The following is a 68965-nucleotide window of genomic DNA, read 5'->3' on the forward strand; positions in this document are numbered from 1 at the left end:
CATGACTAAGTAACTAACACTTTCACTTTTTTCACTAATATCTTGGGGAAGTCAGATGAAAGCGACGTTTTCATGTGAAGTGAAGTGAAGTGAAAGTATATAAGTCTGGAGCACAGGAGAGAAGTCTGGGATGAAGAAAGGGAAGGTGGACAATGGCTAAAATCATAAATGTAAGGACTTCCCTGGTGGTCCAATGGTTAAGAATCCGCCTTGCCACGCAAGGGATGCTAGTTTGATCCCTAATTCAGGAAGATTCCACATGCCAAGGGGCAACTAAGCTCGTGAGCCACAACTACTGAAGCCTACGTGCCCAAGAGCCTGTGCCCTACAAGAGAAGCCACCGCAATGAGAAGCCTTTGCACTGCAGCAAAGAATAGCCCTTACTGGCCACAACTAGAGAAAGCCCATAACAGCTCCACACAATACAGAATAAAAATTTTTTAAAAATCAGAAATGTAGAAGAGTCCTGGAAGACAGTGGTGGAAGGGAAGGATAAGAAAGCCAAGTACAGAATACTAGGGAACCCAGTGTCTAAAGGACAGATGGAGTGAGAGGAGCTGATGGAGGAACGAGCTTTAGGAGAAGAACCAGGAGAAAGTGGATGGATGGTTTTGCAAAGGAAGTGTCAGATGGTATGAAGGTCAGGATTGGAGTCCAGTGGCTAAGACTCTATGCTCCCAAGGCAGGGGCCCTGGGTTCCATCCCTGGTCAGGGAAGTAGATCCTACATACTGCACCTAGAGATCCCGACTGCTACATCTAAAACCCAGCAGACCCAAATAAATAAATATTTTTAAAAATATATTTATTTATTTGGGTCTCCTGGGCCTAACTTCTTGAGGGGTGTTGTGTGTCCTTCAGAGTAGGCTCCTGCAGGTGAGCGGGGCAGCAGCCAGATAGCAAGAGTTCAGGGATAACTGGGAGTAGGTGGAGTTAGAACTGTGTAGACTTCTCTGAAGAAACTTGGCTGCAAAGGGAAGGAGACAGATAACCGGAGGGAATTGTGGGTACAGAACAATCTCATCTGCTTTGTTTTTAAAGTTGAAGAGGGAATTCCCTAGTGGCTCAGGGATTAACACCTCATGCTTCCAATACAAGGGGCGCAGGTTTGACCCCTGGTTGCGGAAATAAGATCTCACATGTGCCATGCCGTGCCTTGCCATGCAGCCAAAATTTTTTTAATAAAATAGAATAAAGCATGTTTAAAACATAAACTAAAGATAAAGAGAACGGAAGGTATAATTTATGGAGAGGCTCCTGGAGGAGGGAGAAGATGGCACTCGGAAGTGGAGGTATTAGCCTATGGCAGTAGGGATGACACTTTCCAGCAGAGAAGAGAACAGGAGCAATGGTGCAGAGAAATCTTATACCTTTGGTGGGGGGCAGGGGTGGAGAGAAATGGGTTGGGAAAGGCTGGGAGATGAAAGAAGAAAGCTAAGGGGGCTCCCTCCTGAATATCTCTGCTTTCCCTGGAAAGTAGAAAGCTCACTGGGGAGGGAGGTTTGGGGCCTGAAGAGCTGTTGGGGGAGAGGAAGACACAGCTACCAAGAACCCTGAGGAAGACTGTGTTTGGAGAACACGGACAGCTGAGAGTGGGGACCACTGGTCTTCAGGGGCACGGACTGTGTTAGTCAGGGTTCTCCAGAGAAACAGAACCAACAGGATGTGTATATATAGACAGATTTATTTTAAGGAATTTGCTCATGAAGTTGTGGAGCCTTGGCAAGTTCAAAATCTGAGAGAGGCGCGCAGGCTGGAGACTCAGGAAAAGAGTTGCAATTTTGGAGTCCAAAGGCAGTCTGTTGGCAGAATTCCTTTCTCCTAGTGGGGAGAGGGTGGAGGTCACCTTTGCCACATTGGAACCTTCAACCTTCACCCATATTGTGAGAGAATCTACTTTACTCAAAGTCCACTAATTTAAATGTTAATCTCATCCAAAAAACACCATCACAGAAATACCCAGAATAATGGCTTGACTAAATATCTGGGCAACATGGCCCAGCCTGGTTGACACGTACAATTAACCATCATACGGACCGTGACATGTTGGGAGTTTTTCAAATTACTCAACAGCTGGAATGTAGAAATGATAAAACTGTCTGGTTGTAGTGACTCAGGGTTAGGGTTTTCAAGGCATGGAAAGTTGAGGGTATTGGCAAGAGTGGAGGGATGGAGAAAAGATCTAGGCTGCTTTCAAGACGGAGCAATAGATCGGACGGGAGAGAGGATGGAAGGAGCGGGTGTTCAGTGAGGTCAAGGTAGAACAAGGCGTGGGAGAGGCGAAGGAGCAGGGGTTCGTGGACGTGGCAGGAGGTGACGTGGGGCTGAGGCGGGGCTGGGTGGCAGCTGAGGAGACAGAGCCAAGGTCTCCACTGCAGCTGGATGGGATCAAAGTGTTGCGAGGCTGGCAGGGGCTGCAGACCCAGTGTCTCCAGGGTCCAGGCAGATAACAGAAGTAGTAAAACCAGGTGGGTGAGACTGGGGCCGACAGGAGAGAGTGTAGCAATATGAACTCCGTCTACTGAAAGAGTTGCTCTGGGGAAGGGGGAACGTAGTATAGTCACGCCTCTGCGCTTTTTCAGGAGAAGCCAGAAATCTAAATTGTTTTGTAAAATGATCATATTTTCAAATTTTAAACTAAATATATATTAGGAAAATGCACTTCGTGAGCCAAACAATATACACCTCCGAGGCCAGCTTTACCCTGGGGTCCCCAGGTCATGTCATCTGGGACACAGGATGTTGGAAAGGTATTTGAGGCTGGGCAGAAAGGCTGGAGGGTGTGGAAGCAACTAGGGGTTCAGTGCAGCCAGTGGGTGGGATCCTAGGCAGGAGGGTTTTCCACAGACAGCAGGAGCCTCCGACAGGGTTTGAGCAGGGAAGTCGCATAATTCATTCTAGTTGTAGAAAAATTACTGAGAGAGTAGGTGGAGGCTTGATTGTGGGGTAATTAAGCTTCTCCTTAGGCTGAAGGAGAGCTAATCCATACAAGAAATAATGATCGCCCAAATTAATTTATTCAATAAATGTTTATTAAATGCCTTTGCATCAGTCACTGTGCTAAGAGCTGGACATTCAGAGGTGAACAAGACATTGTTCTCCCTTAAATTATGGTCCAGTGGGAGCTACTGAAGAGGCCACTACTCACTGTATCAGGGTTTTGGTGGAAGATGTAATAATAACAGCTATTATTTATTGAGTGCTTACAACATGCCAGGCACTGTACTAATCCTTTATGTTTATTTTCTTGTTTAATCCTCATGACAACCTCTATTATTATTGTCCTTATTTTATTTTTTATAATAGTTAAAAAATATTTATTTATATGGCTGTGCCTTGTCTTAGTTGCATCATGAGGAATCTTTTATTTGTGGCATGCAAACTCTTAGCTGCGGCATATGAAATCTAGTTCCCCAACCAGGGATCAAACAGGAGCCCCCTGCACTGGGAGCGGGGAGTCCTAACCACTGCACCACCAGAGAAGGCTCTCTCCTTATTTTATTAATGAGGAATCTAAGGTCAGAGAACTTAAGTGACTTGTCAGAGAGGCACCTCACAGAAGGGGCCAGGGTAGTTCCAAAGGGCTTCCCAGAGGAAGCGGTGATTAAGCGAAGACCTGAAGGTTGAGTAGGAATTAGCAGTGTGAAGGCAGTAGGGGAGGAGTGGAGAGGGGAGACTGTTCTAGGCTGTTAGGGACCAAAGTGAGGGAATGGGCCCATCGGTGGGGGGCAAGGTGGGGGCGTATCAGAGTGGATTTTGAGAGAGTCACTGGAGAAGTTACTGGGACCAGATGAAAAGTTTTGTAAGCCCCATTAAGCAATTTAAGTTTTTTAAAATATGATTTATTTTTGGCTGTGCTGGGTCTTCACTGTTGCACGTGGGCTCTCTTTAGTTGTGGTGAATGGGGGCTACGCTGGTTGCGGTGCACGGGCTTCGCACTGCGGTGGTTTCTCTTGTGGAGCTCTGGCCCTAGGGTGCTTGGGCTTCAGTAGCCATGGTGCATTGCTTAGTTGCTCCAAAGTAAGTGGAATCTTCCTGGACCAGAGATTGAACCCGTGTTCCCTGCATTGCAGGTGGACTGTCAACCGCTGGACCACCAGGAAAGTTCTAAGCAATTTTAATTTTTATCCTAAGGCTAAAAGGAAGCCCTTGAAAGGTTTTAAACTGCAGAGCATCGTGATCAGATTTGTATCTTATAAAGATGGCTTTTGCTGCAGTGCAGAGATTTTGTTGGGTGAACAGCTGGGAGATATTTTGGACATCTCTGACATGCTGTGGAGATAAGATTCCAGGCAAAAGATGATAGAAGAGGAGATTGGGGGGTGATGGTTGGTTTGGGAAGGCTGTGGAGAGGGGTGAAGAGCAGAGTTAATGATGCCTCCCAGGTCCTGGCTAGGGCAGCTGGATGGAGGATGGCAACATCACTAGATGGGCATGCGTCGGGTGGGAGGGACAGATTCGTGGAAAGGGGGTAGAGATCATTGAATTTGCTGAGTTGAGGTGCTGGAGGACACCCAGGTGGAGGTGTATGGAAGGTGGGCGGGTGTGTTTTCTGGAGCCCCAAGGGTTGTCAGCTCAGATGTGACAGCTGCAATCTTGGAGAGAAGGATGTGCCAAGTAAGAGGACAAGGTCAAGGAGAGAAACTAGGGAACACCAATACTATGGGCAGAGGAACAGAGGAGCCTGCAAAGGAGACTGAGTGCATGTGTGCTCCATAGCTTCAATCGTGTCCGACTTTTTGAGACACTATGGACTGTAGCCCGCCAGGCTCCTCTGTCCATGGGATTGTCCAGGCAAGAATACTGGAGTGGGTTGCCACTTCCTTCTCCGGGGAATCTTCCTGACCCAGGGACTGAACCCGAGTCTCTTTTGTTTCCCGCATTGGCGTGCGGATTCTTTACCTTCAGCGCCGACTGAGGAGACTGAGAAGCTTCCCAAAAAGAAAAGAGAAGAGCCAGGAGAGGTATCCCAGGCACAGAAAGGAGAACACTTCTGGGAGGCATGTTCCCCATCTAGTTGGTGCTCAGCAAATAAAGAGCCATGACGTGTGCTTTGTGCACGTGGCAAGTAGGAGTCATGGAGACTGCTTCAGACTAGGGGGACTCTTGAGTGAGGGGGACTGGGCTGGGAATGAGGGTGTTAAAGGCTGGCAGGTCTGGGAGGAGTTGGGTCTGAGGCTTGGCGAAGGAAGGGCCAGTTGACCAGTCTGGGGAGGACAGGTGTGAAGGAGGACACTGAAGAGGCTCTTTTTCTCACCCCCACCCTCCTGCAGTCCAAACCCTTTTGGGTCTGCAACCTGTGATGGGATCAGGGGAGGAGGGTCAGGAGGGCCATCCTGGATGTTGGTGGCTTGTGGAAGAGATGGTGTGAAATGAAGCAACAGAAGTGGGTTGATCTAGATCAGCTTTCCCTCAGGCCTCAGGAGGAAGGAGGTTTACCTCTGTTCCCCACCCCACCCCCGCCTCCGCCCCGCCCCCGCCCCACCCCCCTCCTCAACCTCCTCTACAGGGGTGGGGGGCAGGGACCTGGGATCTCCAGCTCAGAGACAAGCTGGAGCCACTACAGGCACGCACGCGCGCGCACACACACACACACACACACACACACACACACACACACTTCCTGGTTAGGGTGTGGCTCAAGCCAGCCCCCAGAAAGAGTTGTTTCAAGGTAGCCAGGTGGGCCAGAGGGCCAGAATCCCCTTGAATCCCAGGGCATCCTCCTGAGGGGGAGGGGTGGTCTTGGCAGAACTGCCCAGGCCACAGCCTCTGACTTGGCCTTCTCCCACCTCCTCTGGCCCTGTTTAATATGCGCGTCAGCTACGGTGCCCTTTGCAAAACTGTTATTTGTACAGAAGCCCGAGGGAGGAGGAGGGAAGCCGCGCCCCACTTCGCCCCCTCCAGGCACTTCACTTGCAGGGACCTGCAGTCAAATACCAGCCCCCGGTCCCTCTGGCTCACTAGCTCAGAGGCTTGCAAACCGAGACCGCAGGTTCCCCGGCTCCCCACGTGGCCGCGCTGGAGTTCCTCTGCAGCACTGCCGGAAATGGTCTGGCCTCTGCGCTTCCCCCACTCCCATGGTCCTCCCCACCTCAGCCCTTCCTCCCCACTCCCGCAGCCCTGAGCTCAGAGCACCCCGGCGCCTCCCACTGAGCCCAGAGTCTGGCTGCTGTGGTGTATTTTCCTCCAGTTTTCCCAACTCTATCTCTCAGAACGAAATGAGAGCCCCTAACTCAGCTACCCCTCCCCTCCCCACCCCCAACAGCGCCCATCCTGCCCCGTCCAGTCCCAAGGGGGTGCAGGAAAAGCCAGGCACTGCGACACAGGTTCTGCAAGGTAGGCAGAGGGCTAGGAAGGGAGGAAATGGCTTTGGAGGAGATGGGCCCCACCGCGCCCCACTCTGGCTGCTGCTTGCCAGCTTGGGGCCTTGTTCTAAGTTTCCTGCCTACCAGTGGAGGCGATCAAATCTACCTCCAAGGGCTGTGCTGCAGACGGAATGAAACAACACCTGAGGTGCCCAACACAGTGTTTGGCACATAGTAGGTGCTTAAAACAAGTTCCCTCCTCTCTCTTCACTGATGAAGAGGTAGAATGACAGAAACTAGGGTCTATGGAGAGAACTCTCCAAGAGCCTAGGAAGCTTGGGGTAGGGGGTCGCCTGGGGCCCTCCTTTGCTCCTTGCTCCCCATTGGCCTTCCCACTGGCCACGCAAAACCTCTGAGAAAGGCATTCCTATGGGTTAAGGAGGTCTGGTGGGGAGGGCCTGAGGTGGGGACACTGCCTCTGGGTCTTGAGCAACCCTCCCTCTCCACTCCCCCAACTCATAATCCGATTTATATTCCTACTCCCTCCTCTGGACCCGTCACCATGGCAACAGTTTTCTCAGTTGCACTTCATCAGTTTCTCGGCAAATCTTTTTTTCTGCCCCCTCCTTGAGTCTCGTTTTCCCTTCTATCAGTCTGCCTTTTTCTGTACCCATGGTGCTCACCTTTCCCCACTCTCTCACCTCCCTCCCCCCACCCCCACCCCTTCAGCTTTTCTGTTTCTCTCTTGCAGCTCACTTTGTCCCTGCCTACCCGTCTCTACACTTTCCCCTTCGTCTTTTCCTTCTCAAGTCCAGGATTGTAACAACAAGCTAGAGCCTATTGGCTGGACAAGAGCTTGAATTCCTTCTGACATCAGGGTAGAAAAGTGGAGAGTTGTGGAGGGACACAGTTTGAGTTCCAGTGGGCTCTGGACAGAGGTCAGTGATGCTAAGGTGGATGGAAGGTCTCCTCTCTATTCAGTTCTGACCAGGGGGCAGGAGATGGGAGTGGGGGCATGGGGGGATCAGACAGTTTCTTCAGTCCCAAACAGAATCAGTGTGGCTCTGGGAGGTCTCCCATGGCACAGTCCTTGGTTCACTTCCCAACTCACCCTCAGAGACCTCACGCCATGCCTACAACACCCAATGGCATGGGGTGTGTCCCAAATACATGAATCTGGCTCTGACTTCTCTCCAGGCTTTACTCAAGTCTCTTACTTCCTCGGGGTCAGAACCAGGGTATACTTCTCATCATGCTTGATTCAACAACTCTAACCATGAACCTGTCTTCTGAACACCATCACCCCTCCTTATAGTACTTCCTCATCACCACCCAGTGTAAAAACATTGGTGCTACCTGTGAGTCCTCTCTCTCTGTCATCCTCCATATGTAGCTAGAGTTCAAGAGGTATCAATTCTTTGTAAGAGGAGAATCTGCTTCTATCCCTGTACCCTTTCATCTAGATGACCTGAGACCAAGTTCCCAGTGAGTCACTTGGGGCTCTCCCTATAGCCTCATTCTCTCTGGGCCGCCTAGAAAGATAGTCTCCTCTTAGAAACCAGACCCATCTGAAACATGACTTTCTTCTCTCCTTTTTTCTCTACCTGATTTATTGAGTGTGCATGCTCAGTTATGTCTGACTCTTTGTGACCTCATTGACTGTAGCCTGCCAGGCTCCTCTGTCCATAGGATTTCCCAGCAAGAACACTGGAATGGATTGCCATTTTCTCTTCTAGGGGATCTTGCCTACCCAGGGACCAAACCGACAGCTCCTGTGTTGGCAGGTGAATTCTTTACCACTGAGCCATCTAGGAAGCCTAGATTTATTGCACACCCATTATGTATTAGGCTCTTTATATATGTCATTTAATTTAATCTTCACCCTAATCTATAAAGTAGGTATCATTTTACAGAAGAAGGAATTGATGCTCAGAGTAGTTAATCTGTCCAAGTTCTACAGCTAGTAAGCAATAAGGCTAGGACTCAAGTCCAGATCTGTGGAGTTCCACAGTTAGTGTTTTATTCTGTTGCTATACCTAGAGTCTGCTTCCAGGTGACTCTTCTACTCAAAAACTCTGTTCTGGTTCTGAGCCTTCTGACTTTCTTAATCTTCTGTTAGGCTTGTGAGGTTCATTATGATCTGACCCATTCCACCTACAAGACCCTGGATCTTGCTACTTCTCAGTATGACATGGACGGGTATCAACCAGGAACATTTGTTTGCTTTAGGACTTGCCTTCATCTCTGTCCTGTTAAATATTTTTATATAGTGTATACGAAAATATAGTATCACATTTAACAGAGATAAACCTCGAGGTATAGCAAACGCTTTGAAAGACAGGCTAAGGATCCAAATATCATCTCCACGCATAGAATGGTAGGAAAACCCAACGAGATGAAATGATCAGAGATCTGTGTAAGATCCCAGCCACACACACAGACTACACGTCTTAGAGGCAGTTCAGGTAAAACAGAATCAGGAGGATTAGTAAATTCAGTCCGAGTCATCAGTGTAACATGGTCACCAAAAGTGAATCCAAGCTTAAGCCATATTAATAGAGGTTTAGTTTTTGGAATAAAGGAGAGGACTGATAGTCCTGCTTTACTTTAAGCTGGCCAGGTGTCATTGTGGGCATAACATTAGTGAACTGGGAATGTTTAGGCCAGAGAAAAGAAGAGTCTGAAATCGTTAAAGCTTAGATATATGAAGGGCCAGGAGGTAATTCATGGACTAATGAATAGAGACCACTAGGAGATAGAATTCAGCTCAAAGGAAGGAAAAAGATGTTCATAAGTGGAATGGACTGTCCCATTACTGGAGATATTCTTCAAGATGCTGATATACTGCTTGCTTGGGATGTTAACAGAGAGCTGAGAATCAGAAAGAATTAGAGCTAGGTAGTTGGTCTTTGTGGAGAAGGCAATGGCACCCCACTCCAGTACTCTTGCCTGGAAAATCCCATGGACGGAGGAGCCTGGTAGGCTGCAGTCCGTGGGGTCACAGAGTCGGACATGACTGAGCGACTTCACTTTCACTTTTCACTTTCATGCACTGGAGAAGGAAATGGCAACCCACTCCAGTGTTCTTGCCTGGAGAATCCCAGGGACGGTGGGCTGCTGTCTACGAGGTCGCACAGAGTCGGACACGACTGAAGCAACTTGGCAGCAGCAGCAGCAGCGGTTGATCTTTGAGACCCCTTCCCACCAGGATCTGTGATTCCTCCTGCTTCGGCTCCATCTGCGCCCCTCACCGAGGCCTCTGTGCTCCCCTGTACCTGAGGTCAGTTTCCTGTTTCTCTTCCATGTCGACCAAAGGATGCAACCTGCACTGGTTGCATCAACCTCACATCTTTTAATGATTTAGCATCTTTTATTGTTCTTTAGTTGTCCCCATTTTATAAGCTCCTTTAGGGCAGGTGCCTTTAGTATCTGTTACAGGATAAAAACTTCTGTTCTCAGACTCCCTCTGCCCTGCAGCCCCTCACCCCCGAGATAATTTTATCCCTCACTTGGTGTTGGAAATCTTGTCGTGGCCTGCTCAGGGCTTTTGTAACATAGAGCTGGGAGAGTAGGAGGTGATAGATAAGACTAGAGAGACAGGAGACAGGTAACTTTCTTGTGGGTTAGGGAGAATCTGGGTAATGGGTGAAGGAAAAAAGAAAATAATGAAACCTGAGAGGCTAAGCTACTCTAGGAAAAAGTAAAAAGAAGGTGACTGGCGAAAGAGACAGAAAACTGTTTTGAATACAAAGAACAGAGAGAGGCAGAGAAGGAGGCTGATTTAGGGTTTGCAGAGAGCAATTTAACTGCTGCTAGGTTTAGCAGAATAGAAGAGGAAAGGGAATTTGAACAAGATGTGCTGTAGGTTAAGAACTGGATCACCTTCAAGAGATAAAAGTAAATAATGCTCTGTGGTTACCTGAATGGGAAGGAAGTCCGAAAGGGAGGGGCTATATGTATACACATAGCTGATTCACTTTGCTGTGGAGTGCTGTGCTAAGTTGCTTCAGTCCTGTACAACTCTTTGTGACCACCATGGACTGTAGCCCGCCAGGCTCCTCTGTCCACGGAATTCTCCAGGCAAGAACACTGGAGTGGATTGCCATGCCCTTCTCCAGGGGGTCTTCCTGGCCCAGGGATCAAACTGGAGTCTCTTACACCTAACCTGCATTGGCAGGTGGGTTCTTTACCAGTAGTGCCACAGTAGAAACTAAAAGAACATTGTAAAGCAACTATAGTCCAATAAAAATTAAAAAAAAAAAAAAGAGATACAAGTAAAAATTGTAATTCCTTTTCAAAATTATTCTTGTTTGGGACCCCGGAATATACTCAGGCTACACATTTGTCACTTTCATATGACCTGGCATGGTATCGAGGTATCAGTGCCTGCATCAAGCAGCACCTAGTCCCTGCAGATAGAGCAGACATAGTCTGCTGGGGTTATGGGGTCCTGCAGAAAGGCAGAAAGTGAAGTGAAAGTGTTAGTTGCTCAGTTGTGTCTGACTCTTTGAGACCCATGGACTGTAGCCTGCCAGGCTCCTCCGTCCATGGGATTTTTCCAGGCGAGAATACTGGAGTGGATTGCCATTTCCTTCTCCAGGGGATCTTCCTGACCCAGGGATTCAACCCAGGTCTCCTGCATTGCAGGCAGACTCTTTACTGTCTGAGCCACTGGGGAAGCCCCAAAAGGCAGAAAGGTTAAGCGTTTACCCTACTTCAGAGTTATAGCTTAAAAAAACACATCCTAATCTGAGATTTCAAGTTACAAATACTCCAGGAGTTAGAATTTGCTATAGGTCTCGACAGATGGTGAAAACGAGGCCCAGGGAAGTTAATCAACTTGCTCAGAGTCACAGGCCTGGGAATATGTCTGGCCCAAGGCTCTGTCCACAATCCTGGGATGCCTTTTTAGGTTGAGTCAGAGAACTACGTGCATGTAAATAGGGTCATGATGAGAGAGGAAAGGGCGGCTGGGAGACTGGGAGTTCTGACCACCTCTCCCTCTGTTCAGAGCCATGTACCAGGCTCTGGGGGACGTCCAGATAAGGAGGCCAAGCCTGCCTTCCCAGATCTTATGGCCTCACTGGGAAATGAGCCAGACGCAGGAAGAAGTCCAGTGGAAAGTTGGAAGCAAGTGCTGCAGTGGTGTCGTGGAAAGAGTCTGGACTGGGAGTGAGGAGACCCGGGCGCCCCTTCCAGCTGTCACTCACCAGCCACGTGATTTCAGGCCTGTCCTTTTACCACCCTCTGCCTCAGTTTCCTTACCTCTGAACATCCTATCTCTTCAAAATAAAAGCTCTATGGTGCTACATGGGCTTCCCTGGTAGCTCAGATGGTAAAGAGTCTGCCTGCAATGCAGGAGACACAGGAGATGCAGGTTCCATCCCTGGGTCAAGAAGATCCCCTGGACAAGGGAATGGCAATCCACTCCAGTATTCTTGCCTGGAGAATCCTCATGGACAGAGGAACCTGCAGTCCGTGGGATCACAAAGAGTTGGACATGGCTGAGTGTGGGAAGAGCAAATTAATGCAGCTGCACTATATTGATATTTAGGGTGTCCCCCAGGGCTCACCCCTCCTAGCACAACCTCAGAAAGGCTCTTGCTTTGAGTTGATGACACGAATTAAATGTTCCCAGGACTCACAACTGCCAGGCAACCTGGGAGGTGAGGAGTAGGTGGTGGCTCAAGTGGCTTTCTCTAGGCCTTGCCTCCACCAGCCTTTCCTAGGCTTATGAACTCTGCCTTCTATTCCCAAGCTAGCCAGAGCCACATAATTGTTTTTCTCTGAACAAACTAAGCCTGCTATCTAACTGCTATCTTCCTGATTAAAAAGAGCCTGGAGATAAGCGCATCCAACTCTCTAGTTTTTTGAAGAAACTAAGGTCCAGAGATGAGGCTGACTAGTCCAAGGTCATATGCTCTTGGCTTTCCGGCTAGTCTCCTTTCTTTTGGAACTTGGAGAACTTAATAGAAATGGATTGTTGGGGATGCAGCCTTGGCGATCTCTCTTTTTTTTAAAATTTATTTACTTTTAAAATTCATTTTTATTTTTATCTGGCCTGCGTCTTTGCCACTGCGCATGTTGGCTGGTGAGCAGGGGCTACTCTAGTTGCGGTGGGCTGGCTTCCCTTGTTTCAGAGCAAGGGCTCTAGAGCACTGGTTCAGTAGTTGTGCTGCACGGGCTTAGTTGTTCCGCTGCATGTAGTATCTTCCCAGACCAGGGATCAACAAGCAATAAAACCCATGTGCCCTGCCTTGGCCTTCAGATTCTTAACCCCTGGACCACCAGGGAAGTCCTCAATAGATATTTTTTGAACAAATAAGTAGATGTCAGAGAAGGATTCCTGGAGGAGTCAGGCATCATGCCTCCAAGTAGGACAGGATTGTCCTTGGTTGGGTGAACTGCTTATGGAAAAGGAAGTCTTAGATAGAAGATAATGGGAAATGGGAAATGGGGGAGGGAAGGAAGTAGGGGGAAAAAAGGAGAAAGCAACCCTTGAAGGTCACTAACCTGGGAGGGTTGGGGAGGAAGGGTGTTAGCCCTATCTGCGATAGGAAGAAATGGTTGTGAGCACCTCGAATCCATCAAGAGGCCTCCTTTATGGGGGAGAAATCTGAAGGCAACTGAGCTTGAGGGGAGGGACACTGGTGGGGGATTATGTAGCTGATAGGAGTGTTGAAGCCTGGCTAGAGGTCTGCTTTTGCTGCTGGGGTCTGGAGGGAAGCAGACTCCAGGGAGTTCTGGGAAGGCCTGGGGAATAGAAAAGAAGCCGAGGGACAGCTTCCCTCTACTGCCCTCCTTCATTAGGTTGAGACTCTGGCAGGATAGGGTGTCTTCTATTTTTCCTATCCTTCTCCAGGTGTCTGGGCATATGGGACCCACAAGTAGAGTCCCTAGGGCAAACATCTGGAAGTGACTGAGGCAGCCTGATAAGTGAGGATGGCATGGCAGAGATTGTGGAAGCTCCACCAGCCTCCCCAGAGGATCCTCTGTCTCTCCGAAGGTGCTGCTCCTGCAGGAGTACTCGAGCAGTCTCCAAAGTTTTCTTTCCACCAATCCCAACCTGAGCGCATCCTTTGCCAGAGACTGCTAAGCCAGGTCTAGCCACCAGGGGGCAAAAGAGCAGCCCTGAGGTCAGCGTCCCTCCGCTTCCCCACACGCACACCTGAAGGCCAAGATGGGCGGTGCCTCACCTGGCTCTCACAGGGCGCCTGGGAGCTCCGTTAACCCTTTACTGCCTAGATTGAGGCACTGCCTTCAGGCAGAGTCTTCCGTGGCAGAATTGGGCGCGCAAATCTGACGGCGAAGGAAGTGCTGCTTAGGCGAGGGGCGAGGGTGGAAGTGAAGTCAGGGTTTCCGGCTCCTCGGGCTAGCTGGGGCTGGGGGAGGCTAGCATTCCCCGCCTCTGTTAGGTAGCTGCTCCCGCAGATGGGTGAAGGCGCCCTCTGGAATCCAAAGAGGTCCTGGGCTGCGGTCACCTGCGCGGGGCCTCGCGGGCGGGATGAGGAGAACGCCGAGGCCGCCACGGCACCCAAACTTCCGGGTTCCCTGCAGCCTTGTATCTATCTGTCAGGGCTCTTTGCAGCAATTAGTGGGGGTGGCGGCGGGAGGGCGGCCAAAGGGATGAGGAAGAGGCACCGAGGTGGCGGGGGAGGGCAAGAGAGTTAAGATTTGGCAGAAGAGCGGGCTGGGTTACGCAGCTCTCAGGCGCCGGGTTTTTGTGGGTCGCTTTTCGAGGACTAGGCAGCTTTCCAGGGCTCTGACAAGACCGAGTTCCAGACTGGGTTCTGGGCCACAAGGTGTTAAGCCGTGGGTGGGAGTGGGGTCTGGAGTCCCTCCCTCTTGCCCTCCCTCACAAGCGTCACCACCTAGGAGTCCACCGGGCTGGCGCTCGAGGAGTTAAGTCTGCCCGCATTCTGCAAAGACTGGAGCCGGGGAGAGGGAGGAAAGGGGGAAGGAGGGGGTAGAGGACAAGGGTAAGCGGACTGCAGGGAGACAGCGCCAGGAACCCCCTCCCCAGGGACCTGGCCCCTGGGCCCCCAGCCCCAAAAGAGGCCCTGCCCTCCCCGGGGTCGTGCTCTCTCCCCCGCCGCCCTGCCTCCGCCCTCCAGCTTTGTGTCCCCAGGAGGGTGGGCTGCAGAATTTCCAGCCAAGCCTTGGCTGCCTGCTCAGTTTTTCCAAACCCTCCAGTCGGGGAAGGCGGGAGCCCTGTCAGGATAAGAGTCCCTCCCCCACTGCCCCTGCCGGCCCCCTTTCCCAGCCTCCCTCTCCCTGCCCCCCGCACATTTTCCAAACTCCTTCCCCAATCCGACCCTGGTCCCTACGCCCCCAATCCCCACCTCTATTGCCTCCCAAGTTCCAAGTTCAGGTTGGAAGGGGCCAAGTGGGTCCCACAATTCTGGAGAGGCGCTGGTAACACCGTACTCCTCAGGCCAACCCTGAGACCTGCTGGGCGCCCGCCGGACTCCCAGCCTGGCGCCCGCCCCATCCCAGGACGTGGCCCCAAAGGCCACCAGGGAGGGTGGCCCAGGGGTCTCCCGCCCCGGAGTGGAGGCGGTGCCGGGGGCGCCGGTCGAGCTGGGCGGCGGGCCCTGTGCTGCTGGTGCCAGGCCCTGGGGCAGGCTTCGAGGAGGGGCAAAGTGTTCCGAGCTCTGGCACTGCTCTGTCCAGCAGGTCTATTATATAATAATCACCATCTATCAGGAAGCCAGGCAGCTGGAGTGAGTGGAGAAGCCAGGATGCCCAGATCCGCTCCTTGTCCAGGGCTCAGGAAAGTGTCTTCATCAAGGTGGGGGGTGTGGCTGCAGCCCAGAGGTGAAACCAAGTTGGGGGGCTAGGGGCAAGTGAGGGGAGCTGGGCAGTCCGAAGGCATCCCCACAAGCCCCGCCCCAAAAAGCTGACTGACAGTGCCCTGAGCCAATGATTGAAGTCACTGTGGGGGTTCAAAGTTAACCCTTTCTTGGATTTTTTGTCGCTTAGGGGATAGAGTCCCTTCCCAGGAAGTGTTCCCTAGTTCAGAATTTCTCCCACCTGCCCGAGATCGGCGATGAGTACCAGCTGGAGGGTCCTTTCGTCCTCGTCATCCCAGGTAGAAGTCTCAGATAATCAATAGCCCTAACACCGCTCACCCCCTACCCCCACCCCAAAAGTTAATTGCATTACAAAATGTGGTTGTGTGTACAAGTTGTGGTTCCAGAAACAGACCCGCGTAACGCTGGCTCTCCCACACTGCACCACGAACACGCACTCTCACAAAACAATACCCATGCCCGAACTTCCACCGACACTCGCTGACACACCTGTGACACTCCTCGTGACACAGTGACACAGAGATATGGGAAAACACACGGTGATTCCCCGAACTCGCCAGTAGAGGGAGCCACTCTGTTCCAGCAATGGGCCACGGGCCTCTCTCTCCTCGCTCACTCCAGGGTTCCACCCAGAACTCTTGGCTGCCTAGAGCTGGGGCTCCGCATCCCAACCTGGAACCTACGCTGGGGCAATGAGTCACAGCCCCACCCAAGGGAGTGCTCTACATGTCACCTCCACGGGACATGCCGAATACACTGGAACTTACTGTGTGCCACAGTTAACTGACCCCTTGCAACATGGCCATCACTCCCTGCTACAAACATTGTTTTCTGGACCTGCTATGAACCCACGTGGTGCCAAACAGATAATCAAGCCCATGTGTCTTGTCACGTATGTAAATAGGAAACTAATCCAAGTAACTGAATGGACCCTTCCTTCTAACAAGCAAATCCTCTGAGAAATAACCCTCTTGTCTTGTGGCTCATCTTATATATACCCTCAGGACCTAGAGAGGGGAGAGGAGATGAAACCCTACTTCTATGGGTCAGGTACCATCCTAGGCTCTGAGACCTTTTATACCAGAGCTGAGCCTCTCTGGGCTTTAGTTTTCTTTTCGTTTAAGTGAGAATAATACCTACCTCATAGAGCTGTGATGATTCAATCCCTGACCCAGCTTGATCTTAGCATAGCAGATAATAGACACTTGTCAAAGTTTTGTTGATTGGCTCAAAGCAGGATCAAGAGATAATGTGTATGAAAATGCTTCGTAAATGTCATGTTAGGCACCCACAGGGAGTGTTATCTTCTCTCAGGGTTTCTCCCCCTTTTCTACCTGGGCCTCCCCAGACCTTGCTCAGCGCTCAACTCCAGGTAATCAACCCATCCAGTGAGTATTTCAGTCAGTTCAGTTCAATTCAGTTCAGTCACTCAATCATGTCTGACTGTTTGTGACCCCATGAATTGCAGCACACCAGGCCTCCCTGTCCATCACCAACTCCCGGAGTCCACTCAAACTCATGTCGGTGATGCCATCCAGCCATCTCATCCTCTGTTGTCCCCTTCTCCTCCTGCCCCCAATCCCTCCCAGCATCAGGGTCTTTTCCAATGAGTCAACTCTTCGCATGAGGTGGCCAAAGTATTGGAGTTTCAGCTTTAGCATCAGTCCTTCCAGTGAACACCCAGGACTGGTCTCCTTTAGAATGGACTGGTTGGATCTCCCTGCAGTCCAAGGGACTCTCAAGAGTCTTCTCCAACACCACAGTTCAAAAGCATCAATTCTTCAGCGCTCAGCTTTCTTCACAGTCCAACTCTCACATCCATACATGACCACTGGAAAAACCATAGCCTTGACTAGACGGACCTTTGTTGGCAAAGTAATGTCTCTGCTTTTGAATATGCTATCTAGGTTGGTCATAACTTTCCTTCCAAGGAGTAAGCATCTTTTAATTTCATGGCTGCAGTCACCATCTGCAGTGATTTTGGAGCCCCCAAAATAAAGTCTGACACTGTTTCCACTGTTTCCCCATCTATTTCCCATGAAGTGATGGGACCAGATGCCACGATCTTCGTTTTCTGAATGTTGAGCTTTAAGCTAACTTTTTCACTCTCCTCTTTCACTTTCATCAAGAGGCTTTTTAGTTCCTCTTCACTATCTGCCATAAGGGTGGTATCATCTGCATATCTGAGGTTATTGATATTTCTCTCGGCAATCTTGATTCCAGCTTGTGCTTCTGCCAGCCCAGTGTTTCTCATGATGTACTCTGCATATAAGTTAAATAAGCAGGATGACAATATACAGCCTTGATGTACTCCTTTTCCTATTTGGAACCAGTCTGTTGTTCCATGTCCAGTTCTAACTGTTGCTTCCTGACCTGCATATAGGTTTTTCCTGGATCCCTATTATGAACCCAGCACTTGAGTGCTTATTATGTAGAGGCATAGAAGGCATGGTCTGGCCCTCAAGAATCTTTTGGGGCAACTAGACATGCACATAGGAGAGTGAAGATAAAACATTCAAGTAGGTGCTCAGTTGGGTGACATAGATGTAATAGGTGGTCAAAAGAGTAGGAGGGCAGGGGCAGGGGAGAGCTCAGAGGAATCAAATAGCATGAGCAAAGGGGCTTGCTAGTGTCCTTCCTTCCTGAAGTGTCCATGCTTATTCTGGGTGTTTGGGGACAGTGGGATCCAGGGAAAGTGCCCTGGGATAAAGAGACCCAAACTCTAGTCCTTGGCTTGCCACTTTCTATCAGAGTAACCCTGAGGAAGTCCTTAACTAATGCAAGCCTTGGTGTCCTCATCAGTGTCTTGGGGCCATAACATTTCTCATAGGTTTGTGGCACACATTGATATAACATATGTGAAATGCTTTTTTAAAGCCCTTTACTTCTTTTTCATTGGATCTATTCTCCTGTAGGGTCTTGGGTGTTTTTCCGTAGCACTTTGAGACTGGGATAGAATTCTTTTGGGAAAACAAAGGTTTCATCTTCACAAGCACTTTGTTAGTATCCACATTGCATTCTGCTGAGGATCCAGCTGAAAAAATTCAGTCCACATCCTCAAGGACCTCATGGTCTACTAGGAAAGAGCGATGAATAAAGTGAATAAAGAGATGTTCAGAGCATAATGAATGTGGGTGGGTACGATGAAGCCGGGACCTAGTGGAGTGCGTGTGTGTGTGTGTGTGTGTGTGTGTGTGTGTTGTGGGGTGGGGAGGTCTAGGCAACTCCCACTGCTTCCAGTCAGTGTAGATAGGCAGGTAGGCTTGTCAAATCTCTCCCCAGCCTGAGATGTTGTTAGCACGTCTCCTGCCCAGTCCTTGGGAATGGGGTGGAGGGAGGGATAGAAGCCCCCACCCCGCCCCCCGGCCAACCAGCCTCCCGCTAGCCGGCCGGGCGCCTTACCGAGTCAGACCACTGGGAGGCTGGGGGAGCCGGGTTGGGCGAGGAGGCGAGCGAGATGGGGGAGCTCTTATTTTGACAGGGGCCTCTCCGGGCTCTGGTATGAAGGCAGAAGGAGGCAGCCAGAGAGCCCCGATGCTTATTCAGGCTGGGGAGCGGAGCCGAGTGGAGGGGCGAGCGAGGCTCCGGCAGCGCAGGGGAGCCCGGGGAGGCGGCGGCGAGCGGCGGAGCCAGTGGCCGGACATGCCCCGGACTCGGGGCCGCTGCACCACCGCCGCCGCCCGGAGCCAGCCGGCCGGACACCCGCACGCCTGGGTCCCCCGGCGCCGCGCCGCCCGGGGGCTGCGACCCGGACCCTTCGCGTCCGACCAACAATAAGCGCCCAGACAGACCCCTCCCCGCCCCGCGCCCGCCTTCCCCGCGGGCCTCGGGGAAAGTGAAAGGAGGAGGCGAAGGAAGGAAGGAAGGAAGGAAGGGAGGAGGAGCAGGAGCCGGAGCCGTGAGGTTGGGGCCGAGACCCCAGCCCCGAGCCCCGAGCCGGGCGGGTGCGCGCGCTCTCCCGCCGCTGCCCGGCACCCACGACCATGCTCCGCGGTTGGGAGGCAGGAACCCAGGCTCCCAGCGACCCTCGGATACCCACTCCCGGGCCGGGCTGGTATTGAGATCAAGGCGTCCAGGATCAAAAGATCACCACCTGCCCGCCTTCCTCCGCACCTCCAACTGGCGAGCAGGAGGACCCCAATCCACCCACCGACCCTGACCTGGTCATGGCGTCCAACTCCGGCCTGGCGTGAGGACCCCCGACCCGCGCGAGGTGAGGGGTGGGCTGGGACCAAGGGAGAAAAGTCATGCCAGGCCAGCTGAGGCGCTAGGAGGGAGATCCAGTTCGAACTGGGGAGGGGGGACACAGTTTGATTGTCTCTGGCCCTCTGGCACGCACCCTCAAGCTGTATAAGGGGTGGGAGACGCCCCCAGGGTTAGCGGAGGCTACTCTTGGGCCCCCAATCAGGTTGGCAGCCCCAGAGCACAGCGGGGAGGGCTCAGGGGCAGCCAGGGGACCCTGCCACCCTAGCGCAGAGAACAAGGCCGGCCTTGGGCCAGCTGGAGCAGCAACCCTGCCCTGGGGGCTTCTGGGAGATGTAGTCCCCCTCCCAGGCTCACCAACCCCTTGGGTCTCAGCCCCCAGCACTCCTCTCCTGGCTGATAGGAGCCTCCGGAAGGAGGTGCACTGGGATTGGAGATTGCTGGGGGTCCCCCTCTGTCCCCAAGCACTGTCTAGGAGCAGCAGGGGCTGTGACTAGAGAAGTCTCCCCGAAGACTCTGAGTGGTGTGGGCTTGGTTGGGGGGTGGGGCAGTCACACAGTTCCTTGGAGGTGTCTCTGCCCAGGCTCAGAGGAGATGGCCCCTGCCTTGGTCCCGAGAGCTCTTGGGAGAGTAACGTGAGGAAGAGAAGGGAGGTTTAGGGCTTCTTGCTTGGCTGGAGTATGCCCTGTCCCAGGGCTGTTGGAATTTGTTTTCAGGGGACACTGAGGTCCTCTTAGGAGCTGAGAGGGAGGGTATCCCTGATGGTCAGGGAGTTGGGAGGGTGTCTCTCTGGAGCAGGGAGGCCAGGATCAGCTTCTATCTGTCTGTCCAGCTTCCTTCCTTCCGGGTTTTTCTGACACCCCCTCTTCCCTCCTCCTTCTGTCTGTCTGCTGCTTGGGGTGTGGGTCTGTGTCTGTGTCTGGTGGGGGGGCCTCTGCTGCAGGGAGGAAAAGTGTTATTCCGGGAGAGGTGTGCGGGGCATGTGATTGAGCCCTGGGAAAGGGGCTTGGAGGCCCCCTTGATCTTTGGCCTTGGTTTCCTGTTTTACCTAGGAAAGCTGTCTTTACACAGTGTCTGCTGTAACCCTGCTGATGCCTCTGGAGGAGGGCAGCTCTCTGAATAAGGCCTGCAGGGTGGGTGGGCTTCTGCTCCCCTTGCTCTCCCCCATTCTCAGCCTCTCCAAGGATCAGCCACTTCTTCTGGGCCGGGGCTGCCTGGCTTGTCTGCTGCCCCCCAGCACTGGCTTGGCTGCCTTCTCTAGGTCAGGACCATGATTTCATGGCCCCAGGGGAAGAGCATGTTCAGGCCCTGTCTTTCTGGTATCAGCTCTGAGGCGCCTGCTGATAGAAGCCTCAGGACAGAGTGAGAATGGGAGAGAAAGGTAAGGAGCAGGGAGGTCTGGTATCAGGACATAAGGTGCTGCCCTCCCTCAGCTGATCAGGCTCCTTGGTCTTAGAGCACCAGGCCTGGAAGATCAGCCTTCTGGCCACTTCTCTCTGGAGGTTCTCTGCTAACCTGTGTTGCTTCAGATTGGGGTGGGGCAGGGGCTAATGTTGGGGAGAATTATCTCCTGAAGGAGAGAATATATATAGTCTTGGATCCAGAGTAATCTCTGTGCTTGGGCTAGCAGGGCCCTTACGCTGGACACGACTTCTGGAGGGCCATATGGAGACTCACAGTGAGTCTCCAGGTACTGAGGTTGAGGGTCCAGGTGGGAAGAGATGACAAGAGTTCCAGAGAGGGACTAGTGTTTGTGATCACAACAGTGATGATGTGGGACCTAGTGAACTTGCTTTTTGAGTCTGTGTTGGGCACTCATGCTTTCTGTGGATAGTTTCTGCCTCCCAACTTCTGGGTATGTGAGTTAAACAGGAGCCCTGGGCTGGGGACTCAGCTTCCATGAACAGGCAGGGCAATAGCCTTCTGGGCACAGGCCTAGTGGGTGGCAGTGTCGACTCAGCAAGGGCTGGAATGCCTGGCACCTGCTTTAGATTAAAGGAGATGCCTGCAAAGGGGGCTGCCTGCCTGCAGGGGGAGGGGCTGGGATGGAGCTGCGTGGAGCCCAGGAGTGGGGTGGAAGGAAAGGACCAGGGTTGCAGGCAGCTCTGGCAGGAGTGGAAGGAGCCACCCAGAATAGCAGCCCACCTCCAGGGAGTCCAAGGCGGGAACTGGGGGCCCTCCACCGGCCTCTGGCGCCACAGGCTGCCACTCTGTCCAGCGCCCTGAGGGGCAGCTTCGGGGAGCCAGGGTGTCTGGGTGTCCGTCTTCCCAGGACTGGAAGAGGCTTCCAGGGAGGTGGGGGGTGCTTTGGGGTTCTCCTTGGCCTGATGCCACGTTGACTCTTCTGGGGGCTCCTGGGTTGCTGGTAGTGAGGCACCCCAAGAGTCTGGGCACCCAGGGGTGCTGGAAAACAGCACCCTTTCCCGGTGCCAGAAGCCCTGGGCTCTGCTAGGTTGCCGACTTGGGGGGGAGGGGGCAGAGGGGATGACACCGTGGGAAAGTGGGCAGCCGTGGGAGCCAAGCGGGTACAGGCTGGGTGCCGCGGGCAGGGAGCCTCTGCCAGGCCTGCTCTCCCTGGGGTGGGGCTGGTTGTTCCAGGGACTGGCTCAACCTGTTGAGCGCCTGGCTGCTCTAACCTGACATCTGTGTCCCTGGCTGCCAGCCCCACCGGCTGCCCACCCGCAGCCACACTGTGGGGGCTGCCCCCGAGGATCTGGGGCCAGAAAGCTCTGACAGGCCAAAGGGCCAGTCGAGGCTCCTCCAGAGGCTCTTCCAGGGTGTGCCGAGTTTCCCCAGGTTCTACCCTCTAACTCCCAGAGCCTGGGCTGGAGCCAGTTGGAGGGCCGGGTAGCCAGAGGCTAGGAGCGAAGGGGCGAGGTGAAGAAAGCCACAGTGCTGGATCCGCTGCCGGGCACTCCGGCCGCCCTGAAGGCAGCCTGGAGTTACCGCCTGGAATTTCCTCCGCTGGGTGCCAGGGCCGGGCCTCCAGAGCCCCACCCCCAGCCTGGCCTGACCTCCCCTCCTTGGGAGAGACTTTCCCTGGGGCTTGGGGGAGGGGCGGTAAGGACATTCTGGTGCCCTGGGAGGAGAGGGGTGACTTCCTGGGTGTGGGGGTCTGTAGTACTGTCAGCCTCCTAAGTAAGGGCTGGCTCTCCCCATGGAGAAGGGGGAAGGTCCGGGTTCCCTGGGAGATGTCCCCCACCCTGCCTTGAGTGTGTGTGTTGGGGGGCCCCTGGGTCCCAAGGAGGGTCCCTGACCCGCTGCAGGCCCTTGCTGTCCTCCCACACCCTCTGCCCCGTAGCTTGAGGTCTGCCTCGGGGCTCTGCTAGCCGGCAGCCAAGGGGAACCAGCTGCCACTCTGCCGGGGAGAAGGTGGCCACCACCGCCCCCAGGTAGGGGGAGGGGCCAGGCAGTCTCCCCTGTCGCCTTCTGACTTCTCCACTCCGCGGCTGGAGCAGAGGCCTCCCCTCCTCCGCCTCCTTTCCGCCCCGGGCCCTCCCTGCTGGGCCCTGGCCACCTGCCCCTCCTAACCTTGGTGTCCCCAGGGGCCGGGATGCCCTCTGTCCAAGTCCCTCCTCCCACAGGCTGGTGGCCCTGTGCTGGCCTGTCTTCCCCTCCCCCGCCCCTCCCCCCACCCCCAGCCTCAACTGAGAATGGCCCTGAATCCAGCATTTCCAGCATTTCGAAACCAGGATTGTTTTGAAATCCCTGAGCACTTCTCCACCCTCCTCTGACTCCCCTCCTCCCCACTAGCCCAGAATTTAGTGCTCTAATCTGGCTTCATGCTGTGCATTGCCTGGGTGTGTGTGAGAGAGAGAGAGTTTGTGCTAGCACAGGGCCATGTGCACACTACTCAGTGTCTGTGTGTGTGCGTGTATATTCCAAAGTGGGTCTACCTTCTGTCAGCAGTTCTGTGTGACCGGCCGACGTCATTTGTGTTTCCTGGGCCCCCTTGGGCGTTCTCTATGAGTGTGGGCACCTCTGTGGGTCTGAAGGAGTCAGTTTTGGAGAGTTTGTGTTAAAGAGGTATCTTGGATGTGTGTGTTTGGGGGTTGTGTCTGTTTCTCTCTCAGGTACACATGTCTGAGAGTATCTGAGAAGTGTGTGTGCCTGGGGTTGTCTTTGATGCATGTGTGTGTGCACACGCGCACACTCTGTGCACTCTGTTCCCGCCTCTTTCCTCCTCCCTTGGAACATGTCTGGGGGTGTAGCCACAGGTCTCCCCACGGCTCCCTGGGACATGAAGTCCTCTGTCCTTTGAAAGGGAGGTTTCCTGGAGGGAGGCCAAGGCTTCTGGCAATTCTGTGGTCCTTGGAGAGAAAGTGCGCAGTGGGGAGACTTTGGGATAAACTGTCCCCAGGGCTGGACTCTCCTCCTCTGCCCTCCCCAGACACCCCACATCTCAAGGGGTCTGATGCTCCCAGTCCATCCTCTTCTTGTCCTGGTGCTATCCTGGGGCTGTGACAGAGAGGCCCAGTGCTCTTCAGAAAGGGATGGGGGAAGGGACTTAACCCCCACCCCCTGCCCCCGCCCCTGGGGTGGCTCGCTTCATTGAAGGCAAGAAACAGTCTGCCTCACCAGACCTGGGAGCTTTCAGAAAAGTTGACTTTGCTCGTTAGGGGCAGACAGCAAAACAAAACAAGACACTCATGTTTCCAGCCTAAGCAGAAGACAGAGGGGCCTGGTCTCTTGGGGGGTTATACCACCCCAAAAATATGAAGCATTGGCTGTGGGGCCAGCTGCCATTGTAGCCTTGACCCTGAGAAGTCCTTCTTGTTCTACAGTCCTTTATCGTGTTCTGCAGGATGAGGGGTTGTTAGGAGGAGCTTTATTTCCTTTTTTTTTTTTTTTGCCAAAGCTAAGATTGTGATGGTCATGTCTGCATGGGATACAGGCACTTGGAACCCTGATGCCTCGCTATGACTCAGTTTCCCATCCTGGGACCTCAGGCTATAATTGACGACTTTCTTCTAGAAGCACTTGTAGCAAGTCAGTGAAGAAGGGGGCTGGGGCAGGGGCTGGTTGTCAGAGTCTACGGCCTATGGAGACAGCAGCAGAGGTGGGCAGAGACAGAAGCTGTCTCCTTCTAGCCCGGCTTCCCATGGCCTCTGGTCCCAGGACGCGGTGGGAGGAGGGGAGGGGTAAAGGCACAGGTTGGTACAGTGCTCAGTGACCCAGCAGGGGGAGGGCCTTGGCAAGGAATCTTCAGTTTGTTTCTCAATCTCTGTCTCTGAGACCTGCACACGCACGTCACTGCAGATACCTTCAGGAGATGAGCCCAGAAAAGTCACCCAGGTGATGGTAGGACAGGGCGGTACCAGATGGGGACAGGTGGTACCATGTTCTGGCAGGCATGCCATGCTTGCCCCCTAGAATGGGCAGTTGGGCCCAGCAGGAGGTCCCCTTTCCAATTCCCCTGTCCTGGGCCTGGGCACACCACAGCCTGGAGAGGGTTAAGTCTGGTTGGCAGGGACAGCGCCCCCCCCCCCCACCCAGTGCAGTGAGAGAGAGGGAGGGGTAGTTAGCAGCTTGCTCTAGTTGGCTTCTCTCCCAGAATTCTTCGGAAAAGAACTCCCCTTTGACCCCCAGTACAAACTGAGCCGAGCCACCAGCCTCCCTCCCGCCCGCCTGCCTGTGGGAGCTTCACCCAGCCCCCTCCTACTGAACTGCTAAGCCTGATTCTCTCCCTCCAGGCCCTCCCAGCTAGGCCCAGTCCCCAGGACTCGAGTCTTCCGGGGACAAGGGAGACCACACAGGGACAGAGGACCCACACCATTCTTTTCCCTGACACAGGATAACCCCGGGGTGGTGGGTGCTGGAAGCTGGGGTCCTCAGGCCAGGACGAGGGAATCCTGCCCACCCCACCCCCGACCCTGGGGCTGAGCCCTAAGGCATCTCCAGGGCCTTCTCCTTTCCTGCTTCCAGGGGAGGGAGGGGGAGCTGTGCGGTGGGGCGGCTGGGTCAGGCCTGGCTCCCGGCCAATCCACAGAAGTCGTGGAGGGGGGGTGGTGTCCGAGTAGCTCAGGGACTTCCTGGAGCTACAAGCCTGTCTGTGTACATGCCTAGTGGTGTGCGTGCTGGGGGTGGGGCTGGGGTTCTGGGAGGAGCAGGGGTAGAGATTGCTGGCCCGGGGCTTCGAGCTGTGACCCTCTCTCCACAGGGAGCCCCAGCCCCGGTCACACCCTTGAGCCCGAGCCCGACACGCGTTATCCCGAGGTGAGAGGTCTGTGTGCCTGTGTGTGTCCCCACACCCTCCGCGCTCAGCTCTGCCTGCCTCTGCCGGAGCCTCCTGCTTGGCTTTTTGTCTTGGGCGCCCTCCTCCTGGCTCTCTGCCCCTACTTCTCCTTTCATTCTCCTCCCCCAGAGGAGGGGTTGCTGACAGCTTACAACCTGGGACCCAGTGGGGATGGGGGCGGGGCCTGGGCAGGAAGGGTTAAAGCGCTGAAGCCGCAGCTCCAGTGAAAGTCCCAGCTGGGGTGGGTGGTAGGGAGCCCCAGCCCAGTCACCCCTGGAGGGCAAGGTATGGTTTCCTTCCTGGTCATCCCAAGGGCCTGCTACCCGCTGCCTGCTGGCTTTGGCCTGAGCTGGCTGAGTCAAAGCCAGGACGGCCACCAGCCACGGTAATGTGGTTTCTGCCCTGGCCCCTAGACACACACACACACACACACACACACACACACACACACATTCATGCGCACGCACGCACGCATGCACACGCACCCTTTCTCCCTACTGCCACCCCACCCCCTCCTTCCCTCCTCCCTCCCTCCCTCCCCTCCTTCCTTACTTAGCAACAACTCCCTGAATTCACAACAAACATGCCTGTAGGATCCCAGACTAGGGAAAGCTGGAGAAAGTACAGATCTAGGAGGAGGCACTTCTAGACTGTCCTCAGGAGGGAAGGGCTTCGAATCCCCCCACCCTCCTTGTTGGAGGCAACCACCCGCCAGGGACGGGGAGGAAAGTGGTCCTGCTTCCAATCAGGCAGTGAAAACACTGAGGGGCAGTGGCCAGGTGTGGCCGAGAGGTTGGGGGGCAGGGCTGAGACTCCACCCATCACTAGTGGAGTCCCACTTGACTTTTGACCCCCACCTGCGAAGTGGGAGGGGCCACAGACTCCTGCCCCTGGGCCTCTCAGCAGGGGCCTGTGCTATTGTCATGGTAACCTGCCGGGCTCCCTCCCCAGACTCTGAGGGACCAGGATGGGTGACGTGTGGGTGGGGCTGGGGTGGCCCGAGAACTTTACTCTCAGCCCCAGCGGGCCAGGCACCTGTGTTGAGGGGGCAGGGAGTTGTGGCCTCTCTTTGATCTTGTCCCTGGGTAGGAACTGTGGCCTCTGGCTAGGACCTGGTGTGCATCAGGTTTGGAGGGAGTCTGGAATGAGGGAGTGAGGCACCATTCTTTCGTCACAGCACAGAGGGCTTCTGCCAGGGTGAACTTGTATTGTGAAATGGTTAAGAGCAAATGGCTGGAGTATCTGGGTGCAAATCCTGACTCTTCTAAGTTTGGACTGTCTGCCTTAGGCAGTGTCCCTGTGCCTCAGTTTTCTTATCTGTAAAGTGGGGATAAAAGACTTTTCTTGTAGAGTACTAAATTAGAGAATTAGATAATGCTTGTGATTACCAGCTTGATATTACAAAGTAAATGCTCAATAAATATTAGAGATTTTCCTAATTATTATTAGTCATAGGAACTCCTGATCCTCCCAGAGGCTTTAGCAGGGAGAGATGGGCGTGGGGAAGAAACAGCCTTTCCAATCCTTGAGACTCCTAGATTCTAATACCCTTCCAGATCCACCTTCTTGCTGCCTCAGTTTCCCCACTGCTGATGCTGGCAGGCATCATGATTGCAAGTTTGGGGAATAGCTGTGGGTCTCGAGAAGGGTCTGAGGGCTTACGGCCTGCCTGCCTCCCCATCGCCCAGCACTTCTCAGGGCTGAACCCCTCCTCCCACAGGCTATTAGCTCAGATCAGCTTCACCACCCCTCCCACCATCCCATCTCCTGCTGCTCTGTTCCTTTACCAGGCTGAACAGCCATTAAGACACTCTGTCCTTCAGTGGCTTAAATGGCTGCCTCCTCTCTTTCCTGGCCTAAGGGGTCTGGGACCTTCCTTGGAGAGAAGAGTAGCAGGGAGGAGCTGTGACATGGATGGCAGCTGTCAGGCCTGCCTTGGGGCCCAGGGTCTACTGGATTCCTTATACCCTGCCTGGGCATTTTCCCTGAGGGTGGCAGGGCAATGCCAAGGTCTATGATATGTGTAGAAGCCCAGATGGGCAGGCCCAGCACCTGCCGCACACAGATGGCCAGGAAGTCCATTCTGAAGCCCAGAGGAGGGCTGGGGTCATATCAGCATCCAGAGGACACCCCCGGAACCCTTTCCTCTGCTGCATGGGTGCATGTGGGCAGGGCTGAGAAACGTTCTGTTTCAACCCTGTGTGCCCTGGGGCAGGCCAGGGGAGAATGCTGAGTGACTCTGGGTGACCAAGGCTCCCAAAGGCCCTGGGATGACAGCAGGATGATGGACGGGCTAAGGCTTGGGAACTTCTGGGTGAGGATCCCAGGTCGGGGTAGCAGGCATGCCCACCAGGAGGAAAACTCTGCAGACAGGTGGTTTGGTCTTCTCAGGAGTAAAAGTGATCAGATGTGGCAGAGTGCCTGGGATTCCAGGACTCCTAGGGACCTTCTCTGGCCTGGTACTAAGGGGGGTGGGCTGGAGCCCCTGGCTCTACTCACCACTTCTTTCTGGGAACAGAGGGATCTCCTCGCTTCTATGGGCCTGGGAGTGAGGCATCAGTGTTGGCCTGAGCCATGCCTGACTGCTGGGCCGGCCATGCCGCCTTTGCCCAGCCCCTGGGGCCTGTTCCTTGGGCAGGCTGGGGCTATTTTTGGGATCGGGCTGGGGCTCTGGGGCTGGTTTCAGATGTTCCAATGTGAACAGGAGAAAATGGGAACAGATGGCTGGAGGGTTCCAATCAGTGGGTCCTGCTGGGAGCAGGTTATTTTTAGGGCCTTGTTAACCCTTTGGGGGCTACGGAGCCACCCCAAGAGGGACAGCCCTCTCTAGCTGAGAAGAGGATAGGTCTTCTCTCTAGACCTCTACTTTCAGAACTGCGTGTCCCAGTTGCTCTTCTTACCTTCTCAGACCCTCCACTCTTTAAAGAGGCCCATGGCAACGAAGTAGGCTCCTGCTTCCTCCCAGCCTAGACCCTGCAGGGAGACTGCCAAGGGGTGGGGGTGGCTGGTGGAGGGGATGTGGCCACTGTTGAAAGGAAACTCCCCTTTGCTTTTTTCCTGCTGTCTCCTGAGACAGCCTTATGGCTAAGAGAGTGGATAACTGCTCTCTGGATTCATGCTCTGGGTTTGAATGTTGATAAACCCAGTGAGGCCCAGAGGAGTCCTCGCCGAGGGACCTGACCTCTGTGAGGACGGAGGAGGAGCCAAGTTTTTGTACTTGATACCACTGAGATGATGCCTGTGGGCCCGATGTCTTGAAAGTCATTCAGTCATGTCCGACTCTTTGTGACCCTATCAACTATAGCCTGCCAGGCTTCTCTGTTCATGGAGTTCTCCAGGCAAGAATACTGGAGTGGGTAATCATTCCCTTCTGCAGGGGATCACCCTAACCCAAGGATCAAGCCCAGGTCTCCTGCGTTGCAGGCAGATCCTTTATCGACTGAGCTATCAAGAGCAAATCTCTCGACAGTGCCCATCTTTACCAAATGCCCATGGATTTGGGCGCCATGTAGGGGGCAAATAAGGGGGCATCATGGCCCAAGGTGGTTTGTTGAGGGCTATGTCACAGGCATTCTGTTGGCTAGTTTCGCTATTAGCATCTCACTTGATATATTGATCCTCATTTTGCAGATGAGGAAACTGAGGCTCTAAGGGCTGAAGGGACGGATAAAGTCCTGTCATTCAGAGGGGGTCGGATGTGATTGGCAACCTTGTCAGCCTGACTGCAAACCCACCGCTCATTCCACCGCATCACTCATACTGCCCGCCGTGTCCTGGCCCCAGAGGGCAGCTAGGCTGCCAGGGCTGGGCCTCCTCGGGGAGCAGGTCTGAAATGAGCGTAGGAACTGAGGCCTGGGGGCAGGGGACCCTGCCTGTCACCACTCTCACAATCCCCTAAGCCCTTGTGCCCTGAGGGTGCCAGGACTGACACCAGAAACCCCATTTGGCCTTCCTGTCTTCCCTGCAGGAGGATCACAGGCACACATCCTGTCTCGTCAGCCCCCACCCCCACCCCGTCCTGGCCCACATGCCCCTGCTTCCTGTAGGGTCATGGCAGTCTGGATGGCAACGTGGGCAGAGCTGGAGGGCTCTCCAGGTGCTGCTGGTGCCAGGAGTCTGGGCCTGGCCGGCGAGGTGAGGGCTGGGAGGATGTCTCTGTCGCTGGCAGCACCTGGGGGAGAGAGCCGGCGGGCAGGCGGGCTCTGGGTGAGGCCCCGCCCCTGGTGCGCTGCCTGTGCCAGCAGTCTGCCCGCACTCCACAGCTCCCACAATGGCCCCATTGTTCCCAGCCGCCAGGCAGTTTGGAGGAGGTTCCTGGGCCACCCCTAATCCCCCCCAAAAAAAGGGTCCGATTAACCCCTTGGGGGATAGAGGCCAGGTGAGGTTCCCCAGGGAGCTACCCTGTCCATTCCTCTCTTCTGGGGATCCAGGCTGGGGATGCCACCTCCTACCACGTGTCCGCAGCAACAGGGCACCTGGAGAGCCCGGGGTCCCCTACAGGGGAGGGAGTAGCCCCTAGACCCTCTCCCACCCCCACGGTGGTGCAGGTGCCAGGGGGCAGGAAGTGCCAGAGGGGTGGCAGGCGGAGACCAGATATATTTGGGCCGGTGGGGCTAATTCCAGCCACCACCTCCTGCCCTACTGGCTCCTGAGCGCCTTTCCTTCCTGTGAAACCAGAGCTGGGTTGGGCCTAGCTCAGGATTTCGGTGGATTTAAAGAGGCAGCACCCTCCCTGGCAGCCCGGCTTCCTCTCCCCCTCCCCAGGTGGGGTCTGGGGCTGAGAGAAGGCTGGAGAGCCTCTGCCCCTCCCTTGCCCCGGGCTAACCCCTGGCCCTTGCCCCCGCTGGGGTACCATGCTTTTGGCACTCCTTTCTCCCAGAGCTTTGAGCGGGTGGGGTGGGCGGGGGTGGGCTGTGGTTTCCTGTGTTGGCTGTTTGTGCCTGGCCCAGAGTGCCCGCCGCCTGCCTGGGCTTCCTGCCCTGTCTTGTTTCCTTGTGCCCCCCACCTCCTCCCCCGCCTCCCCCCTGGGGGGAGGGAGCAGCCAGGGATTGGGCAGTAGCCTTTGGGGGCACCCCACTGCCAGGCTATGACTGCTTATTGAGGCCTGGCCACAGGGGCCCTGGCTACGGGAGCCAAGTGAGGCGACCTCCAGCTTGTCTAAGCAATGCTGCTTAGCCTGGTGGTCCCCACAAGGGCAGAATCCACCGCTCACCCCGAAGCACCCTTCAAAGACCCCAGACTGGAGGGTCTGGGGCCAGGAATTTCCGCGTCCCAGCAGGGCTGGGGTTGCCAGACATCACCCTGGGGCTGCAGGTGGGGTGGGGCTGGAAACTCCCAGACAAAAATGGTTGATTTGCATGGTCTCCTTTGGCAGGAGGTGGGGGGAAGTGGGGAGAGCTGCTAGGAACCAGGGTGAGGGGAAGGTCCCCCAACCCTGGAAGTCCCCACACAGAGGGTCCCCAGCAACACCTTGGTTCTTGAGCAGATTTCCTGCTGGGCGAGGAATCCTTGACCTCCCCACCCCCGCTGAGTCACCATCTCAGGAAGAGGAAGTGACCTGGGTGATAGAGGAGAGCTTCTAGGGACCCTGGAGAAAGGGGACTCAGGACCTCGTTGTCTTGGGGCCTGCCTCTCCCTAGGTCAGTGGCCGAGGATCCCACCCCTAATACTCCCAGCAGGTCTCTGTTCTTTCAGCCACACAGGGTTCCTAGCTGCCCATTTCCTCTCTAGGGGTGTCTGCCCACTGCCTATGGAAGCATGGACCCTCCAAGCAGTGTTCTCAGTGCCCCTTTGAGGTGGTTTTGAGCTGGGCTTTGAGACTGGTGTGCTGGTAGGCAAATCAAGCAGAGGCTCCCAAGCTGGGAGCTGCTAAACAGAGGCAAGTGGCCATGCTGTGTGCTATACCTGTGGCAGTTCTGTGCTGAGCAGGGAGCTGGCCTGTCCCACCTGGAGGCCCTGGGCATCCATCAAAGCCTTCCTGGTCTCCCTCCCCCAGCTGAGGTCAGGTCCACTTTGACCAATAGGTCACTGCTTCTCCCCTGCTCCCGGCCCTGCCTGACCCTCAGCGTTGCACCGGGAGGGCAAGATCTCAGGCAGGCTTTGTCTCAGCAGCCTCCTGGGCTCCATTTTTATGGGTCTGCTCCTGGCCTTTCACTCAGGTGACTGTCACCTGCTTCGTTTGTGAGCATGTCACTGCTCCCCACCCCACCCCATCCCCTAAGAGGAGTCCAGGTCTGTGTTCGAAGAGCTGCATCCCTTTCACCCGTCTCAGGGGGCTCCTGGCCTGGTGCCAAAAAGCTCCCCTCACTTTGTTTGTTTGTTCCTGCCTCCATCGCCAAGGCTTTCCAGGTCTCTTCGGGGGACTCTAAGTACATAGAGAAGGAGGGTCTCTGTGATCTGGGGCGGGCTGCTGAGGGGCAAAAGGGGGAGGTGTGAGATGGGAAAGTCCTGACTCATCTGTACTTGACTCAGCTCGTCCTGCTGGGTGGGATCGAGGGGGTGGAGTCCTAGAGGGGAGGGCGACTGGAAGATTCTTCTGGAGAGGAGCCTTGGCCCCACTGGTTACCCTGGACAGGATGAATTTTCTAACAGCCCCTTCCCAAGTTACTAAATGCCCCGGTATTTGAAGCTGTAAACAGAGGAAAGTGGGTAGCCTTTGCCCTGCTGGAAGCCAGTCTGTCTGATGCAGGCACAGACAAGGCGTCATGACTGGAGGGGAGGACACTGCGGTGTAGGGGAAACACCGGCAGAACAGGGTCTTGGTAGGCCTCTGTAATGGTCTTGCGACCCAGGGGCCTCTGACTTCTTTCTCCCAGATCTCAGTTTCCTCATTGTGAAATGGGGATAGAAATACTGCCGTGGCAGGTGGTTGGTAGTTTTGAGGATCAGCGAGGTGGGGAAAGGGGAAGCCTGGGACACATGTCAGTCATGGGCCTGCCCCTAAGCCCAGGTGCCCTCCGGCTCTCCCCACCTCACCTCTCCCCCAACGTGATGCAAGCCTGGGGACTGGCCGCCGGCTGCTGTTCAGCCAGGCCTGGAACCGGAGGAATCTTCCGCTGAGAAGGCCAGTGTGCCCTGGGGTTAAGTTAGGGTGAGACTCCCACAGGGTCCCTGGTGTGGCCCCCTCGCCGCCCCCCAGGTCCCAGCTCGGCCTGCAGCAGCCCGCCAGGGAATGTGCCCCGGTGTCTGGCGGGGCCTGTTACCGGGACGGAGCTATAGGCCCAAGGCTCCTCCCCTCCCCCACCCCTTCCTTGGATCTGCGGGAGGGGCGGGGGGACAGGACCGGGGGCAGTCGGGTGAGGCTTCCGTGTTTGTGTAAGTCTGCTGGTTGGTGTATCTCTGGCCCCGTGTGTGTTTCTTTGTCACTACCGGGCTCAGCTTTCTATGGCTCCCTTGTTGTCGGGCCTCAGTCTTTTCATCTGTTCAATGAGTCGACGCGCCCCCTCTCTGCCTTCTGGCCGCCTCTGGAAACGTGCGCCCCCGGTTATTTCTGCGCTCCTGCTTCGGCCAGCGCCTTCCTAGCGGTCCCGCACACCTCCGCGGGCCGGCGTTTGAGCGCGCCTCTAGTTTCCTGGGCTCCGTGCGTGTCTTTGTCTCCCTGTCCACGTGTGAGCTGCGAGTGTGTGTGTGTGAGTCCAGAGTTCGGGTGCTGGTGGGTCCCCGGGGCTCCTGCCTGGCGGCGCCCGGTGCAGACCTGCACCTCGGCCCCGCCGCGGCGCGCGCCCGGCCCCTCGCCGCACTTGGCCGTGGGTCTGTCGGGGCGGCGCGTGCGGGGCCGGGAGAGGCACGCTGCAGCCCTGCCCGTGGCCCGCTCCCCAGCTCGCTGGCTCTGTCGCTCGCTCGCTCTGCCTCTGCGCTCGGGCTCTGCCGGAGGGGGCGGGGTGGGGTGCCGGGGCGGGGGGAGGGGAGGCTCCTGCATTCTTGCGGTCGGGGAGGAATCTGAGCCAGCGTTACTGGTCTCCAGAAGAGCCCAGCTGCAGCCCCGAGGCCCCGCCAGGCCTCTCGCTGCCCGCCCGGGCCTGCTGGGATGGGCACAGGCTAGGCCTCGAGCTGGAGGCGGGGCATCGCCCCCACCTCCAGCCCCCTTCCCGCCCCGGCGCCCGGGGGCAGGGCGCAGCGCTGGGGCGGGGCGCCAGGGGTTCCCCCGCCCCCCTCCCCGGGTGAGGGGCGTGCCTGGGGGCGGGAGTCCCCCCCGCCCCCGGGGGCCTGACAGACCTCTCAGCCGCCCCACGCGGGCACCTTGGCAACCTATCTTTTTAGTGAGTTCGGCCCCTGCGGCCCCGGGGGCCTTGCTAGAGACTGCAAGCTCCCTGAGGGTAAGGTGCGGGAGGGATGGATTCAGACCCCGGCCTGGAATCCTTCCCGGCCGTTCCCACCCTACCCTGTCCAGTACCCTAGTCCCAGGGCTGCTGGGTCCTCCCGTCTCCCCTCCCCTCCTCGCACCCCCTCCCCAAGTCACAAGTTTTCTCTTTGGGGCTTGTTGCTGCAGTCCCTGCTCCAGTACCGAGTACCTGGCTGGGCCCTGGGCACGCACAGGGGCCGTAGCCCCACTGTGTGTGGGAGCCATGAGGATCCTGGCTAACAAGACAAGGTGTGTGGGTGTCGTGGAGGGCGGGACGTGTGTGTGGAGTGAGGGGAAGGGATGGGCCCAGTGCTGATGGGGCTGAACCGTGCAGGCTTGGAGAGCAACCCCCCCCCCCCAACCCCCGGGTACCTGGCTTCCGGGCCACCGGTGGGCTAAAGGGGGTCAGAATCGGGAGGCCTGCCCGCAGGCAGGAGCCCACAGCTTTAGCGCCTGAGCCCAGGGGATAGAAAGGAATGGCAAGCGGCTAAGCCTGCTGTTCTAGTCCCTTCCAGTCCTTTCCTCTTAAAAACGGTTCGAGCAGACCCCCGGCGGCCCCGCTGTCGGGTCCGCTGGCGCCCTCTGGCCTCGGTCTAGCTGGGGGTGGGAACTGGAGGGGCGGTGCCTGCCTCCCTCCCCTTCCCTGGGAGAAGCCGGCAGACAGGGCCAGGCGGCAGCAGCAGGACAGCAGAGCTGAAATAAATCTGAGCTGGTGTGGAATGAGGGGGGATAAATATCCTCTCCCGTGATGTGATCTTTCCAGCGGCTATTAATAGGTCTCCGGGGAGGGGGAGGCGGTGGGGGGAGCGGGCTGGAGCTTAAAGGGCCCGCAGCCTAGGCTGCAGGAATCCTTGGCTTCAGTCTTCTCCACGCACCAGTCCCCTCCCCCTCTCCTCTTGCTCCTGCCTGCCGGCCAGACCTGCTGGTGCATCCTCTAAAGGCATTCCCCTCCTGTCCTGGGGAGCTGTCTGGACCAATGAGCCCCGCAGTCTGGTGTGCTTTCTCCCACTTCCCCAAGGGGAAATGGGGCTCGGCCAGGAGCAGTGATTCCCAGGTCCTGGGTTCCTTCCCTGCTGGTGTTGGGACACATGGAAGTTGAGGTTGGGGGCCCTAGGAAGGAGTGTGAAGACAGCAAACCCTTGAAGAGAGAATGCTTAAGGGTTGGCCAGGTGCTAGTGGAGCGGGTTGCCATGGAGGCTTGCAGTCTGAAGGATGCTGGGGCTTAGGGGCCGGGTTGGATTCTGCCAACATAAGGCCCAGGTTTTCATCTGGGAACTGGAGGGTGGAGAAGGTTGCCCCATCTTCATTCCCCAAGTGGAGAAGGGCACCAGCCCTTGTTTGAGGAGCCATGGAGGGAGATAAGGGATAGCTGGTGGTCCTAAGATGCCACTCTGCTCCCACCTCCCCAACCATTAGGTGAGGCAGGATGGGGTGATGAAAATCCAGGCCTGCTACACCTCTGGCACTGCGATTAACTTTTCATGTCTCTTCCACCTCCCAGGTTACCCCACCCCAGGAGGAGAGAAGCTCCAGGGAGCCCGCCGCTGTCCCCCCGCGGCCACTGCCCCCCTGCCCCAGCCAAGCCAATGCACCCAGAAAATAAGTTGACCAATCATGGCAAGACAGGGAATGGCGGGGCCCAATCTCAGCACCAGAATGTGAACCAAGGACCCACCTGCAACCTGGGCTCGAAGGGCGTGGGGGCGGGGAACCATGGGGCCAAGGCCAACCAGATCTCACCTAGCAACTCAAGTCTGAAGAACCCCCAGGCAGGGGTACCCCCTTTCAGCTCGCTCAAGGGCAAGGTGAAGAGGGAGCGGAGCGTGTCTGTGGACTCCGGAGAGCAGCGAGAGGCTGGGACCCCATCCCTGGATTCAGAGTCCAAAGGTACCCCATTTCCTGATCCCTAAGACCCCAGCATCGTCCACCGTCTTAGACACACAGGGGCTTGGAGAGCATCTTTCTGCACCCCTGGCCTAATCCTCACTTGCCATTCCTCTCCAGCATTTATGCAGGGGCAGCCTCTTTCTCTACCCGCCCCCCACCCCCATTATGCCCACCCATCTGCCCATTCTCAGGACTGGGTGGAGATGTCTCATCCTTAGGGCCATACAGGGTGATGGGGCCTCCCGTCGGTCAGTGTCGGTCAGCCTAAGGCCTCTCCTGCTTTCCCACCAGAGCCCCCAGAGGAGGAACGGGAGGTGCTCCGGGGTGAGGTGCAGACCCACACACCTCCCAGGAACCGCCTGGTGTTCCAGCTGGTGGGAGCAGGCCCTGGGGCCTGGAAGAGTAGCAGCAGCTTCCCCCTCCCACCCCTCAGCCCTAATTAGAACCAGTTGTGGTTGGGGATTACTTTGGGCTTGGTGCTGGGTGGGGGAGGGGAGACAGGCAGCAGGGCTCTAGAGAGAAATCAGAAACAAATGGTGTTGTGGTGGGGGCCAAGGGCTGGCAAAGTGCCCACTGTGGCCTGGGCAGTGCCCCCTGGGCACTGGGCACTGGGGCATCTAGGGGAATGGGCTTGGGGAGGCCCCAGGTGTGGGAGGACGGGCCCTCCTGGGTACTCACTCACTCTGACCCCTGCCTGCCTGCTTGGGCAGAGGTGGCACCCCGGAGTAAGCGGCGCTGTGTGCTGGAGCGGAAGCAGCCGTACAGCGGGGACGAATGGTGCTCAGGCCCGGACAGCGAGGAGGACGACAAGCCCCTTGGGGCCGCCCACAGTGAGTGCCCATGCTGCCAGGATGCTGTGGCCCATGGTGTCCCCGGGGAACAGTTGCCCTGAGGGAGCCTCGTCTCTTCACCTAGGGCTAGGCTGGGCCAAAAGGAGCAAGGGATCAGGAGCCCGGGCTCCTCTCCCATCTCCCGTCTCTGACTCAGTCCCTTCCGGCACTGACAGCTCAATCCCTGCCTTCCAGGTGCTCAGTAGCCCCCTGTCCTTAGGGACCTGGGTGGGGTAGGTAGAACCTTAGGTGGCTTCTCCAGCCAAGCTGGGAGGCCTCCTCTCCTGAATTCCTGTCCTCTGCTGCCACCTACTGGTCAGTAGAGGGAGGGCAGTGAGGGTTCAGCATCCCTGGGAGCTGGACAGCCGGCTGGACCCTGCAAAACTGCTAAAGAAGCCTGGGTGTGAGCTGACATTGACTGTGTCTCTGGAGCCCTTCCCTAACCTCTAATTGATGTCTGGAGCACATCACCAAGATGAGGAGTGAGTGTTGGTGGGCGCCCACCTGTCTCATTCTTGCACAGATCAGCGTATACTTTGGCCTTTCACAAGTGATGGGGGAGAACCAGACATACTCCTGCCCTTGGGAAGCCTGTATGTGTTGATCTCATGCTTTTCCTCCAAGCTTGCAGCTATGTGTGGGGATAAACAACTCAATGCCTTATGAAACTAGTCAGAGAATGTTACACTGTGAACTTTTCCAAGGCTGGGACTGTAGAAAGGAAGAAGAGAAATTATGGGGGACACTTTGCTACTTTGTTTTATTTAATTATGATAACAGTGCTGTGAGGTAGGTGTTATTAGGAAGCAAAAGAGACAGACTCAGCAGATGTTTTTAGAAGGAGCAGATCATGTCTCCTTCTAGAAGGTGTTTGGGATCAGACATAGCCTGTGCAGCTGGCCGGCACTTTAAACATCACCTGGTCCCAGCATCCCCGACCCCCAAGGGGGCTGACTGGTGGTTCACAAACCCTGGCCAAAGCCTTCAGTGGTAGATGGGGGTAGACACTGCTTCCCAGGACAGACCCTCCTCAGTTCACTTTTACAACAACTAGACTGTACCATCGTAGAAACATGAAGACACAGGGAAATCAAAGAAGTTGCTAATATCCCATACTGAGTACCAAGGCAATCAGTTACTGTTTTAGCTATACTGACATTAGATTCTTGAAGAGTTCTTAACGGTAGGGCAGTATAATGTAGAAGTTAAGAGCACAGACTCTGCAATCAGACCCCCCTTGGTTTATATCCTGGATCTTCTACTTCTCATTTGTATAAGTCTGGGAAAGGGCTTCAGTTTCCTCATCTATAAAAATTATATTTCCCTCCTAGGGTTGTTATGAGGAGTCGGAGAGCTGATACATGCAACACACTTAAAACAGTGTTAGCTCTTTTATTGTTATCATTGTATTAGAAGTTTTCATGTTGAAATAAAGCCCGGGGGCTTCCCTGCTGGTCCAGTGATTGCCAGTGGTTAGGACTCTGCACTTCCAACGCAGGAGGCCCAGGTTTGATCCCTGGTCGGGGAACGAAGATCCCACGTGCTACATGGCGCAGGCGGAAAAACAAAGAAAAAAATAAAACAGAGCCTGCCTCTCTCCCTGTAGCTTTTCCCCAGGAGGCCTAGTTCTGTGTGTTGAATATGCACCGTCCTCTTCTCCAGGGCAGTCCTCACACACTGAGGTTGGCTCTCAAGCCCCCCCACCCCCCAAACTTTTGGCTCTATGTAAAATTGGAGGGACAGGGTCCAGATCAGGGCCGTTATGAGGTAGGAGAGTCACAGCAGATTTCTGCAAGGAGAGGAGCCTGCCCCTAAGCTGTGGGAAAGTGGTTACTTCCCCGGTTCAAGGGAGTCCTCTTGAAATAGTAAGTCCTGGCGCTGTCTGCAGGCCACACGTTGACTGGTGGCAAAGGGCCCACCCACTCACTAGACCTAGTAATGACCAATTGAAGTGAAAGTCTCTCAGTTGTGTCTGACTCTTTGTGACCCCATGGACTTTCTCCAGGCCAGAATACTGGAGTGGGTAGCCTTTCCCTTCTCCAGGGGATCTTCCCAACCCAGGGATCAAACCCAAGTCTCCCACATTGCAGGCAGATTCTTTACCAGCTGAGCTACAAGGGAAGCAGTAATGACCAGGTGTAGATATCTTTTCTAGGCTGGGACTTACTGTCAAGCTGGTGACCATGGATGAAAACCTCCGTCAGTGCTGTGGGTGGTCAGTCTACCCCGGGGAGTGAACCCAGTGTGCTAGGCATTTGTAACTCTCTGTTTTCCAGTTTTTTTAGTTAGTGACACAGTTATGAATTTGCTGTAAAAATAGATTTCTTTGACCAGCCGCTCCCCACTCCTGCCGGACTAGAGTTTAGTGTTTCCATTTTACAGATGAAGGAATGACACCTTGAGGAAGTGTCTTGTTGATACGGTTGCCGGTCAGTTAGCGGTAAGGCTAGAATGAACGCCATTCAGCTTTTGGACCATCAGTTGTACAAGCTCATTGCCTGCTTCCCTCATCTGGCCAGCGTGCGTGCACACATACACACAGCCGCTGCACAGCCACAGTGAGGGGCCGGAGCCGGGCCAAGCGCAGGGCTCTGCGCTGACTGCCTGTCACCTTGGGGGAGTAGTGCCACCCTTCCGAGGCTGTTTCCTCCTCTCTCAAGTGGAGTGCACCGACTGCTTCCTCCCAGGGTGTGACGATGGTAAGGTAGAGTCACTTCCAGAGGCGTAGTCAGGGTGCCAGGCACATGGGGGCCTGTTGGTTTCCGTCTCCTCTCTACATGGTCCACACAAGTGCCATCCTTGTCAAAGGCTGGGCTCGGGCAAGTCTCTGGAAGCTAGACTAGAGAAAATGCCAGATTGTGGCACCAGATGACCCTGTGGCACGAGCCTCTCTATCCCTGGGCGTCCCTGGGATGGGACGGTAGGGCGTGGACTCCCCTCTGGCTCTCCTCTCTAAACCTGGGCCTCTTTCCCTTTCCTCTCTTGTGCAGATTGTAATGTAGCAGACCCAGCCATGGCGGCCCCACAGCTGGGTCCCGGCCAAGCCCCCCAACTGCCCCTCAGTGAAAGCAGCGCACCAGGCCCTCCGCATGGGCCCCCGGCCGGCCTCCGGCCTGACGCCCCCGGGGGCGGAGGCGGGGGTGTCCCGGGAAAGCCACCCTCCCAGTTTGTGTATGTCTTCACCACCCACCTGGCCAACACGTAAGTGCCCCCTGCCATCGTTTGCCCAGCACCCCTCAGCCTGGGGTCCTGACTGCCTGCAGGGGGCCAGGGCTGGCTGGGGGTGGGATGGGTGAGGTGGAGGGCTCCCTCCTGCCTGTCGCTCTGAGCTGGTTGTGCCTGACCCTCCTGTGCAGGGCTGCGGAGGCTGTGCTACAGGGCCGAGCCGACTCCATCCTCACCTACCACCAGCAGAATGTGCCGCGGGCCAAGCTGGACCAGGTAAGTATGTCGCTTGGTCCGGGCACAGGGCTCCATGAGCAGTGGACCGGCCATTGCATCCATTGGCCCATCTCATGGGTCTGTCTTTGTCTTCTTGCAGGCCCCCAAAGTGCCGCCCACCCCGGAACCACTACCCCTGAGCACGTCGTCAGCAGGCACCCCTCAGTCCCAGCCTCCTCCTCTGCCGCCACCGCCACCCCCAGCTCCGGGCAGCGCCCCTCCTGCTCTGCCTTCTGAGGGGCCTCCTGAGGACGCCAATCAGGACCTGACGCCCAACTCGGTGGGAGCTGCCAGCACGGGTGGCGGAACTGGGGGGACCCACCCCAATACCCCTACAGCTTCCACCGCCAATAACCCGCTGCCTCCTGGAGGAGACCCCAGCAGCACCCCCGGCCCCGCCCTGCTCGGGGAGGCCCCCACCGGAAATGGGCAGCGGAGCCTGGTGGGCTCAGAGGGCCTGTCCAAGGAGCAGCTGGAGCACCGGGAGCGCTCCCTCCAGACGCTTCGAGACATTGAGCGGCTGCTGCTCCGCAGCGGGGAGACTGAGCCCTTCCTCAAGGGGCCCCCCGGAGGAGCGGGCGAGGGGGGACCACCAGCACCAGCCCCTCCCGCTCCCCAGCAGCCGCCCGCGGCCCCGCCCAGCGGGCTGAAGAAGTATGAGGAGCCCCTGCAGTCCATGATTTCGCAGACGCAGAGCCTCGGGGGCCCCCCGCTGGAGCATGACGTGCCGGGGCACCCCCCGGGGGGGGACGTAGGGCAGGTGAACGTGATGATGCAGAGGCTGGGCCAGGACAGCCTGACCCCCGAGCAGGTGGCCTGGCGCAAGCTGCAGGAAGAGTACTACGAGGAGAAACGGAGGAAGGAGGAGCAGATTGGGCTGCACGGGGGCCGCTCGCTGCAGGACATGATGGGCATGGGGGGCATGATGGTGAGGGGGCCGCCGCCCCCCTACCACAGCAAGCCAGGGGATCAGTGGCCCCCTGGGATGGGCGCCCAGCTGCGGGGGCCCATGGATGTCCAAGATCCCATGCAGGTCCGGGCCGGACCCCCCTTCCCCGGCCCCCGTTTCCCAGGCAACCAGATGCAGCGGGTGCCAGGGTTTGGGGGCATGCAGGGTATGCCCATGGAGGTACCCATGAATGCCATGCAGAGGCCTGTGAGGCCAGGCATGGGCTGGACCGAAGACTTGCCCCCTATGGGGGGACCTGGCAATTTTGCCCAGAACGCTGTGCCCTACCCAGGTGGGCAGGGTGAAGCGGAGCGATTTATGACCCCTCGGGTTCGTGAGGAGCTGCTGCGGCACCAGCTGCTGGAGAAGCGGTCGATGGGCATGCAGCGGCCCCTGGGCATGGCCGGCAGCGGCATGGGGCAGGGCATGGAGGTGGAGCGGATGATGCAGGCACACCGGCAGATGGATCCAGCCATGTTCCCTGGGCAAATGGCTGGCGGCGAGGGCCTGGCGGGCACTCCCATGGGCATGGAGTTTGCCGGAGGTCGGGGCCTCCTGAGCCCCCCCATGGGGCAGTCTGGGCTAAGGGAGGTGGACCCGCCCATGGGGCCCGGCAACCTCAACATGAACATGAACGTGAACATGAACATGAACATGAACCTGAACGTGCAGATGACCCCGCAGCAGCAGATGCTGATGTCGCAGAAGATGCGGGGCCCTGGGGACATGATGGGGCCGCAGGGCCTCAGTCCCGAGGAGATGGCCCGGGTGCGGGCCCAGAACAGTGGTGGAATGATGGGAGGCCCGCAGAAGATGCTTATGCCCTCACAGTTTCCTAGCCAAGGCCAGCAGGGATTCTCTGGGGGCCAGGGACCCTACCAAGCCATGCCCCAGGACGTGGGCAACACTCAAGACATGTTCAGCCCTGACCAGAGCTCAATGCCCATGGGAAACGTGGGTACCACCCGGCTGAGTCATATGCCCCTGCCTCCTGCGTCCAATCCTCCGGGCTCTGTGCATTCAGCCCCGAACCGGGGGCTGGGCAGACGGCCTTCAGACCTCACCATCAGTATTAATCAGATGGGCTCGCCGGGCATGGGGCACCTGAAGTCGCCCACCCTCAGCCAGGTACACTCACCCATGGTCACCTCGCCCTCCGCCAACCTCAAGTCACCCCAGACTCCCTCACAGATGGTGCCCTTGCCTTCAGCCAACCCGCCAGGACCTCTCAAGTCACCCCAGGTCCTCAGCTCTTCCCTCAGCGTCCGTTCGCCCACCGGCTCGCCCAGCAGGCTCAAGTCTCCCTCCATGGCGGTGCCTTCTCCAGGCTGGGTCGCCTCACCCAAGACAGCCATGCCCAGCCCCGGAGGCCCCCAGAACAAGCAGCCGCCTCTGAACATGAGCTCTTCTACCACCCTGGGCAACATGGAACAGGGTGAGTCAATGGGGCCAGGCAGGTGGGCCCTGGACTCGCCTCCCGGCTGGGTGTGTTCTTGCCTGGCTGGGGGGTGGGTGGGTGGGTGTGTGTGTGTGTGTGTGGGTGTGTGTGTGTTAAGGGGTCTGTGCCGGGTGTGTGTGTTAAGGGGTCTGTGCCGGGTGTGTGTGTGTGTGTGTGTGTGTGTTAAGGGGTCTGTGCCGGGTGTGTGTGTGTGTGTGTGTGTTAAGGGGTCTGTGCCGGGTGTGTGTGTGTGTGTGTGTGTTAAGGGGTCTGTGCCGGGTGTGTGTGTGTGTGTGTGTGTGTGTGTGTGTGTGTGTGTGTGGGGGTCTGTGCCGGGTGTGTGTGTGTGTGTGTGTGTGTGTGTGTTAAGGGGTCTGTGCCGGGTGTGTGTGTGTGTGTGTGTTAAGGGGTCTGTGCCGGGTGTGTGTGTGTGTGTGTTAAGGGGTCTGTGCCGGGGGTGTGTGTGTGTGTGTGTGTGTGTGTGTGTTAAGGGGTCTGTGCCGGGTGTGTGTGTGTGTGTGTGTGTGTTAAGGGGTCTGTGCCGGGTGTGTGTGTGTGTGTGTGTGTGTGTGTGTGTGTGTGTGTGTTAAGGGGTCTGTGCCGGGTGTGTGTGTGTGTGTGTGTGTTAAGGGGTCTGTGCCGGGTGTGTGTGTGTGTGTGTGTGTTAAGGGGTCTGTGGTGTGTGTGTGTGTGTGTGTGTTAAGGGGTCTGTGCCGGGTGTGTGTGTGTGTGTGTGTTAAGGGGTCTGTGCCGGGGCCCAGAGGCGGGACGGTTCTGCTGGAGGAGCAGCCACTGGCCCCCATGTGTGAGCTTCCAAGGGGGCCATGTTCACTGAGCAGGGATTTTGAGGGGGGTTTGTCATATTTAGGATCTCCTTTCTGTTCAGGGCCCTGAGGCTACGGGAATTGCCTGGAGATGGGTGGACTGTAGTGATCATGGGGGAACCTGAATTGACGGGCCATCTGTGCCTGGGAGTCAGGTGGAGGTCTGGGAGCTGACCTCTTCCTAAATCCCCAGTGCGAGCAGCCAAATTCACCCCGGCCTCCCCAGTCACCCCCGCCGCTCTCTGTCTCCCCGCTTCTGTAGGTGCCCTCCCGCCCAGCGGCCCCCGGAGCAGCTCCTCAGCGCCTCCTGCCAACCCTCCCAGCACCCTCGTGAACCCCAGCCTGCCGTTCACTTCCTCCCCAGACCCCACGCCCTCCCAGAACCCCCTGTCTCTGATGATGTCCCAGATGTCCAAGTACGCCATGCCCAGCTCCACCCCGCTCTACCACAATGCCATCAAGACCATCGCCACCTCAGACGACGAGCTGCTGCCCGACCGGCCCCTGCTGCCCCCGCCGGCACCGCCACAGGGCTCTGGGCCAGGTGCGAGCAGGGAGGGGGTCCCCGGGAGAAGAGCCCACATGGGCTCTGGGAGGACAAACAGTGGCCGTGGCCAGCGACCGCCCCTGCGGTCACGCTGGCTTTTTTGTGCTTCCAAGGGGCCTTGGGTGTTGGGGGTTGTGATGTCCTGGGACACAGTTCCCACTGGTCATTCAGTGAAACCAAGCCCGGCTCACTGGAGTGGTCTTTCCAACATCTACTGATGTGTCTCTGGGTAACGGGGCCAGAGCTTGGGTCTCTTGGCTTCTCACCTAAATGCCTCGAGTCCCTGCCCTCGCAGCTAGGGCAGGCCAGTGGTGGAAGCCGTCACCCCTGGCACCAGCCTGGCTGGGGCATGGAGAAAGGACTGAGTTCTACAACCTGCCCCAGCTGGGTGCACACGGTTCCTGACCCCCATTTCTCTTTCCCCGCAGGGATCAGCAATAACCAGCCCAACCAGATGCACCTGAACTCAGCTGCTGCCCAGAGCCCCATGGGCATGAACCTGCCAGGCCAGCAGCCCCTGTCCCATGAGCCCCCAGCTGCCATGCTGCCCTCCCCCACCCCTCTGGGCTCCAACATTCCACTGCACCCCAATGCACAGGGGACAGGAGGGCCCCCTCAGAACTCGATGATGATGGCTCCAGGGGGCCCAGACTCCCTGAGTGCCCCCTGTGGCCCGGTGCCCAGCTCCTCCCAGATGATGCCCTTCCCCCCTCGGCTGCAGCAGCCCCACGGTGCCATGGCCCCCAGTGGGGGCGGGGGCGGGGGCCCTGGCCTGCAGCAGCACTACCCCTCAGGCATGGCCCTGCCCCCAGAGGACCTGCCCAGCCAGCCGCCAGGCCCCATGCCCCCCCAGCAGCACCTGATGAGCAAAAGCATGGCCGGCCGCATGGGCGACGCGTACCCCCCGGGCGTGCTCCCCGGGGTGGCATCAGTGCTGAATGACCCCGAGCTGAGCGAGGTGATCCGGCCCACCCCAACGGGGATCCCCGAGTTCGACTTGTCCAGGATCATCCCCTCGGAGAAGCCAAGCAGCACCCTCCAGTACTTCCCCAAGAGCGAGAGCCACCCCCCCAAGGCCCAGCCCCCCAATCTGCATCTCATGAACCTGCAGAACATGATGGCGGAGCAGACCCCCTCCCGGCCCCCCAACCTCCCGGGCCAGCAGGGCGTCCAACGGGGGCTCAACATGTCCATGTGCCACCCCGGACAGATGTCCTTGCTGGGCAGGACAGGTGTGCCCCCACAGCAGGGCATGGTGCCCCACGGCCTGCACCAGGGGGTCATGTCCCCCCCGCAGGGTCTCATGACCCAGCAGAATTTCATGCTGATGAAGCAGCGGGGCGTTGGGGGTGAGGTCTATAGCCAGCCCCCCCACATGCTCTCCCCGCAGGGCTCCCTCCTGGGCCCCCCGCCCCAGCAGAACCTCATGGTGTCCCACCCCCTGCGGCAGCGAAGTGTGTCTCTGGACAACCAGATGGGCTACCTCCCGGCCCCGGGTGGCATGGCCAACCTGCCCTTCTAGCGGGCCCGGCAAGGGGCTGGAGCTGGGGCCATGTTGCAAATATGATAACCTTAAAAAAAGTTTCTTCCCCTCCAGTGTTGGGATGGCCTGGGTCAAGGGGTGGGGTGGAGGGGCTTGTGTGGGGAGCGGCATTTGTGGAAACCAGATGTGCTGGCAGCTTAGGGAGAAGTGGCAGAGTGGGGTGGGGGATCAGGGATGGGTTTGGTTCCATTTTGGCCCCCAGGACCGTCGCTCCCCTTCTCCCGAGTCCTATGGAGCCTCTCCTGTTTCTCTGCAGCCACCCTCTTCAGCTTTGCTATCCGAGTCCTGTGTCCCTGTATCCCTGTATCGAATCCTTGGCCGGATTGGAAGGAGAGAGGTTTCCCCGTCCTCTGTCTCCCCGTCCCACTGCTCTCTCCTCTTGGAGCTTCACTTTCCTCCTCTTGGTTTCTCTGCCCACCTCCACCCCGGTTTTTTCCTTCTGTCTTCTCCTGCCTCAGTTCCTCTCCCTGCTGTGGCTGACCCCCTCTCCCACCCCAACCTGCAGGCAGCTGGCCAGGTGGGCAGGCGCCAGCTGTAGCTGTAAATAGAGCGCTGCGCTTTTGTGCCGGTTTGTGCGTGTGCTGTATTTCTGTGTTTGATAGAAGTCACTCAGAAAAAAAAAAAAAAGGATAAAAGAAACCCTCCCCACGCCCCCCACCCCCACCCCTTCAAATGATTGCCCCTTCCATTTCCCCTGGACCTAGGGGCAGACAGTCCGACACACCTACCCGCTGCAGGGCAGTGTCTTTGGGTCCAGAAAGGATACCATTCCTGTGCCCTCCTCCAGCGGTGAAATGACATAGCTACTACCCCTGCACCTAAACTGAGGTCAGACCACCTTAGGCTCCCACCTGGTGGGCCCCAGCAGGGCTGAGGCCTCCCAGGGCGGTAGCCTGTCTGCTGCTGAGCGATTCAGGAGCACGCATGCAAGTGCACGCGTGTCTGCCCCACGCAGGCGACATGGGGGCCCTGGCTTCCCAGCTGTGGATGTCTGGTGTCCCCTGCTGCTACATCTTAAAGCCAGAACTTGAAGTCCTTGGTCCCCAGTCTGGGCTGAAGGAAAGAAGGACGAGGCAGAGGCTGAACGGGCGGCCCCCTGGCATGGAGGGGGCCGCGAGGGTCCCCTGCCTGCTGCAGTGGCTCCGGGCCAGGTAGCCCCCAGGGCCCCAACTCTTTCCCAGGCTGCCACCTCCTTCCTATCACCAGAGAAGGAAGGAAAAGGGTTAGGCCCAGTCAGTCTGTCTGCCTCCACCTGCTGAGGACAGAATAGAGAAAGTGTTCGGCTCGGAGCCGGGCTGCGTCCTCTGCATCTCTCTGCCTCCGCGGTTCACTGGCACGGCCCCTCTGCCCAGAGCTCGGGGCTCCCTGCCCACCCAGGCACAGCCACTGCCTTTCAGTCAGCCCCCGGCCCTTTCCCAGAAGAGCTCCCCTCCTCTGGTCAGAGCTGAAGCCATACACGGTTGGGTGTTTTGCCCCCCCCTTGGCCCCAGGAGTAAAACACTTCTCCTTTTCTCACTTCCTTTCCTGCCTTGTGAGGTGGCGGGGCAGTTCCCTGGCTGAGGCCTTCCGTGCCCGCCTCCAGGACCCAGGCCCGTTTCTCGGCGAGGGGTCTTCCGCCATGGCCCGTCCCTGGCCTTCCTGACCTGAGGGGGCCTGGGCTCCCATCGGCAGCTGTGATACAAAGGGAATTTGTCCTTGCTTCTCCCAGTCTGGTGCTGTCCTCAGTCCCCCGTCGGCCAGGTCAAGCGCTTCCTCCAGGGCTGGCTGTGGACTCCTGCCTCCCCCAGCCCCTCCCGGGGGGGCCAGGGCCTGGGGCTCTGGGTTCAGGGGCCACCTGCCCTCCGCCCCACCAGACGTGTTCCCGCCCTGTGTTCAACCTGGGCCCCGTGCCCTTGAGCCTCCCACCCCTGACCCAAGACTCCCCAAGCCGACTCTTAAGTGTTTCCTGCCCAGAGGAGAGACGGGTCAAACTGAAAAGGGCCTGACGCCCTCCCCCTGCCCCTCTCCTCCCACCTCTGCCACCAGACTAGCTTTCCAAGGTGAACTCCACAGGCCAGCTTCCCTCCATCCGTGGCCACACCCCCAGCCATTTTGTACCATTATATAAATATATATATATAAATATAAATATATAAATACAATATGTGAAGACATCTTCGTTTTTATTTTGAGACAATTTTTAGGCTTGTTCGGGGCTCTCTGTGCTGCCTGTACTGTATTGACCTGTTTTATAGGTGCCTTTTTATTAAAAAGACAAAATTAAACATCTAGTTTCTTGCTTTCTTTCATGTCTGGCGCCTCCACTGCCCAGCTTACTACTGGAGGCTGGGAGGAACAGGGGACCCCAGGGTTCTCCAGTGTTCCACGGTGAAGACAAGAGTCCCCTGGGTCACAGATCTAAAATTCCCTGCAGAGAGGCTTCTTAAGGACCTCCGCTGACGGGCTTGAGTGGGCCTGAGCAACCAACACGTGCCGTCGGCAAGTGCAGGAGTCCCATTCTGGTCAGACCAGAGGCCAGGGTGGCAGGCAAGGGGGCAGGGGCAGGACTGGCACAGAGCAGCTTCCTCCGGTTCCATTTGAGTAGTACCCTCTCGGGGCAGGGCTCAGCTTCCTGGAGCCTGGGGACTTCCTTGCCCAGGCCTGCTTGTCACAATGCCTAGCTCCTCGGCTCTCACTGAGGTCCAGAAAGATGGCCTGGCCTGCAGGCAGGGGGCTGGATGAGATGACCCCCAGGGACCCTTTAGATCTGTCTCCTCAGGAGGTCTCTCTCTCCACTGACTCTTGGCTAAGTGCCCCCCCTGCTGTGGTTGGGTTTTTCTCTGTGGCTCCAGGGGTTTCCCTGGCAGTGTAGTTTGTGGGGAGAGGGGTCGGGGGAACGCATCTGTCTCCTTCCCCGTCAGCTCCCAGACCCACCAGGGCCCTGGACAGCACTGGGAGCTCTCTGCCCTGGGCAGAGAAGACAGCTGGCTTTGGTGAATACGTTTGCCTCCTTGGAGCGGAGGAAGGAGAATCTTTCCTTTCCTTGGTGGGGTGCCTCTCATCTGCCCTTATATCTTCTCTAGGATGCTGGCTTGTCCCTGAGGGTGCCTGGAGTCTGCCCTGAGTCGGTAGGCCTCCCAGGGTCCAGTGATGTGGGGCTGGCCCAGCGCCGTTTTCAGCAGAGCCAGGCAGCCACGTGGACTGGGTCGGCCTGAGCTTTCTGCCTGGTCAGAACTCCGCAGGGCTGGTGACCTGAAAGAATGTCTGGGCTTCTTAGTCACTGAGACATGTCAAGGCCACACCCGCTCTGTTGCCAACTGACCTTTCTTTGGCTTTAACCTCCATCCAACCCCTGGTGCTCAGCTTCTAGTTTCTTTTGGCAGGTGAGGTGGGAGGAGATGCGGGTGGTTCTGGAGGTATGTGGTCCATAAGATGACAGACTATGTTCTGGAAGGGGAATGACTTTCCCTATCGGCAGGGGCAGAAGTAAAATTTGTTCCTCGAGCACTGGATGGTTTGGATGAGAGAAGGCAAGTGTGGTTCTCTCAGCCTGAGGGCACAGGTATCCTTGGCTCTGCCTTTGGGATGCTGTCCCCTCCCTGGACCCCAGCCTAGATGTGGGGCTGGGAGAAGAGCCGGCAAGGATGTCCTGGAAGGAGGGGTTGGTTCCTCCAGCTGCCCTGTATGAGGATACTGGCCAAGGCAAGCTCTTCGGATCCTAGCTCCTGCAATGCCAGCATCACTGCCTGCCCCAAGGAAAGCTGAAACAAAGGGGAGGGGGCTGGGACCTAGAAGGTGGTGAGGGACGTGGCATTCTCTGACTCCGAGAGGCTGCTCTTGCGCCAGCTGGGGAAGAACTGGCAGAGGGAGGCAGGGCCGGTGCAGCCCAGCTTGGTCAGGAGCCGTGACAGGTCACTGCGGAATTTCACACCAGCGAAGGTGTAGAGCATGGGGTTGAGGCAGCAGTGGGCCAGGCCCAGAAACTCGCTCATGGTGATGGCCACGGAGAGATAGCTGTCCAGCTCACAGCTGCTGCCCAGCATCTTCAGCCTCGCTAGGGTGTCCAGGAAGATAACGATTTGGTAGGGTGACCAGCAGAGAAAGAAGACGCTTGTCACCAGGATGGCCACCCTGACAGCCTTCTGCCGCTGAGGGCGCCGCTGGGCCTGGCACAGCCTGTGCACCACCCCGACGTAGCACCAAGCCATCACCAGCATCGGCAGCAGGAATCCTCCGATGTGGTAGAGAAAGCGAGAGGTGAACCAGGCATTGGTTTCGGCTTGGTTCTCCTGGGAGAAGGTGCAGTGTGGCAGGGAGTCGTTGTAATGGGGTTCACTGACCTTGGCGAAAAGGATCTCCGGCAAGGCAAAGAAGCAGCCGGCCAGCCAGATGGTCGCACAGGTGATATGAATGGAGAGGAGGCGGCGGTGGCGGTAGGCGTGGACGGCGTGGACGATGGCCAGGTAGCGGTCCACGGCGATGCAGGCCAGGAGCAGGCTGCTGCAGTAGAAGTTGATTTTGTGCAGAGAAATCACGGTTTTGCAGAGGAAGTTGCCCAGGACCCAGCCCACGGAGCTCTCGGCCACGGCGAAGGGCAAGATGAAGACCAGGAGGAGGTCCGCCACCGCCAGGTGAAACAGGAAGGTCTCAGTGGAGCTGCGCGTCTGCCGGTGCCGCTCCAGGATCACCAGGACCAGAATGTTGCCCATCATACCGAGGAGGAAGATGAGGCCATAGGCCACGGGCATGAACACGGCCTTGAAGGAGGTCAGCAGAGGCCCCTCGACGGTGAGGCAGAGGTGGTTTTCCTTTATGGGGGTCTCCGTACTGTCATTGTAGCTCCCTAATTCCTTGTACTTCAAGGACAAGGAGACAGGAGAGCAGAAACTGAGAACCAGTCTTTCCTCTCGGAGAGGGATCCTGACTCCCTGGTAGAGTTATCCCGTTCCCCTTCCCCCCAACCCTGCAAGCTAACTGCTTTTGTCCCTGCGCCCCCAAGCCGCCCACAGGTCAATCCCAGTTTCCCTTCATGTTCCTCCAACAAATCACTTTGCCTTTTCCAACTTCAGTTTTCGTCTGTAAAACAAAGACTAAAGGAGGGAAGGTGGCGTGGGAATATGAACTCTGGAGGGCTGTGCACCTGTGAGTCATTTCTCATCTCTGAGTCCTCAGGTGTGGAAGGCTGCAGGCTCGCGGGGCTGGGATCAGGACTTCCGTTTGGGGAGTGAATCTGGTTGGGATAAGGAGCTCCAGTTCCGCACAGGACGAGGGCACTAAAGCCTGCGTGCGTGCGTGCTCAGTTCCTCAGTTGTGTCCAACTCTTTGTGACCCCATGGACTGTAGCCCATCGGGCTCCTCTGTCCATGGGATTTCCCAGGCAAGAATGCTGGAGTAGGCTGCCATTTCCTCCTCCAGGGGGTCTTCCCCACCCAGGGGTGGAACCTGCATCTCCTGTGGCTCCTGCATTGGCAGGTGGGTTCTTCACACTGAGCCACCTGGGAAGCCCGGCTAAAGCCCAGGATCCTGCTGAAGGGCTGGATGCTGATATGGGCTGTTGGCTTCCCCTCACCTTGTCCCCTTCTTCCTGAGTGCCTTCCTTATAACTGAAATTGTTGTGAGAGCCTCTTGCTGTGTCTAATGTGCACCACAAGCTCAGGTATGAAATCTCTCTGCTTCACCGATGTCTTGCTAGAGAGCAGGCCTGCTTGAACCCATGTTGATGTAACTTCTACCAATACGCGGCGCTGCCCGGGCTGCCCTGCCTGCTGCTCCCCGTCACTGCACACTCCTTGCTCTGCGCCCTTCCCACTTAAGAAGCAGAGGGCCCAGAGACAGAGGACAGCGATAGGAGGAAGTAAGGGAGGCATGGGGGTGGTGGTGGGGTGTGGGGGTGGATACCTGCGGCAGGGGTGATGGTGGTGGGGGGCTGGGGAGAGCTCCAAGTGAAGGGCATGTGCCCACTCCGTTTCCGGAAGCGCACTCCTCCCCCCCTCCCCCACCTCTGCCAGCACTCAGGTTGTTTACCGAGCAAACCGCAAAGGAAGGCAGGGTGCCTGTTTTCATACCTTTCACTCACAGCTGTCCCCCTGCACCTGCTCCTCCTCACTTCCCAGCTCTGTTCTTCCCACCCCCCCGCAACCAGACCCCCCTCCACGGCATTTCAAAACCACTTATAACCAACTTATGTGGGCTCAAAAAGTCACTTCTAGAAACGATGAACCCCTGGGAGGGAGAAGATGGGAGCAGGGACTCGGCACCCAGTCTCTGGGTGCCCTCCTTCCTGGAGAGTGAGGGTCCCCCCACAAGCGGGGGTGGCTGCACTGCTAACCAGGACCCCAGCTGGGGGTCATCCTCTCACTCTCAATGGTGGGAGGACCCATTCCCCAGCCTGGGTCTTTGCTTCTGGTTCCTGGGGCAGGTGGTTCTGGAAGAAGGGGTTGGGAGGATACATAAGTTTAGCAGCAGAGCCATAGGCTCGCCCTGACCTCAGCATCCTCTACCAAAGCTCTAGCCCTTCTTCACACTCATGCTCAGGTCTACCGTCTCCCCACAGTCCCATTCCCACTAAATTCTCCACTCTTGTCCAGCTCCTACACAGAGGGCAGGATGACTTTTCCAACCCACGAACCTCATTACATCAGTGTCCTGCTTAAAATCTTTTACTGTTCCCTGTTACCTCTAAGCAGTGATTTTCTTATCTTTTTCTTCCAGTTTCATACTTAAAAAGTTTATTTGGAGTATAGTTGATTTAAAATGTGTTAGTCTTATTTAATAGCAAAGCAAATTATAAGAAAAAGTCATGTTTGGAACCAAGTTCATCGATAGAAGTTTGGAAGACGCCAACCTCTGTGCATTCACAGAGCAGACTACAACGCAGCGCTCAAAACCTCATACAGATGAGGTTTATCTGTATGTTCTCTTAGGGAGAGATGTTTACCTTACATCACTCAATTTCAGAACTAATTGGAGGGCATCCCATAGAGGATGAGCCCGTGGCTGTCTTTGCAAGTTTTACCAGGGATGGATTTCAGAACTAATTGGACGGCATCCCATAGAGGCTGTCTTTGCAAGTTTTACCAGGGATGGAGTGGAGGGCAAGGAGAGAGTCTCCTTGAAACCAGGACACCCTTGTCTCATGTAGTGTTCCACATACTAGATTTTGTTTAAGAATATGCTTCTGCTTTCATTCAAAAGCCATAAGCTTGTAGTGCCAGTGTGCCAAGTCACTTTAGTCATGTCTGACTCTTTGTGACCCTCTGGATGGTAGCCCGCCAGGCTTCTCTGTCCCTGGGATTCTCCAGGCAAGAATACTGGAGTGGATTGCCGTGCCCTTCTCCAAGGGATCTTCTCGACCCAGGGATGGAACCTGTATTGGCAGGCGGGTTCTTTACCGCTAGTGGCAGGTGGGAAGTAGGGTGAGGTCTAAACTCCCCTACAGGACCTTTACATTGTTGCAAAATGTATATTTCCCTGACCTTTCAAACCTTATCTCTTCCTCTTCCTAGCTTTATTCCTCTCTTTCAGGTTCATCATCCTCCTGACTGCCTGCCCCCATCACTCCAATATAGTTCTGTCTCTAAAATTCTTCCTTTTGCTGAGGAGTCCTTTCTTGCAAAAGTTTACCTGTTCCTATGCTTTTCTCAATGCCCCACTCAATCCCATCTTCCTATGTCCTTCCTAACTCTTCTGTTTGGAATTATTGGGTTGGCTTAAAAGTTTGTTCAGGTTTTTCTGTACTATCTTATGGGAAAAGCTGAACAAACTTGTGGGCCATCCCAGTATATTCTCTCTTCTTTTGTCACAAGTGCCTTTATTACAGCACTCAGGGCCGGGATGTCCATGGCCTCAGTACAGGGCGAGCTCCTGGAGGCAGGCCTTCTGTGTCCGCCTTACAAGGCCATGTATTCTGCACATGCCGGATGGGCTTCAGAGAGTAGTTTCGAAAGAAGACGAGGGACCTTCATATTCCAGGTCTTCAAGGCAGTTCCTCTCTGCCCCAGCAAAGACTCAGACACTCCTCCTTACCCTTCTTCAGGTCTTGCCTCCTTCCAAAGTTCTTGACAGCCTCAAGCCTATCGAGCTCTCTATCCATACTGGGAGCTATTTTCAACATCGTCATTAAATACAACCCTTTGATTCATCCTGGAATTCAGCAGGAGTTAAGGAGAAAGCAGTGAGATGAGCTGTCTTCATGCAGAACAAAGCAATGGAGACAGAAGCAGAGGTGCAGGGTTTGGCAGTCAGTGGGACTGGGCAGGACTCCATCTACCTCGCGGTGGGAGTCTGGCGGTCCCACTGCCCAGCGGAGGGCTTCAATGCAGCTAGCCTACCTGGCCCAGGACCACTCAAGACCTGCTGGCTAAAGCATCTAGGTTGATGGGTTAAAATCAACATAGAGAGACGTGTCCCTTGGACCCTAGAGCCCCCATCTCCTGAACCAGGTTTAGAGAAGGATGGCTGGGGTGGGGGGTTGGAGGGGGCTTCCCAGGTGGCGCTAGTGGTAAAGAATCCACCTGCCAGTGCAGGAGAAGTAAGAGACCTGGATTTGATCCCCTGGAGGAGGGCATGGCAACCCACTCCAGTATCCTTGCCTGGAGAATCCCATGGACAGAGGAGCCTGGTGGGCTTCAGCCCGTGGGGTCACGCAGAGTCCGACTGAAGCGACTTAGCACGCACACATGGTGGTGGGGGAGTTAGAGGAGTTGGGGGACTGTCTCTCCCTTCTTGCCGAGAGGCAACCGCTCAGGCAGAGAGGAGAAGATGGAGGAAGCTGGTTTGAGGAGTACTGAGAGGCTGCGATACCGCTCAGCAGGAGGTGTCAAACAGACGGTTTTGGGGGCCCGGGAGTGGCACGTGTTAAACCATTTCCCACAGCCAGGGGATCCGGCACCCTCACCCTTCCCCGAATCATGGAGAGAGGTAATCGGACAAGGCTGACTCTGGCCCAGCGGGAAATCAGAAATCGGGAATCCTGAAGGTCATGGGAACGAGGCACGGAAGGGCCCCTCAAGATTCACACCCAGAGGGAGTTCATTGTGGATATATGGCCTCATTCTTTCCTATGACAAGTTTCAGGAACCCACAGCCCTCAGGCGCACACCCTCTGACAGCAGTGTGTACCCTGAATAGCCTCAGACATGTGCCAGGTGGGGCCATGACAGCAAGTAGCAAGAGCAGGTACCCAGTGGATAGCAGCCTAACAAAGGCTGGGGACCAGGCCTCAAAGGAGGCAAGAAAACACAGTGACGGGGACGACGCTGAGCAAAGAGCCAGGAATCTAGGTAGAAAATTGCTACGACCACTGGGGAGGGGCAGGACTGGGGGCTAGAACATTCTGTGTCCTGGTATTGAGGCGCCAGGAGAAGGGAGGATGGGACTGCAGCGCTTGGGTTGCAGACTTGCCTGGTGGTCCAGTGGTTAAGCATCCACCTGCCAGTGCAGGGACATGGGTTCAATCTCTGGTCCCGGAAGATCCCACAGGCTGCAGGGCAATTAAACCCGTGGGCCACAACTACTGAGCCCACGGGCCGCAACTACTGAAGCTCAAGGGCACTGGAGCCCGTGCTCTGCAGTAAGAGAAGCCACAGCAATGAGAAGTCCTCACACCTCAACTATAGAGTAGCCCCCACTTACTGCAACTAGAGAAAGCCCAGGCAGCAGTGAAGACCCAGCACAATAAAAAATGAGTCAATACAAAAATTTTTTTAAATGCTTGGGATTGCAAATGTTACTCTTCCTCCCCAGCTCCCTTCTTTCCTTCCTCTGGATCCCCTGTAGGACCCAGGCCTCTCCCTGGATAATTAAGGCCCCCAGGCCCCATCTGACTTCTTTACATAATGAGGCTACCTTGCTGCCCTGCCCTGGCCTGTGTGAAGCTCACAAACGTTTGCTGACGGGTCTCTGTGTCAGCAGGTGGGCAGGGGAGTGTCTCAGACCCTCCCCAGGGGTCTGCCCTGGATCCTTTCCTTGTTTTCACTCTCAGTCCTGTCCTGGGTGACATTTTCAGATGATGCAGAATTCTCTACAACCCAGAACTACAGGCCCAAACTGACCAGATGGAATTGATCAGGAAAAATGTAGAGACCGAGATGGGGTTTCAAACTTTACCTCTTCAGGGACAGATGAGGGAAGACCTGACTTAACTGTTTATGAGAAAAAAGACCCGAGAGTTTGTTGACAGCAAGCTTCAGATGAGTCAACAGAGTGACGTGGCTGCCAAGAGGGCTCTGTTACCTTATCTAGGTGAACAGAAACCTGTAGGTGGGCAGCCGCCACCAACCCAGTTCCTTTGGGCTGGTCCAGGGTGACCAGTGGTTAAGGGGTCCAGAAATCCCCACCCTGGGAGGAAGCTTCCAGATTGTTGGCTGTGGCATCCAGGGAAGAGAAGACTTGAGTCAAAGAGCCGGCTCCTTCAAGGACTGTAAAGAGCCCCCGTGGCGAGAGGGTAGGGTGACTTATTGTGTGAGGTTCTAGAGGGTAGATCAGGAGGAACGGGCTGAGGTTGGGGTCAAGGGTGTTTCAGTCAGAGGAGAAAGAAACTTCTAACAGGTTCTAGCTATCCAACAATGAGTTGGGGCACTTGGGAGGAAGAGGAATATTTGAGGCCAAGTGTGTGGAAGGCATTCCTGCCCTGGAAAGGAAGCTGGGCGCTGCTCTCAGATGCGCCTTGCTCACAGCTCCCAGACGCTCCACATCTTGGGCTGTCATGCCCTGCCCTGAGCTGGTTCTCAGCCTTATCTTCACATGCTTGGGAGCCATTGCTTCTCCAGGTTGTCTGTCCTTCAGGGAGGGAATGGCTCAGCCTAACTTTGCTTCTCAGCCCCCAGGAAGGGGGCAGGGCTGCTGAGGGCTTGGCTCATCCAGGCCCAAGCCCAGGGCTCCAGGGGCCTGAGTCATACAGACTGCAAGAGGCGCGGGGAGCACACACAGGCTCCATCTCCTTTTATGTCCCTGGCTGGACATTCCCAATCCAGAGTCGGGAGCCGTGATCAGGGCCAGCCAGGGTGTCTCTTATTCTGGCATTCAGTGGCTTGAGGGATGCCGGGGGTGGCGGAGGGGGGTGTCTTGAGGAAGGAGGCTGGGCTGAGGGGCAAGGGTGGAGGTCTGCACCCCCTCTTCCTTTAGAGGGCCCACACTCCCTAAAGACCATCTGAGACTCTGGCTTGCCATTCGTCACATCTCACCCCCTTTCCCCACCCCCAGCCTTCAGGAGTGACCTGCCAGGCTACTCTTCCATCTCCACCCGAGGGTTTTGGCCATGAGGAACAAGACACTACTCTGGGTGTGGTTCTGGGTGGAGACTTTAAGCTACCCCTACCTCTGCACTGAGTCTCTAGGCTTCAGTGGGTCCCCCTTGGTACCACAAATCAATTACACTTTGGGGACAGAGCCACACTGTCCAAGGGACAGGTGGACATGTCACTTGGGTGTGTATGATACCACAGCCCCAGTTAGTACTGACTGGAAACATTTTGTCCCATCCTCCTGAAAGAAGACTCATTCTTATGTCCTGATTGTCAGCGCGAGTTCAGGGCCGTTTTTTCAGCCAGTCTGCCAGAGGAGTGGATCAGCCACAGTCTGCTTTGTCACTGAAGGTGAGAATTCCTGATGGAGACTGTGGTCTGTGTGCCTGAGTCCACACCGACCCCTCCCCAGGCAGGCCCTGGGTCTCCCCCTTATCGGACCCTACCAATCACCCCTAGGCGGGGCCCCTTCCCCTGGGGTTCCTCTGGGAATTTCTGATTGGTTTGGGAGGGGGGTGAGCCTCCCCTCCCCCAAGGTAAACCCCAGAAACAGCCTGAGCTGGTTTTGGTTCCTCTTCTTGACACCTCCTTGATGAAATGGGACAGTGAGTGTGAACGGCCTTTGCATCCTGTGATGCTCTGATCACGCTGAAGTCATAGTTTGTGGGGGTCATCCCTGGGGAGGGGTCGGGGAATCCAGGCCCTGGGGCTGGGCCAGACTCCCCCTACTCTTTGGCTGGTGTGCAGGGTGGGGCTGGAGATGCAGCTTATGACCGGCCCCTGGAGGTGCCTCAGGTCCTAGTTCTGTCTAGAGGAGGCTCCATGCTTTCAGGTCCAGCATCCTGTGGACAGAGGCTTTTCCTGGTCTGCCTAGATCTGCCTTCCCAGCAGGATGGGTCCCTGGGTGTGCCCACCCCAGGGACCTGGCTACTTGTTTCTGGCACCTAGCCACCTAGATGTCTTCCGTTTGGATCCTCCATTCATGGCAATTAGCAATCCATCTCAAGAAAATGGACATTTAAAACAGCTGATAGATGTTTAAAATAGATGCAAGAAGAGGGAGGTAAGACAGGATGGCCAACACTTGGCTTATGGCCAAGAGACCCCCAGCAGAATAGCAGGAATCAGCACACACTTGGTGAGAATCTGGTGCATGCAAACCTCTTCTGTCGCCCTGCTGTCCCAGGGCCCCTGTGCGGGGAGACGATGTGGGGGAGGCTGTCGAAACTGCTCGAGGTCCTGCTGTGAGGGGGTGGGGGTAGAGAGAGGGTCTGTGCTTCTGAGGAGACAATAGCCCTAAGAGAGAATATATAGGAGGTGAGCATAGGTGGGATGAAGCAGTAAGAGCTGGCTAAAGACGAGTCCAGGGCCTGGGCGGTCCTGGGATTCCTGGCTCCTGGCCTGACTCTGATGCGGATGGGGTGGTTCAGGCCCACTGGGTTCCCTGGCCTGAGACCACCCAATTGAGGTAAGACATGAAGTGAGTCATCAGTTTCTCTCCCTGGCCTGTGGGTTTTCTTTGGTATGTGGGACGTGCCCCACTGTCCCCCTGCCCCCTGCTACCACCTGTCTCTAGTAGGTCACGCAGTGGAGTGAGGCGTGCTGTTAGGGGAACTCTTGAGGTTTCTCAGAAGCCAGAACCAGCCAGGTCTTGAGTTGGTTACTGTGATATCCAACTGGGTCAGGGCTCGTGGTCAGCTTGAAGCTGCAGGCAAAGGAAGATGCCCTGTAACCTAATCAGGGAAGGCCAGGGGCCAGGGCTGGGGGCCAGGGCGAGAGCACGTTGCCTTGTCAGGGCTGTGGGGTTTTAGCCTGATTGGACTCAGGGCCAGCTTTATGGGCGTGCTACCAGGACAGTCACGCAGCACCCAGCGCTTAGAAGAGCCCCATGCTTGGCGTGGTGCTCTGTTGTTGCTGTCTTGAAATTCTTAATAGGATCCCTACACATCTAGGTTGCATCAGGTCCCTTAATAGGAGACCTACATGTTTGGGTTGCATCGGGTCCCACAAATTAAGCAGCAGGTCTGATCAGACTGATGGTACTGACTCTGCTTTTATCTGGGGGTTAGGATCTGAGAAGCCAGACTTTGGGTAATTAGCCTTCCCCCCACCTCCCCATGTTCTACGTATACTTCCAAGTCTTGAGGTCTAGGCGAGTGAGAGGCAGAACTTTCCAAGCAAGTGTGGGAACGTGGTTGATGGAGTATAGACTCCAGTCAGGGGAGCGAGAGGAGTCAGGGATCATCTCAGGGTGAGTTTAGGGCCAGGAGAGCTGGTGGGTAGAGGAGCAAGGGTTTGGACCTTTCATGATCCAGTCCAGACTGAGTGAGAAATTCTTCCCCTAGAAGTATCTTTGGCCATGGGGGAAAGGGAGAAAAGGCCACAAGGAAGTTTCCAAAAGATCCTTACAAACCATCCTCTACTGCCCTCACACAGGTGCCTCCAGTCTCTGGTTGAGTGATCCCCTACATACATCTTTCGGGGACCCAGTGATGACCAAGCCAACTGGGTTCCTCTGCTTCACAGGACAGGCATGGTTGGGTGGCAGAGAGTGATGCTGGGGACTGTATTTTTCAGCCCACCCAAGAATACCTTGTTTCTAGAGAGCCCAGTCTTCAAAGGGAGACCACAACATATTCTAAGACATTTCTAGGATTAACACAAGATTCTTCCATGCACTTGATATTACCTCAGCACCACCTGCCCCAGCCCACTGGGGTCTTCTCCCTTGCCAACCATCTCCTCGGTTTAAGCACATAATCCTTGTCTACAAGCTTCCAGTGAGTCATTTTGACTTCGTGGCTAGCCCATAAGCTATTTAAGGGCCAACACCAGGTTCTCAACTTCTCTCCCCAAGAGAGAGTGTCGTGCCCCAAAGACAGTCATATAGCAAGAGATGAGTAAATATACACTGATCGGTCAGCTAGTAGTGCCAGCCTCTGGACATGAAGAAAAGCTCCAGTGTGCTTTCCCACGTACCCCTTATTCCAGCCCTAGGAGATGAGGAGAGGAGATCCTATTGAAGAGTTGAGAGGCAGAGTGACCTGTTCTAGGTCCCAGAACACATCAGGGAGGATGCAGGACCTAAACCCATCCTTCCAGTCCCCTCTAAATAAAGGATGTCTATGTAAGGCATCAGCTCTATTTATCTGCTACATCCATGGAATGAGAAATCAAACCTTAAAAGTCAGAGGCCAGGGAACCTGTCTAGAGCCTGCCGATCTGCTGTAGGAAGGGACTATCCTGTCTTCCCTTGGGCCCCGGGCCCAGGATATTTCGAATTCCTGGGCAAGCTGTCTGTACTTACCAGGTCCTCCAGGTTGTAGTTCATGAGGTCCATGTCCAGAGTGAGGGGGTAGTTCATGGTTGTAGCAGTATGTCAGCCGACTGGCCGCTGTCTGATTTTGAGAGCTTCTCCGCTCGGTGCGTATAGCGAGGTGGCAGCCGTCAGCTGCAAATTTAAACAAATGAACTGCGCGCTGTCTCCTGGGGCTGCGTAGGGCCCAAGGCCTGTCTCACAACTCATCACTTTTTTTTTTTTTTTTCCACTGGGTCTTTTCTGTTTTTTTGAAGAAAAAGGGAAAATCCCCACAGCATCAGTGCTAGTCAAGCATTTCAGCTTCTTTCCTGGCAATAGTTATCTCAGGTGGGGCTTATGACCGGTCTGAAGGCTGCCCCTCACTTCTCATCCCTATATCTCCACCAGCCTCCCAACAGGGAGTTAGTTACGCCTTGTAATGAAAACCACCACACCGGTTGGTCGGGGGTGCTTCGTGGGAAACTCCACGTAGAAAGGGAACAGGAGGAGGCGAGCTCTTGCAGGCCCCCTCCTCCAAGCTGCATCCCAGCCCTAATCTTTCTCACCACTATGGCAACCCAGCCTCCAGTGTGCCTGGGACCGAAAGTCCCTGGTCCTGGGAAACCCCTCAGTCCAAGGCAGACTAGGACACCCTATTTGCCATCATCCTTTTGTCCAGGCAGGGGCAAAACCCCTTTCCTTTCCAGCTCAGTTCAAAAGAGATAGGTTAGAAATTTTCAAAGGGAACAACACTAAAATATTACTGGCAGACAAAAATGAAATTACCCAAATCACCAAGCGCAAAAACAGCCACAGAAGAGTCATTTTCTTACTCAAAAATAATGATGTTCCAGCTATAAATGAACTTGGTTGGCACATAAATGATAACTGTCATAGACTTCCCAGCTAGAGTAGACTTGTACACAGGAGGACCCTGATGCTCGGAGAGGCAGAGTGACTTCCTTAGGACCTACAGGTAACCGGTGGCAGAGCTACAACTTGAAGCCCAGGCTTCCTGACTCCATATTCAGTATTTTCTCTAATGTACCAGGCTCCTGCTCTTACAGTCTTGTCAGAACCCTTTTCCTTTCCTTCAACTCTGCCCTGAGTTGAAGGGCAGTTGAAGGGTTCTGTGGATCCCTACCTTTAAGAAGCTCCTTTGTAGACATGGATCAACTTCTCCTCCAAGGCTCACCTCTGTGCTTTTTCTTCCAGGAAAGGTCCACAATGATACAGAATCAGTGAGAACACACACAGAGGCACCTACACATGACGTGCTCTTTCTGGCCCCACCTCGTCCTCCCCTTCCAGCCAAATTGCCATTTGCTGGGATTCTGCTTGTTCTAGTGCCCTCCTTCGCTTTTTCTTCCATGTTCATCTTCCCCTTTTCTGTCCCCCACACCATCCCCAACAGATACATCTTTCTTGGAATTCAACAACCTGAGGAGTTTTCAGCCTCTCTATTTAATGTTGAAGTCTTTCTTTCCTCAATCTCCATTCAGTGCCTTCAGTAACAGCTTTTGAAAGAGGAAGAATTTCAGGACAAGGGGCCAGAGTTCCTCTTCTGCATTTCCGTTCCTGAAACCATTACAAGGAGGTTGCTCTGGTGTTCCTTGGGTACTCGTCATTCTTCCAGCCCCCCATCCCAATATCTCTATCCCTCCAGGCCATTGATATATTCCATTTAGCTTGTGCTACTCTAAGGAAACTGATCAGAATCTCCCTGGTGGCTCAGTTGGTAAAGAATCTGCCTGCAGAGTGGGAGACCCATTTCAATCCCTGGGCCAGGGAAGATCCGCTGCAGAAGGAATTGGCAACCTACTCCAGTATTCTTGCTTGGAGAATCCCATGGTCACAGGAGACTGGTGGGCTACAGTCCATGGGGTTGCAAAGAGTCAGACACAACTGAGAGACTAACACACACACATGTACAGAATCATGTAGGAATAGGAAGGGAATTTGGAAGCGCAAGCATTCCGTTCTCATTCTCCCCTCCCCCACCCCCAGCAAATTCACGTTCCTGGTCACCCAGTATTAGTCAAACATCAACAAGGGTGAGAAGTTTGGTCCTTTCAAGAGATCATGTTTCAATACAGGATAACATAATCAATCTGTTCTTTGACCTCTGTGTGATTTCTGGTTAATGGTCTTGATACAATCTCACTAGGACAAAATACAGGAAGATAAGTTTCCTTGTGCCATACTTACATAACTGCAATTAAAATGGCCTTTCTAGGGGGCTCCCATTCCCCTTGACAAAATGCCCAACAAATTTCATTTCAGTGGTTTTAGTCCATCATCTTGGGCTTCCCTGTTGGCTCAGCACTAAAGAATCCACCTGCAAAGCAAGAATTGCAGGAGATGCAGTTTTGATCCCTAGGTCAGGAAGATCCCATGGAGAAGGGCTTGGCAACCCACTCCAGCATTATTGCCTGGAGAATCCCATGGATGAGGAGCCTGGCGGGCCCCAATCCATAGGGTCACAAAGAGCTGGACACCACTGAAGTGACTTAGTACGTACACACAGTCCACCATCTCATCTTATAAAGGGAAACTTGAAATCCTGATTCAGTCCTTTTTTGATATAATGCTAACTTAGATTAGCCTGCTATCCTTGGGCCTATCCAAGTCCTGATGGGAAATATTGACAAATGCCAAAAACAGAACCCTGCTTCATGCCATTGGAGACCTACCATTCTCAAAAGTCAGGGACGATTTCATGGATGAAGAAGGACATGAGCTAGATGCTGGAGGGTTGGATAGAGTGACCTGATGTGCCTGGAGGGGAGGGTGCAAGGTAGGGGGCGTGGGAGATGATGAGGACCACATGAAGAAATGTGTGGAAATAGTTACTCAAGATGCAATGGGTGTGGTTATGGTGGTGGTGATGACGATGATGGTATGGCAGGGGGGTGGGGGGCAGCAGCAGCAAGAAGATGGAGGAGGTTGGAGTGTACACTGGACAAGGTAGGAATTGCTCTCATGGCCTTCTTGCTTATTCTTCCCATGGCTTTCCATTCACTTTGATGCGTGGCAGGCTCAAAAGAGGGGTTTGGTAAGAGGTTCAGGATGACTCCTCAGACGTGGTGGCAGGCTATGGCTGTGGTTGCCCCATGATGCTGTAGGCAGCAACGCATCTAACCTCTCAGTGACTGACCTGGGTTTTATGGAGAAGAGAAACCTGTGTCTGTTTCCTGAACTCCTCTCCAGTCCCTTAACTTACTGTGCATCTTGGACCATTCAGATGGCCCTTCCCATCTCTCCAGATGCTCGGAGATGCTGCAAGTGCCCAGGGCCCACTTATCCCAGTCACTGACCTTTGATGGTCAGCTGGGTTTACCCTAAATGAATAAATACCTGCTGACTATGAGTTCTAATGTTACCTTAGAAGGTTCAGAGAGTAACTGCCTCTAGGAGAAAAGATGATCTTCAAACAGATAAAGTCAGACTAAGCCCCCTAGAATAGAGAGGGCAGTGCCTAGCCTGGGACTCCTTGATTTTAAAGAGGATATGGCAGGAGTTCCACCAGTGTGTGAGGGAGACATTTCCAGATAAGGCAGCCCAGACTTTATTCCAGCATGCAGCTTGCTTATATTTCTTCCATGTGGGATCCCAGTCCCCACCCATGGGTAGTCTACCCAAGGCAGTGCTGTTTTCCAGGCTTCTCAACAAAACAACCACTGATGGTTCTAACAAGAGTAGACTTGTGTCTGCCTTAGGCAAGGTGGTGGCTTAATATCAGCTCAGGTGGATTTTTCTCAGTGATTTTTGCTTCACAGTTCATGGATTAATCGCTTCTCTTTATTTCAGATATTAGACTCCATCACTTGTCTTGGAGTTCACTTCCTATATTCCACAGAAAAGTTAAGTTGTGCAGCAGAGTGTCTGGGGGGCAAGGAATGGGTTGGGGTTTTCCCCTATTCTTTCACTACCCTGGGATGCTGGCTCTGTCTGACCTGGACTGAGATCTTGTTCTCTTCTTTCTCTGGGTCTCCCCCAGCTGTTCAGAACAAAGCTACACAGGTCCCCACCTAGCGAATCAGCCCAAGGAAGTGTTGGGTATCTGTTTAGGACAGGACAGTAACTTTCATCCAGTATTTACCAATCTACAAAGTCGCACAGTTTTAATAATCTTTATCCTTACTTTCACATTTAACTCTATTTAATCCTCAAAACTCATTGTGCAGGTATTGGCATCGCCCATGGCCACATTTTACAGTGGGGGAGGTATGAGGAGACAGACCCTCAGTCCCTCCCTCCTGAGTACAGGAAGAGTAATGTCTGAAACCAAACCTGGCGCTCTCTGCACCAGACCACACGACCTTCTCGCAGAGATTCAGTTTTGCAAATGACAGGCACTTACCTGGCCATCTGAGGGGAAAGTTCTGCCTAAATTTACAGGCTGTTTACCAGGTACTTACTGTCTGCCATGAACTGCTAAGCTCTTCGCACACATCATTTCCTATGGTCCTCTGAACAGTCTTTATGTGTTAGGTATTTTTATCACATTATCACACATGTGGAAACTGAGGTTCAGGCAGTAGTGGGAAGTAGTTGTGAGTGTTAGCAGCTCACTCAGTCACCAGTGACCCAAAAGCACAATAAAAATCAACACAGGAAGTGGGGTGGTGAAGGTTCTCAGTGCTAGAGCCAGCACCCACGCATAGCTCCTCTCTCATTAGGTAACAGGTAGGAGTCCTGCGGGGAGGAAATGAGCTGCAGGTGCTGGGGAGGTACATCAAGGTTGCCTCAAGGTTATAGGGGCCTTGAGCGTGTCTGGGAAACTTTGGTCTGGGGCGGGCTCTGTGGCCAGAGTTAGAGAGGGAGTCAGGTGCCTGGATCAGGTGCTTGCATGCTGAGCACGGCTGAGCCCCATCCAGAGGGGTGATGTGAAGATGGAGGGAGGTAGGATTCAGGCTCTGTGCTGGGAGCACCTTGTCCAGCATGCACCCAAGTCTGCACACTCATCTACATGTGTAACTTACATTTTCAAAGCAACATACATGCATGCATTTGAATCCAGTGCAGGCCAAGTCCAGCAGTGTGGAAGGCACACAGTGTAGGAAGTATATACCCAGTATTCCTTTACACGTCCTGTGTGTGAATGTGCCATGTAGACTGTGGAAAGAAAGCCAGGTTTTGTAGCAAAAGGCCTGAACTGGAGGCCCAGCATTTCTATTTTCCAACAAGGCTGCTTTTAGACCAGACCTGCCTAGATATTCCAGGACACAACAGAATGCCGAACAGAGCATCCTTAGGAAAGTGGTTTTCAAACATTCTGCCTCAGAGTCACTGGGAAGGCTTGTTAAAAAGATGGCTGGGCCCTCCCTCAGGTTTTCTGATTCCCGAAATCTGGGATGGGACCTGGGAATTCGAATTCTTAACAAGTGACCAGGTGATGTTGAAGTTGCCGGCCTGGGAGCCACACTTTGAGAACCGCCTCCCTAGGCTACACGGCACTGGCACCCAGAGATGGCTGGCCCTAACACGGCCCAATCCACCGAGCACGGCTCTCAGCCTCTCTGCACAAACACTGCCGTGGCTGAGGCTTCTCCAGAACAGCTCACCTCACACAGCAGGAACCACAACCACAGATGGCTTCCCCCAGAGCACCGGCTTCCCTGGGCCCCAGGCTGGCACTGTGAAATTTAGGTCATGGCTCCCATCTCTGGTCTCTCTCTTGTCCATCTCGGCCTCCACCAGAACTTGTGAAGCTTAAGTCCTCCTGGGTAACCCTTCAGCACACTGTGTAACCCAGTCACTTTGACCGTGGCCCATCGAATGAAATACATGCGTTATATCACAGACTTGTTGGCATGTGCGCGCACACACACACGTTTTCCCGATACTGCTTATTCTTTACTTATTCTTAGTGTGACTACTCATATCTTCTACCCTTCCTTTCTTCCACCCCACCTCCCTCTGGGTCTCTGGCCTCTGCCTCTGCTTCTCTCTCAGTCTGTTGGTCTCTCTCTCCTTGTTCCTTTTTTTCTTCAGTGGAACTCACTCCACCAAATTGCTTTCATGGATCCACAAGTTAAGTACAATCCCTGGGTATAGAAATTACAAATAAAATTTCTCTGTGCCTAACTTCCTAATCTGTACGCTTATAAAGTGTCTGCACTGCCAATCTTGCTACTATTTATCTTGAATAATACCATAGATGTAAAATGTCTTTTCTTTTCCAAATAGAAATCCTGCATAGGTACAAACTGCTACTAACACACACACTCTGACTTCCTTGGTGGTCCAGTGGCTAAGACTCTGCGCTCCCAAAGTAGACGGGGCTGGATTTGATCCCTGGTCAGGGAACTAAATCTCACATACTGCAACTAAGAGTTTGTGCACTGCAATTAAGACCTGGTGCAGCCAAAATACACACACACACACACACACACACACACACACACACTTGTCAAAAGGACTTGGAAAGGAAGGAAGTTTAGGCAGGACTTTGAGGGAAGGGAATAGGGAATGCTTGAGCCCCAGCAGTGGTCTGCAGGTAGGTACAAGCATATCTTGGGGAGAGGACGGTGGGCAGCTGGTCTGGACTGGAGCTGAGGAAGATGTGTGAGAAGGACAAGAGGCCGGGAAGGTAGGTTCTGAGGGGGCACAGGGAGCCTCCTCTCTAGGCATTGGGATCACAGATGGAGAGACTGGGAAACGTGATAGCTTCTTCAGCAATAGAACTTCACAACAAGATGGCATATAAGGAGGTTTGTTCATTTCAACTTCCAAAAAACACTTACTCATCTACTACATGGCAAGGGGAAGCAGTGAGCAAGACAGGCCAGCCTCCCAGGTGTCTCTCGGGAGGATGGGTAATGGGTGCTCAAATCATTATTCTTTAGGCTTGCACTGCATCCGATACTGGGAAGATAAAAAGAAACCACCCTAAACATGATTTCTGCCCATTGCACACGTAACTTACACTCTGGAGAGGAGGTCGGCCGTCAATAAGCCAACAATTTGCACAGCAGTTATGGTATCTTATAAGAGTCTGTAAGTGCTCTGAAGGAAAGGAACAAGATTCCCAGAAAGAGAAAAATAATGTGAACTCAGTCTCTGCAAATTAATAATGGCAATCAGAATACTCCCAGATTAATTTACAGTTTATGAAGTCCTTTCCCATGCTTTGTCTCAGAAGGACCTCGTCTCAAGCCTGTGGAGAAAACCAGCCAGGAGTTGTTTAACTTTTTTTTTTTTTTTCCTCAATTACTTTTTAATTATTTATTTTACTTTTATTTTTAAATTAATGTTTATTGGAGTATAGTTGCTTTACAATGTTGTGTTAGTATTTACTGTATGGCAGAGTGAATTAGCTATGGTGGTGGTGGTGGCTGATTTAGTTGCTAAATCATGTCCGACTCTTGTGACCCTCATGGACTGTAGCCTGCCAGGCTCCTCTATCCATGGGATTTCCTAGGGAAGAATCCTGGAGTGTGTTGCCATTTCCCCCTCCAGGGGATCTTCCTGACTCAAGGATTGAACCGGTGTCTCCTGCATTGCAGGCACATTCTTTTACCCCTGAGCCACCAGGTAGGACCAAGTGAATCAGCCATGCACATACATATATCCCCTCTTTTTGGGATCTCCTTTGCATTTAGGTCACCACAGAGCACTGAGTAGAGTTCCCTGAGCCGTACAGTAGGTTCTCATTAGTTATCTAATTATACATATGTCAACAGTATATTTATGTCCTGAGAAAACCCAGGCTCAGCCAGTCTCATGAATTGCTTGAGTCTGTTCAGTCGGAAAGGAAGCCCAGTCAGTTCTTCTGACTCCAGACCCAGTGCTCTGCCCTCCAGGGAGCAAGAGATGAACCAGCCCCCAGGGAAGCAGTTAGCCTGCTTGTTCTAGAGATGAAAAGTGGCAAAAAGTTCATTTTCCCCGCCTGCACGTCCTCAGAGCCTCTACAGTGAGGCTAGAGCAAGGAACTGTGGTCAGTGAGGGGGTAGGTGAGGGGCCTGGCCTGCGATGGCCCAGAATAGGGCGGGCAGGACAGAGCAGACTTGAAAGGCAAAGGCAGGAAACGAGAAGCAGGACCCTGAGCGGGCATCGTCAAAGGCATCCACATCACACCTTCTCTGTCTCCGTCTCCGGCAGTGAAAGTGAACCGGGCCGAGGCGGAGGTGATGGGCCAACGAAACTCACCGCCGCGTTCACCTCCGAGACTGGGGACACGGTGAGGCAGGCCCACCTGCCGTATCAGCACCTTGATCACGGAGCTCATCAGAGAGAGGTTTCCAAATGACTCGGCCCTGCTGCCCCAGGAAGGAAGCCTTCTGGGCTTATGTGTGGGGGCTGCTGGGTGTGGGCCAGGCACTTAAAAGAGAGTAAACGATGACACAGCAGCAGGGGACAGGGCTGCTGACACTGTAGTTCCAGCTGCTGAGGAGGAGGCTGGGAGAGGCCAAGATGGGGCAGACACCTGGCCTTACCCATCAAAGAGGGATGCTGGGAAAATCCCGTAATGGCTCCCTGTCAGCAAGAAAACAAGCACCAAATTCTGTAATTTGGCATTTTGGTCTCTGTAATCTGGCCCAAATGTACTGTTTTTCAGGTAGTAAATATTCAGAGAATGTCCACAGTCTATTTCTTTATTTCTAGAGGGGGGGTGCATGCCACATGGCATGTGGGATCTGGTTTCCTACCGGAGATCAAATCCACACCCTCTGCATTGGAAGCACAGATTCTTAACCATTGGACCACGAGGGAAGTCCCTCCACTGTCTATTTCTAGAACTCGAGCCTGTTATTATTCCCCTTCAGGCACATCATCTTCCAAACACACAGACTCCTATAGTTTTTGCCCTTCCTTTCTCCATCTCTTCCTGCCTCCACCTTTTATTGAATGTGTTTCCTTTAATCTCAGAACTGCTTCCACCGTGTCTCTCCTGGACCCAAAACTGAATATCCTCAAGGCCCATCTCAGTGCCCCTTCTCCGCAAAGATTCTCCTAAATCAGAGTAACTTTCTCCTCCTTGAACTTGATCTAGCACTTTATCTGCATGTCTCACTTTTCACCTGGCATCATAATTCTCTATGTATACTCGTCTATTAGGCTATGAGGGTTTTTGGTGACCAAGTC

At 55.2% G+C, this 68965-nt stretch overlaps 2 protein-coding genes across 5 annotated transcripts; one reads left to right on the forward strand and one right to left on the reverse strand.

Moving 5' to 3' along the window:
• Positions 18767 to 47625, forward strand: BCL9L (B-cell CLL/lymphoma 9-like). Of its 4 annotated transcripts, XM_018059696.1 has the most exons (10): positions 18767 to 19330; positions 25481 to 25536; positions 34044 to 34145; positions 35398 to 35783; positions 36494 to 36613; positions 39604 to 39814; positions 39970 to 40054; positions 40155 to 42438; positions 43528 to 43809; positions 44241 to 47625. In XM_018059696.1, exons 3-10 carry the CDS (start codon positions 34120 to 34122, stop codon positions 45332 to 45334), a joined length of 4488 nt encoding a protein of 1495 aa, XP_017915185.1. In that variant the 5' UTR covers positions 18767 to 19330; positions 25481 to 25536; positions 34044 to 34119; the 3' UTR covers positions 45335 to 47625. The 4 variants fall into 4 exon arrangements, with proteins under 4 accessions (XP_017915185.1, XP_017915186.1, XP_017915187.1 ...); XM_018059697.1 differs by lacking the exon at positions 25481 to 25536; XM_018059698.1 differs by lacking the exon at positions 34044 to 34145 and having other exon boundaries at positions 18768 to 19330.
• On the reverse strand, positions 45655 to 60014 carry CXCR5 (C-X-C motif chemokine receptor 5). The gene is made up of 2 exons (XM_018059700.1): positions 59885 to 60014; positions 45655 to 50190 (listed from the first exon to the last, which is right to left on the reverse strand). Exons 1-2 carry the CDS (start codon positions 59939 to 59941, stop codon positions 49123 to 49125), a joined length of 1125 nt encoding a protein of 374 aa, XP_017915189.1. The 5' UTR covers positions 59942 to 60014; the 3' UTR covers positions 45655 to 49122.

This window comes from Capra hircus, chromosome 15 (assembly GCF_001704415.2).
Source record: "Capra hircus breed San Clemente chromosome 15, ASM170441v1, whole genome shotgun sequence".
Lineage (NCBI taxonomy): Eukaryota > Metazoa > Chordata > Mammalia > Artiodactyla > Bovidae > Capra > Capra hircus.

Excerpts from the sequence above, each read along its gene's own strand:
- CXCR5 (XM_018059700.1), bottom strand. The coding sequence starts at position 59,941 with ATGAACTACCCCCTCACTCTGGACATGGACCTCATGAACTACAACCTG. Across the intron at positions 50,191-59,884 it reads ACTACAACCTGGAGGACCTG|TACAAGGAATTAGGGAGCTA; the intron begins GTAAGTACAGAC and ends TTGTCCTTGAAG.
- BCL9L (XM_018059696.1), top strand. The coding sequence starts at position 34,120 with ATGAGGATCCTGGCTAACAAGACAAG. Across the intron at positions 36,614-39,603 it reads GCCCCTTGGGGCCGCCCACA|ATTGTAATGTAGCAGACCCA; the intron begins GTGAGTGCCCAT and ends TCTCTTGTGCAG. Across the intron at positions 40,055-40,154 it reads CGCGGGCCAAGCTGGACCAG|GCCCCCAAAGTGCCGCCCAC; the intron begins GTAAGTATGTCG and ends GTCTTCTTGCAG.